We start from the raw sequence: 72,089 nt of genomic DNA on the forward strand, positions 1-72,089 counted from the left end.
TACTGTATTTGTGTATAATTATAGATATGCTTGGCTGTTACTAACATTATATACTGTATTTGTGTATAATTATAGATATGCTTGGCTGTTACTAACATTATATACTATATTTGTGTATAATTATAGATATGCTTGGCTGTTACTTAATAACATTATATACTGTATTTGTGTATAATTATAGATATGCTTGGCTGTTACTAACATTATATACTATATTTGTGTATAATTATAGATATGCTTGGCTGTTACTTAATAACATTATATACTGTATTTGTGTATAATAATTATAGATATACTTGGCTGTTATTTAGTAACATTATATACTGTATTTGTGTATAATTATAGATATGCTTGGCTGTTACTTACTAACATTATATACTGTATTTGCATATAATTATAGATATGCTTGGCAGTTGCTTAATAACATTATATACTGTATTTCTATATAATTATAGATATGCTTGGCTGTTGCTAACATTATATACTGGATTTGTGTATAATTATAGATATGCTTGGCAGTTGCTTAATAACATTATATACTGTATTTCTATATAATTATAGATATGTTTGGCTGTTACTAACATTATATACTGGATTTGTGTATAATTATAGATATGCTTGGCTGTTGCTTAATAACATTATATACTGTATTTCTATATAATTATAGATATGCTTGGCTGTTACTAACATTATATACTGGATTTGTGTATAATTATAGATATGCTTGGCTGTTATTTACTAACATTATATACTGTATTTGTATATACTAATAGATATGCTTGGCTGTTGCTTAATAATATTATATACTGTATTTGTGTGTAATTATAGATATGCTTGGCTGTTGCTTACTAACATTATATATTGTATCTAACATTATATACTATATTTGTGTATAATTATAGATATGCTTGGCTGTTGCTTAATAATGTTATATATTGTATTTGTGTATAATAATTATAGATATACTTGGCTGTTATTTACTAACATTATATACTTTATTTGTGTATAATTATAGATATACTTGGCTGTTGCTTACTAACATTATATACTGTATTTGTGTATAATTATAGATATGCTTGGCTGTTGCTTAATAATGTTATATATTGTATTTGTGTATAATAATTATAGATATACTTGGCTGTTATTTACTAACATTATATACTGTATTTGTGTATAATTATAGATATACTTGGCTGTTGCTTACTAACATTATATACTTTATTTGTGTATAATTATAGATATGCTTGGCTGTTGCTTACTAACATTATATATTGTATCTAACATTATATACTGTATTTGTGTATAATAATTATAGATATGCTTGGCTGTTGCTTAATAACATTTTATACTGTATTTGTGTATAATAATTATAGATATACTTGGCTGTTATTTACTAACATTATATACTGTATTTGTGTATAATTATAGATATGCTTGGCTGTTACTTACTAACATTATATACTGTATTTGTGTATAATAATTATAGATATGCTTGGCTGTTATTTACTAACATTATATACTTTATTTGTGTATAATTATAGATATACTTGGCTGTTGCTTACTAACATTATATACTTTATTTGTGTATAATTATAGATATACTTGGCTGTTGCTTACTAACATTATATACTGTATTTGTGTATAATTATAGATATGCTTGGCTGTTGCTTACTAACATTATATATTGTATCTAACATTATATACTGTATTTGTGTATAATTATAGATATGCTTGGCTGTTGCTTAATAATGTTATATACTGTATTTGTGTATAATTATAGATATGCTTGGCTGTTACTTACTAACATTATATACTGTATTTGTATATAATTATAGATATGCTTGGCTGTTGCTTAATAACATATACTGTATTTGTGTATAATAATTATAGATATACTTGGCTGTTATTTACTAACATTATATACTGTATTTGTGTATAATTATAGATATGCTTGGCTGTTACTAACATTATATACTGTATTTGTGTATAATTATAGATATGCTTGGCTGTTACTAACATTATATACTATATTTGTGTATAATTATAGATATGCTTGGCTGTTACTTAATAACATTATATACTGTATTTGTGTATAATTATAGATATGCTTGGCTGTTACTAACATTATATACTATATTTGTGTATAATTATAGATATGCTTGGCTGTTACTTAATAACATTATATACTGTATTTGTGTATAATAATTATAGATATACTTGGCTGTTATTTAGTAACATTATATACTGTATTTGTGTATAATTATAGATATGCTTGGCTGTTACTTACTAACATTATATACTGTATTTGCATATAATTATAGATATGCTTGGCAGTTGCTTAATAACATTATATACTGTATTTCTATATAATTATAGATATGCTTGGCTGTTGCTAACATTATATACTGGATTTGTGTATAATTATAGATATGCTTGGCAGTTGCTTAATAACATTATATACTGTATTTCTATATAATTATAGATATGTTTGGCTGTTACTAACATTATATACTGGATTTGTGTATAATTATAGATATGCTTGGCTGTTGCTTAATAACATTATATACTGTATTTCTATATAATTATAGATATGCTTGGCTGTTACTAACATTATATACTGGATTTGTGTATAATTATAGATATGCTTGGCTGTTATTTACTAACATTATATACTGTATTTGTATATACTAATAGATATGCTTGGCTTTTGCTTAATAATATTATATACTGTATTTGTGTGTAATTATAGATATGCTTGGCTGTTGCTTACTAACATTATATATTGTATCTAACATTATATACTATATTTGTGTATAATTATAGATATGCTTGGCTGTTGCTTAATAATGTTATATATTGTATTTGTGTATAATAATTATAGATATACTTGGCTGTTATTTACTAACATTATATACTTTATTTGTGTATAATTATAGATATACTTGGCTGTTGCTTACTAACATTATATACTGTATTTGTGTATAATTATAGATATGCTTGGCTGTTGCTTAATAATGTTATATATTGTATTTGTGTATAATAATTATAGATATACTTGGCTGTTATTTACTAACATTATATACTGTATTTGTGTATAATTATAGATATACTTGGCTGTTGCTTACTAACATTATATACTTTATTTGTGTATAATTATAGATATGCTTGGCTGTTGCTTACTAACATTATATATTGTATCTAACATTATATACTGTATTTGTGTATAATAATTATAGATATGCTTGGCTGTTGCTTAATAACATTTTATACTGTATTTGTGTATAATAATTATAGATATACTTGGCTGTTATTTACTAACATTATATACTGTATTTGTGTATAATTATAGATATGCTTGGCTGTTACTTACTAACATTATATACTGTATTTGTGTATAATAATTATAGATATGCTTGGCTGTTATTTACTAACATTATATACTTTATTTGTGTATAATTATAGATATACTTGGCTGTTGCTTACTAACATTATATACTTTATTTGTGTATAATTATAGATATACTTGGCTGTTGCTTACTAACATTATATACTGTATTTGTGTATAATTATAGATATGCTTGGCTGTTGCTTACTAACATTATATATTGTATCTAACATTATATACTGTATTTGTGTATAATTATAGATATGCTTGGCTGTTGCTTAATAATGTTATATACTGTATTTGTGTATAATTATAGATATGCTTGGCTGTTACTTACTAACATTATATACTGTATTTGTATATAATTATAGATATGCTTGGCTGTTGCTTAATAACATATACTGTATTTGTGTATAATAATTATAGATATACTTGGCTGTTATTTACTAACATTATATACTGTATTTGTGTATAATTATAGATATACTTGGCTGTTGCTTACTAACATTATATACTTTATTTGTGTATAATTATAGATATACTTGGCTGTTGCTTAATAACATTTTATACTGTATTTGTGTATAATAATTATAGATATACTTGGCTGTTATTTACTAACATTATATACTGTATTTTTGTATAATTATAGATATGCTTGGCTGTTACTTACTAACATTATATACTGTATTTGTATATTATTATAGATATACTTGGCTGTTGCTTACTAACATTATATACTGTATTTGTGTATAATTATAGATATGCTTGGCTGTTACTTAATAACATTATATACTGTATTTGTATATTATTATAGATATTCTTGGCTGTTCCTTACTAACATTATATACTGTATTTGTGTATTATAGATATGCTTGGCTGTTGCTCAATAACATTATATACTGTATTTGTGTATAATATTATAGATATACTTAGCTGTTTTCATCTATGAAGTTTGGATTTCATAGCTAATTCCATGAGTTACAAAAATGTTGGCAGCTGATCTATAGTTTATTTTGTGTGTGAGAATGAATTAATGGTGTCTCTTACAGGCTACCAGTTGGACCCACTTATATCTCCAGAAATGTTTATACTCAAAACAGATGTCATGAGATTCAAAGAAGTGGAAAATCATCTAAGAAAAGTCCTGGGAACATCAGTCCTTAGTCCGATTGGGGACGCTCACGGTGGATGCATCAGCCAAGCCCAGAATTTCAACACGGATCAAGGCCGTGTGTTTGTGAAGATCAACCAAGGCACACAGGTCAAACTTTTGTTATGCTGAGAGTAAATTTAATTTGTTATGTAAAGTATGTTGTATACCTCTCAACGTGACCCATTCCAGGATGGACAAAATGCTCTGTGTTGTAATATTTGTAAATCTGGTGATTACTTTCTCAAGTAAATGTTGCATTTTGTGAAAAACCACAAAAAAAGTTGCAGAAAAGAAACAAAACCCATTATAAACGCTGCGCTTATTATTAATTCTGCACCAATCCTGGTCACTGCCTTTCTATAGATGTCCCTGTGAACTCTTTAAACATGTAAACACAACAGTGTTGCAGCTGAAAAAAATGGTAACACATTTTTCAATAGCAAATATCTGTCCAACGAGATTCTTTAATCTCCTAGAGCAGGGGTTCCCAACCACGGTCCTCAAGGCACACTAATGGAGCATACACACGGTCAGATTTGTCAGATCTGTCAGATGAACGATTTTACCAAAGATTTGAACGACTGAATGATTTTTGACTGCATTAAAATGAATGGAATGTCCAAGTCTGACTGCAAACACATCAGATGTCAGATATCGTTATCTGACCATCGGGAACGGGCATCGTTCATCGTCCATCGTTCAGGCATGTCAGATATATCAGATTTTCCTTCAGATATGAACGATTTTTTAAATCGTTATCGTTCAGATCTGAAGAAAAATCTGACCGTGTGTATGCACCATATTAGTCCAGGTTTTGGGGATAGCCATACTTGAGCACAAGTGACTTAATTAGTACCTCAGTTATATTGATTTAACCATCTGTGCACAATCATGGATATCACTAAAACCAGGACTGTGCCTTGAGGACCGAGGTTGGGAATCACTGCACTAGAGCAGAGGTTCCCAAACTCAGTCCTCAAGGCACCCTATCGGTCCAGATTTTAAGAATAGCCATGCTTGGACAGAGGTGACTTAATTAGTACCTCAGTCTTTTGATTCAACCATTTGTGCTCAACCATGGCTATTTCTCACCCTAATTTTGGTTTAAGTGAAGGCCCCCATACATCTGCGACAGATTGCCGCGATGCTGCAACTCGGCATCGAAGGAGCGCAGAAATCCAAAATATTGTTTTTCACAGATATGACTATCACGATCAAAAATTTACATTTGAAGTTTCAGCGATCCTGCGACGGATCACTGGACATCTATGGTCCCCGGGCGGCATTTCCGACTGGTATATCGGCATTTCCACTTCCATTGCTACATCGCAACGATCCATCGCAGATGTATGGGGGCCTTTATGGACATAAGTGCCAGGAAGAGGTGTTGCCAGCATGGATTTCAGTTTTTGCTTTTCTTTAGACCATCTTCATTAGTTAGAGAACTCTTCAAAGAGGGAGATTTGATTACATCATTTGTCTTAATTATATTACTACTTTTGATTCCTACCTATCTATACACTCTAAATGTCGCTAAATAGCGTTACAGGTCGCACAAGATATAATTGCTTTCCAGACTTGGATTGTGGTTCCGAAGCACAAACAGATATTATTCACCCAAAAGCAGATAGTTACACTCTGTGATCTAAATACAATTAGCGCAAAATATTATACATAAACAAGGTACAGTCAATACATTATGCAGGCGCTCTGGATCCAGATTTCCGGCATCAAAGGTGAAGCCTCCGTCAACAGAAAGAATATGATGACTGATTAGCAGGTTCAGGGAGCTTGCATATAAACCCTTGCAGAGATAGACAATACAATAGAACAAGTTGGCATAATCCCATTGGTTCTTCTTCCTGGTTCTCCTGTTACGATGCAGTTCATAGGTCAGTTTGTATGATCACAGTCCAGCCTCCAACAGCTCTTTGTGTCTATTTTCCCACGAAGAAGAAGTCTAACCTGGCTGCATTACAGAGTACATTTTAATGCCTATCTCTCTATAATCCATAATTCCCAGACACATGTTGCGATTTCCTCTCTGATGGAACCGGAAATCTGCAAATACACAGTGGTTTAGAATAGCACAAAACACGGTCTGTTTATCATGTACTAAACCTGAGATCTTAAATACAGTCGCTTTATTACATACTTAATAATGAATAAACCTTGAATATTAACCTTAATACTAGGGAACCTTTTTATATAAGTGTGTAAGTGTAAGAATATTGCATAGTTTCGCTAATATGTGTGGTGCATTTATGTATTTTGTGCTTTGATATATTTGTATGTTTTATTTAATGTGTGTATGCATCTAAGTCTATGAGTGTGTGTTATACATGTAAGTCTATGTGTGTGTGTTATGCAATTCAGAATATTTATGATGGATTTAATATATATTATCCCTTCCTAACATATTTTAAAACTACAGTGCAAGGTGTTACAAGCAGCGAGGTTCACTTTCAAGCAGAGTGGATACCCCCAGCTGACTGCCGTTGCCACTTCGTCTGATAGCTAATTCAAAGGTTTTCCTCTGCCTATTTAGAATACACTTGTCAGTACTTCTTAAGCAAACCTCCGACCATTGTTCCTAACTTCTCATTCAGACAAATTCAGTTGTGCATATCAGTGTCTGGGTTATATTTCAATTGCCACAGCCACACTGGTCTGTATGCGGGGCCTCCCAATCCACATGTAAAACACTCACAGTATCCTGGTGTATATATCTTTCAAATACCTTTCCCAGACATGTATACAGAAGCTGTTTCTCATTACTAACTAGACCCTGCTTGAATATTGTGTTTGTCAGTGTGAGAGTGTTGTATATTATTCGCTATTTAGTGTTGTGCGAATGTGTGGATAAGTGCGCACGCAATGGTGCGTCATGAATTGTACCAACATAATCGGACAGCGGACGACCAAATCATCCGATAACAGTTGAATTGCGGTCGCATGCAATTATTCGACTTCGACACTACTTTTATGAATATATATTTTTTACATATTTGTGATGTGCCTATTCCATGTAGAATTATGCTGGGGATACACGGGATGATCTGTTTAGCAAACGATATTGCTGAACGATATCCCTTGAATGATATCGTTATCGTTCACATCGTAACGGTATATTGTCCCGTGTGTACGAACCTTAACTTCTGTTTTTTTTTCTCATGTCAGATAGAGCTTCTATTATTAACATAGTAGAATAGAAATATTTTTATTTTATGAGCATTATATGGGGAGTTATAAAAAAAATAAAAGAAACAAATATCCTGTTCCATAACCTTCCACAAATATTTATACAAAATGTTTTCAGCTAGTCCCCAAAAATACATGGATATTGCATATCTGCTTTATACAACATTATCCTGTTATCCAGGGTAACAATGTAGACATTTTAGTTTGAAATATTTTTCTCCTGTGGTCGCAATATGATGCTGATGCAAGTAATTGGGGATAGGGCCGTGGTCCAATTACACAATTGGTGACAGATTTAGGGGTAGATTTACTAAAGCTTCTAAAACAGACAAGTGGTGATGTTGTCCAGAGCAATCAATCAGATTCTGTCTATAATTTTCTAGGATGCAATAGAGAAATGATAGCTACAATCTGATTGGTTGCTATGGGCAACACCTCCACTTTTCATTTTTAGAAACGTTAGTAAGTCTACTCCATTTAAACTTACTAAGCGGAGGCTTCCAATAGCCGCTACTTCTCAGCTTGTTAAGCAGGCAATACAACCTGCTGTGCTTTGCTTTATATAGTATTGGCGATTTTCCCTTAAACTCTCCAAGAAGAGGCAGATTGTGCAAGCCGATGCTTAGTAAATTTACCCTTTAGGGTCATCATCATTCTGTGAATGTGACTTTGGTGGTTGAAAAATAATTTGTATTATTCATATATTGTGGGATTTTTAACAATTTAATTTTTACTTTTTTAGGGCCTGGTAAATAATTCCATTTCCGCCATGGTGGTGATCACCATTTTCCCTAACAACATCCCTGCTTGCAATGTGGAAGGCATTTTGCACACTGCATTCATATTGAGAGCCGTATTCAACTTGTCATTGGACCCTTGTAGGTGTGGTATATGTCGACAGTCATAATGTCGACATGGGCATCATGTCGACAGTGATCATGTAGACACTGGTGAAATGTCAACATGTTAGAATGTCGATTTATTGTCCTGTTTTACAAGTGGTTACTTACCTGCTCCTGACGGCCGCAGCGGCTCCCATCACGTCTTCTAGATCCTGGCGGTTGTGTGATCATCACTTCCGTGTCAGACCTCAGATGCTTCAGCGTTCTAGTGAGTACTTCTCCCCTAACACTAATCCCTACCCCAAACAGGGGCTGGCTGGCAACGTTTAGCCTGGGGGGCAAATGCATGCAGGCGGCCCTGGCAGAGGAGTAGCGTCTAGCCAGGGTGCCCGAAGAACGTGCGTGCTACGGCCCCCCCCTCCTCAAGTGTTCCAGGGAGGAGGTGGATCCATATGGGATTAATGTAAAGTAAAAATAAAGATTAGGTGCAGCCCCCTGTCGTAGTGCCCATATGCAGTGCCCCCCTGTGCCCCAGGAGAGGACCCCCTTATGCAGGCCTCCAGTAGTGCCCACAGTAGTGATCCCCCCTATGCAGTGCCCCTTATACAGTGCCCCCATTAGTGGTCCCCCCTGTGCCTCCAGTAGTAAGCCCCTTATATAGTGCCCCCAATAGTGGTACCCCCTATGCAGTGCCCCTTATATAGTGCCCCCAGTAGCAGTCCACCCCCCCATGCAGTGCCCCCAGTAGTGGTAACCCTTATGCAGTGCCCCTTAAATAGTGGCCCCAGTTGTATTCTCCCCCCTATGCAGCACCCCCAGTATTGCCCTTTATATAGATCCCCCAGCAGTGGTCCCTCAATGCAGTACCCCCAGTGGTAGTCCCCTCCCCCATATGTAGTGCCCCTAGTAGTAGTCCCCTCCACCCTATGCAGTGCCCCTAGTAGTAGTCCCCTCCCCTTGTAGTGTCCCTAGTAGTAGTCCCTCACTTGTAGGGCCCCCAGTAGTAGTAGTAGTAGTCTCCCCCTTTGTAGTGCCCCCAGTAGTGGTCTCCCTCCTTGTAGTGCCAGCCCCCCCCCCCAGTAGACACACGTAATAAAAAATAAAGAAAAACACACCTGAATCCCCGCTCCCGCCGCCGCCATCCGCTCCTCCGTCTGTCCTCCCAGGCCGCTCTGCATTATGGGAGAGATGTCATATGACGTCATGACGCCTCTTCCATTACCCACTGCGGGAGCCGGAAGATGGAGCGGCTCCTGCAGTGGGTGCAGCAGCAGCTAATGAGAGTCTGTCAGACTCTCATTGGCTGCTGATCAAAGCAAACACACAGCTGCCGGAGCCGGCGGCTGTGTGTTAGTCAGTGTAGCGCTGACCGAACTCCGTCCGCGGTGCAGCCTGTGTCACAGAGACACAGACTGCCCGCGTACAGTGGCCCGCATGGCGCTGCGGCCCGGGGGGCACATGGCACCCTGCCCCCTGGCCCAGCCCGCCACTGACCCCAAACCAAAGGCATAGCTACCATAGGTGCAGGGGGTGCGGCTGTTATGGGGCCAAAGTTGCACCCAGCACTCACCTCACTCTGCAGATGCAGTGTCCCTGCCTGCTGGGAGGGATTGTCATGTCACACCTCCTGGCATTCCCTGCGTTCAGCCATCTCCTTCTTGGAAGGAGGGAGCTGAAAGTCGGCAGGTATGACCTAACCTTCCCCCTCGCACTGCAGCCTAAACCTGACCTCTTCATAGTGCTTAACCCTATGGCCCAAAGCCTAAACTTAATTATTATGACATTGTTAAAATATCGACAGTATGAATGTTGACAGTGTAAATGTTGATCTATTGACTACATCCCAAATATATTAATCAAATCCACATCCTATATTTCATACTTGCCGACTTTTCATTTATTTACTGTTTTACACAACAAAGCATGCACAGATCATATTGATCTTTGCAGTGCTTAGAATCTGCAGCACATTGACAGCAGATTTATAGTTCTATTACACAGGTGAGTCTATATTAAAGGGGCAATCCGACAGGGTATAAGGGCCCTATTTTCTACAATCCGCTTTTAAAATACGGTCATAGTGTGATATTTCTGACGTGAAATATCACATGGATGTGCTAACAGCCACATGCAGGGACAGAGCTTGCAGTAAAGCTCCGTCCGCACACTTCTCTCTTTATCAGATAAAATACAGTGAGAACGTGTCTGCGCATGCACCGCCAACGTATACCACTACACCCTCCTCGCAGCCTCCCCACCCCTCCCCCCGCAGACAAGTGGAGTAGATGGCATACTGTAGCAACTAATCATCTTCTAGCTAACATTGCTCAAGTACAGTTTATAAATTGATAGGTAGAAGCTGATTTGTTGCTTTGGGCAACTTCTCTACTTGTCCACTTCTCCACTCAGATTTGTTACATCTCCACCATTATCTTCCCATTATCCATAGTAAAATCTGAAAAAGACAATAGGTGTATACAAGAAAAGAAACTGATAACTACAATCACAGCTGTAACTTGAATACCTTCAGTTTGCAAAATGTTTATGTATTGATTCTGTTTTCCACCATTACAGGCAAAAACCATGTTTAATGGGGAAGTGGCAAGTTTGGAAGCCATCAGGAAAACCTGTACTGTGCATGTTCCTGAACCTATTATGGTTTCCGACCTGCCAGCAGGTGGAGCTCTTCTTATCATGAAACACATTCAGATGAGACACATAAGCAAGTAAGTATAGAATAGAGAAGTGAAATAAAAACTTTGGTACTTTACTTTCTATCTGTAGTTATTTACATATCAGTTACATATCAAGATTTTGGAAACTTATTGTATGAAAGAATTACATTTGAAAACACCTATACTCTCTACCATGTAACACCCTGTGTTAAATAATTAACATTTTCCTTGCAAATACAGGACACACACAATGTATATACAGTATATCTACTGTAAAGGGTGGGTAATAAAAAACTCAGGTATGCTGAAATTAAATGTACAGTTATGGAGGGCTATTTAATGGTATTAATATAAAGGGAATGTACATGGAGCTGTTGTATCTGTGATTAGTGAAGGCAATTCTCCTATTTGGTTACTCATGACATCACACGGCCATATAGGTACTTATGGTGCCAAAGTTAGTAAGGATCTCAGAAGGTTCCAGAAATGGCATGCGGTAGGTACAGAGGGGAGGGGCTTGTGGCAGGCTGAGGGGAAGGCTATAAATAGGAGAGAGCTAGTATCAGTTGACAGACTGGAGTTCCCCGTCGTGAGCCCTCTGATCTAATGCTGCAGCACTGCGCTGAGGTAACCTAAGGAGGACGGCAGTAGCGGCTGTGAGGCTGGATTAGAGGAGCCAGTGAGGGCTAAGAAAGGCAGGAAACTCTTGGTGAGGAGGGTGCCTGCGGGGGAGTAAAGCAGCTGCGTGTGGTCCCGGCAACAGTCCGGATGGCAGTTGGGAAGTGTGGCTGTGCCTGATAAGCAGTGGAAGCCCTCAGTCGGCTGAGAGGGGCGGGCTGCTGTGACACACCCCAGAGACTGAGAGGATCAGCTGGGGAGGAGCCGGGCTTTGTAGCAGTTTCTCTGCACCAGCAGTCAGTGAGTTCCCAGCTTACAGGAGGTGGTGAGCCCTTTTTGAAGCATTATCATTCCTATTATTATTGCTGACCCCAGCACCTAGTATTCTCCTCAAACAGAGGGGCATATATTAGTCAAACCAAGTACTGTTAACATCAGCATTTAAAGAAGCCCAGTCTGCAATAATTATACTTCAGTGAGGTAGAGAAATCACTTGTATTGGAGTAACCTGAACCAGCAAACTACTATCTAAATAAATCACCCCTACTCTGGAAGTCAGTAAATGTGCATATATATTTGTGTATCAACATAGTGCACCTATTACATTTCCTCTGGGACTTAATTTGAGGGGGAACAAAGCTCATAGTCCAAAGTGATAGAAACACAGAGCAGTTGGCATACAGGAGGATTGTCTTCTTTTTAAAGTATTATTGAGGAATGCCTTATTTAAATGCGTTGGAGGTATTTTTCTACAATAGGGAAGGAAGGTCACTTTATTAACCCATTGTCCGTGACTGTCCATCACCTAATCCAAAATATTATAGCACATCAGGAACAGGAATTTTAAACCGCTAGCAAAGTCATAAACTATGGGAGTACTATCAGATTCAAAACTCTTCGACCATAGTTACCAGGAGAACCTACCGAGCCCTATAGTACAGTTTGCAGTCCAGGAGTAAATCCCAGCAAAATTGATATTGTTTTTCTAAGTGACATATGTTAGTTGGTTATTTACATACCATCGTCAGTTCACCTTCAAAATACTTTTAGTGTTGTGAACTCATTCAAATACCATCACACAGTGATATTATACGAGATACCCAAAAAAGGAAAAGGAACATATCTTCCGCTGAATGTCTTTTAATTAGAGAACAGTATCTTTGTATTATTCTACTAAACCTGATTGCAGTGAAATACCAGTGTTAAAATTGTATTCTCTATGTCGGTTTCACTATTGTATATTATTGTATGAGGTGTGTATACAGTGTTATACTTAACAGGAAAAACAAAAATATACCATCTGTGTATAGTTACTTACCTGTCTTTTCTGAACCATTGTGGTATCCGAAGCAAACCCTGGAGGGAACAAAATCGAGAAGAGTGTGAGTTACTAACATTGCTGGGGAGATATACAGACACATGTTGGTTTAATATTTAGTACACTGCATTATCATTTGGGTTTTCCCAAGTAGACCCACACACATCATAAACACTTGGGTGGAGGCACTGATCAGAATGAGAGTCATATCATTTAATATACCATCATTGTGGGGTTGGTAACCTAGTGTCCCCTTTAGAGGTTAAAGGGGGGTTACATTTGGAGGCACCTGGCTGAGACTGAGAATACACTCAGAGTCTGTTACCAGCATGTGTTAGCGGCCATTCATTACAGTGAAGTTTGTGGATCTCGACTCTGCACAGCCAATTAGACTCCCACCAATATGGGAAAGAAACAAAAGAATAAGGAAGAGGTAGGCATTAATGCCCTTGCTGTGGAAGTTAGGGGAGTTGGAACCCATACGGAGGATCCAAGGGATGAGAGGTGGATAGATTTAGAAGAAGTGGGTGTGGAAAAACTGAAGGGGAATTTAATATTAGAAGTTCAAGGAAGTAAAGATGAGACAGAGTTGGGAAATGATGTGGTAGTGATGGGAAAGAGAAAAAAAGGTCAAGGGGTAAGAAAGACATATTTAAACCTCATGAAGATGATACTGAAGGTAGTATAAGTGAAGAAGAAAATATACTAGGAGAACTAGAAGATACAACAGTTGCTGTAATAAAGAGAAAATAATTTAGTATAGACAGCAAGAAGAAAGAGGAAAAGGATAAAACCAATGGATCTAGTTCAGTTACTGAAATAGCCATCCAAGGTACTCTGGAGGAGCCGAAGAGAAAGGGGGTGCTGTATAAATGGGAAGAGAAATTTGTGGAAAGAGATGAAGCTACAAGAGAAAAGTAAAAGGTAGCAATTATGGAACAGATATATGCAGAGTACAAGGAGCACGAAGAGTTGTTGCGGAAAAGACCAAATGATGTACAGTACAGTTTAGGCATAATGGAATATATAGCAAATGTACGGTTAAAACATGTTAAATGGTTATCAAATCTTCTACGGGACAAAGTGTATATAAAGAGAGAAATTAATGGAGATGAGTTGAAAAGGAAAAATTAGGAAAAACAAAAGTTCAACACTCAAATACAGAAAAAGAACAGGGAATTGCAAGAAGCTCTTGATGCGGTAACCAGAGAACTGGAACACTTATAGCAGGATACGAAAGAAAAAAGGTTGGAGCAAGAAAAAATGTACAAAGGTCCATACGCCAGGAGGAGAGAATCTGTTTTTTGGAAACCCAAGTGAGCGAGATGTCACAACTTTTGCTAGAATCAGAAACATCAAAACAGAGAGACCAAGTTACTATTCAATGAAAGAGCATCTGACCCAACTGCAAGCCGATAACAAAACAATGGTGATGGCCACCTCTCTGAGCTTATTTTCTAAAACCCATCTACAACAAGAATATTCTGATGGAAAGGAGCCTAAACAGATAGCCTTACAGTCCGGAGCCGTTGCTAAGATCTGCCATACAAACTCAGAAGATAGGGGAACTGACATGGAGAAGAGAGAGTGCATTATTCCAAAAATAACTGGAACTGTTTTATGGTTTCATGTAAGGAAAGGCTATGGTTTCATCAAACGACATGATACCAGAGAAGATGTTTTTGTCCATTGGACTGCCATAACCAAGAATAATCCTCTGAAGCTTATGCAGAGTGTGGGAGATGGAGAAAATGTAGAGTTTGATGTTGTGAAAGGAGTGAAGGGTGAGCAAGCAGTCAATGTAACTGGGCCTAGAGGGATACCAGTTAAAGGAAGTCGATTTGCTCCAAGCCGACATGGGTGCTGCAAATGTTCTCACCAGCCAAGAAGAAAAGTAGTAGGAGGCAGTGCATATACAGAAAGAAGGAGGAAAAGAGAGCGGGAAGATGAATTAATCATTCCCCAGTGATTAGTCCTGCATGGACATCTTTGCCCTACCATCCTTGTTCCAAGTGGAGTGACAGGAAAAATGGATCGGAGTCAAGACCTAGAAAAGTATAATAGCTTATGTATAAAGGAACAAGATGGATCAGCTCAATAAGAGCAACTAAAAGAGAGGAAATGAAACGGCAAAGGAAAACTTAGTGGGTATGAAGTCTCATTAGTGTCAAAATGAAGACTAAAGATGGAAACTTTGTATCCCAAAAAAAAAGATTAACCGATATGTGGGAGATGAGAAACGATGCAAGATATGCTGACTAAGGACCCTGATACCCATCAGGGCATCTAAGTAAGTCTCTAGGAAAGACTTACCATCGACAGCACCTGCTTCATTTAGGAAGAGAGATCAGGATGTCTCCTGGGTCTCAGACTGAAGAAGAATCAAAGGGTGTATCCCAAGAGAAGTAAAAAAAGGAAACTGTCAGTGGAAGAACAACTTGGAGGGGAAGATTTGACTGAGGAATTTGGTGAAGGCTGCTACTTCTGTGAAGGTCTAGCTTTGAGTCGAGAAGAACACTCTCCAGAGTTTGAGACTGAAAAGCCCATCATTCTTTCTATAAATAAGCCTAGTGTCCCCTGTAGAGGTTAAAGGGGGATTACAATCATAACAAAATACCCAATTTGAAAACATTGTAATTAATAAGCGTTAGGACCATTAGCATAATTCTTGGGATGTTTCTAATAAAAGCTTCCTGCACAGCTGAACGGGTATCCCCAGTTGCCATGTGTGCCTTACCTAGATGGAAATAGGGGCTCCCATACATTTAGAGACAGGGAACAGTTTTGGCCATACCCTGGATGAAGATGACTTATACAGTGGTAGTACTATAGTAATATTTCAGGTCAGGAGAAGACTCTTCACTGACTAAAAACAAATCCCATCAATGGTAAAAACAACGAACATCGGAACCAAAGCATTGAGGATTCTGATGTTCCATCTTTTGATTCTCATCCCTAATACATGACTGCACCCATGGGCCGCCCATTACTGTCTACATTTGGCGTTGGTTATGAGAAACTGGAATATTCTGGAAATTATGGAAGCAGGCTTGGGGCACTATGTTGTTCCATTAAAAACAGGACAATCCCAGGCAAGGTAAAACAGAGGATGTCCTAGGAGAGATGCAGTCTATTTAAGAATAATAAAGGCTTATTGTCACACAGCGGACTGCCAGACGCTCTTACTGCACCCGGTGCTGCCAGTTTATCAGGTGGCATATGAGTAATTTTCTCTGGATTATGGATTTTCTTCTGTGGTCGGCGTGGCATGGGTGCTGCCATCTTGCTTTTGGTCATCTGACTCCTAAGGCTCCAATGGCTGACCTAATTCTTCCCAAATGATCTGTGCTACCAATCACCATCCAGAGCGCCCTATTTAAACTGCTCACTTGAATTCGCACAGTGCCAGTACAACATGTATTCTGCTAGTTCCTGGTTCCAGCGTCACTGAGTCCTGCTTCAGATTGTGCATTCCATTGTGCAGCAGGGCACCTGTGCTCATTTCCAAGCAGTGTGCTAGTTTTCTCCTGTTGTTCCGCATTCAGTTGGTGTTCGGCCTTTCTTAATTATACCAGTTTGCTTTTCTGCCTCAGCCTGCATATCTGCTGATCAGGGGCGTAATAAGAGAGGAGGGGGCCCATGTGCAGTCTCTTTCCGGGGCATCTCCTCTCTACCAGGTGCCCGGGAACACACTGAGTGCATCTGTAGACTCTGGGCACTAGTCTGTGCCAGTGCTCTAATGCGCATGTGCAGGTCGCCGGTGAAATGGTACTGTACAGCACAACATCGGATCATCTTCATGATCATCGGCTGGCTAAGTGACCCATTGGGTCATGCAAGCCCGCCGCCTCAGTTGCACAAAGGTGGCCAAGAAATCTCTGTCAGCTGACGGATATCCTGGCCTTGTCACTTTCCCCCCCACCCTCTTCACCGGAGGTGACCATCTCCATTTTGTGAAACTGAAGTCACAGCCGCCACCTCCTCGCCCCGAAATGGAAGAAAAATGTCAGTCACTGACAGTCTGCTGCCGAACTCCGTGCAACATCGCAGACCTGTACTGCTATGGAACAGATCTGGTGCATGCGCAGATTCCCGACAATCAGGAATATGTGTGATTTTTTTCTCCTGTGTCCTCTCCTGAATTAGGCCGTCTGTCTACTCTATAGGCTTCCAGCATCTACGCAGATTCCCGATGTTCGGGAATCTGCGCAGGCGCCAGACCCATTCTGCGCATGTGCAGAACGGGTCTGTGAGCCCGCACGCAAACTGTGCGAGCGGGCAGGAGATGGTCGCGATTATCGTGACCATCGGGCTTGCAAGGAGACCCTGTGGTAGGGTCTCAGGTCTCGCAAGCCCGAGTGGACTTCTTGCTCTAATATAGCAGGAAGTCCACTACTGACATCACAAGTGTTGTCAGTAGGGCCGGTCCTTTTGTTTAGCCACCCCCCCTCCCCGCCTACAAAACGGGCCGAGCTGTCGATCAACATTGACAGCCGCCCCGTTTTGTTGCGAGCCCCGGAGCGAGTGATTTCTCACTCGCTATGGGGCTTGCGCACGCACTGGCCCACCATCGACCCGCTTGCGAGCACTATGCGTTCGTGAGCGGGTCTGAATCAGGCCCTTTGTCCTGTGCCCAACAAGCACTACAAGCAATCCATAGCAGTGATATAGAACTTATAAACCAGGTTCTCCAGTGCCAATTAAGGGTAGAGGGCCCTAGTTGCTATAAGTCGGTAACAGGACTGATTTAAGGGGTTGTGCACTTTGGACAACCTATTTTTAAATAACACAAATATTGTTTTGGTGAAGTTAAAGGTCTTAAAATAAGATTTAGTATAAAGAATAATTGGTTGCTGTCTGTGTCCGATTCAGCAGTGTACGCAATAGTGATTATGCACGCAGTTGATTGGATTTTTTTTGCCATTGCGCATGCGTACAAGCCACACTGCCCGTGCGCAGCGATTGCATTGCGATTACGGACGCATAAAAGAATCCATTGCAAAGTAAGTGACAGGATGTGAGCGTTTGGGGGTGGTGATAGGGCAGTGGTCAGAGAAATGCACATGTGCATGTCCATTTGAACGTTGTTTCATGGGTGCGCATAAATTAGCCACTGTGATTGGGTACGCAGCATGAGAGCTCTCTGTGTGTGACGAGACTTGCAGTTTTTACGGCTGGATAGACCAGTGTATATGCAGCAGTGCGAGGTTGAATAGATGTGAGAAAGCAGTAGTGGGCGTCTCTATGCTGGCTGAGCTGTGGCAGGCATTAGTATATTTTCGCAGCTGCAATCACAATTGCTGTTCGTACTGAATGAGGCCCTCAGTATGTACTCTGTCAATGCTTAACACTTGGCCTGTGATTCTTAGGAAGTATACAATACTGCTGAGGGTCTGGAGAACTAGGGGGAAGTGAATACACAATTCATACAGTATTTTAACCTAAAACTGACGAGTCCTGCTGGGGAGGAGTCATCACAATATGATCACTGATCTGCCCTGCACTTTGTGTAACACCACAATCACCTGGGTCCCCCGGTATTGCATTAATCTTTGTTCTGTGGAAAGGGTGGGGGCTACAGACCTCAGCAACTGAAAGAAATCTGTCCAAAAAATAGGTCTGTACAGTATGAAAGGAATACACTAGATGTTTCCAAACGCGGTCCTCAATGCTCCACAACAGTTCAGGTTTTAGAGGTATCCTTGATTGAGCACAGATGACTTAATTAGTACCTCAGTCAATGTGATTTAACTACCTGTGCTCAACCATGGATATCTGTAAAACCTGAACTGTTGGGGAGCCTTGAGGACCGCATTTGGGAACCTCTGGAATACACTATAATTAAATTTTCTGTGTTGGGGTCCTTCTTGGTAGTGCAAGACACTGACCTTCAGATCTTACTCTCTAGGTTTGCTGGGAAACTGGGGGAGCAGTTGGCAGATTTGCATTTAGACAACTGGAAAATGAAGAGGACAATGCAGAAACACAGTGCGACCATTGGTGAGAGTCGGGACCTGGATTAGCTGGCTTGGGTGTAGTAACAAACAGTATCTACAAATTGTTATTATGAGTATAAACATATCACGTCTTAAGCCGGGTACACACTATTCGATTTTTTGATCGAACTGACAATTGGCACGATTTTACTGCCAGTTGGAGGTCTCGATATCAGCAGCACACACTAGCCTGTGGATTTTTTTTTTTACCTCATGGTTCGATAATTTGCATATTTCGCCCACAAGGATGATGAGTTAACATAAAAAAATAATAGGAAATATGGTCTGATTATCATGAATACCCGCACACTATACGATATTAGATCCTTTTGACAGATATTTTCTGGACAGTCTGACCAATTTCAGTGTTTGTGAGCAAATTGTCGATTGTCATTTGCTCCCATACATTACCAGATTTTCATTCCAACCAGCCAAATTGCACAGATGTATAACAGATAACTGTACAGTGTATGCCCAGCATAAGGTACGGATGGTTAAACAGATCATTGAATACTACCTCTGTACTTCCCCATTAAGTCAACTTGCCAGATTTGTTCCCAAACGTAGTCCTCAAGGCACCCCAACAGTTCAGGTTTTAGAGATATCCATGATTAGCACAGGTGGTTAAATCGAATTGACAGAGGTACTACTTAAGTTGCTTGTGGCCAAGCATGGATATCCTTAAAACCTGGACTGTTATGGTGCCTTGAGGACCGTGTTTGGGAACCACTGGCATAAACAGTGTAGAAGCAATGATTTTGTAGGCTGATTACAGTGCTGCCACTAGTACTTCATTAATGTATGTATAGGCTGCACTTAAATCTGTTCATGGATGACCAGAATCCAACAACAATTATGCCAAGTTTGAACTGTAGCCACATACACATTCGTGCACAGTCACTGGCCAAACCAAATTTTCAGTTTATTTGATTGATAGCAGATGTGGGTCAGAATTAGCAGCCCTCCTGAGCCCATCATCACTGCAGTTTATGGCCACTTAGGTCTAAATAAACAGATCTAATCTAGAAACAAGATTGGAGCTTGTATTGGTATCTCAAGGTGCGTATCCACTAGGCGATTTTAACAGGCGATTGCATGATAACGACGTTATCGTGCAATCGCTTGCAAATCGCGCATGTATCGGGCACATTTAGGTCGGAGACGACCAGCGATGTGCGCGCCCGCTGGTCGTTTCCGACATCTATCATTGCCTGTACATGCTGGTCAACCTGACGATCACATGTGTGTTTGGAGTTGAGTTTTTGCACAGGACTCAATTCAGGATGGGAGGGCGATTTTTATGTGGAAATATTAGATTACCTCTGCCCTAAATAACATATTGATAAAATATAATTTATAAACCAACTTAATGAATTCAAGTACTGTAATTCGGAAAATAGATATTTATAGTTGGCGATGCTCCCCAGAGTCAGGATAACAAGATATGTAGAAAAAGGAAAAAAAGAAGACTCTTTCTTGGAGGCACTCAAAAATATATATATATATAACTAAAAATAAAAATAATTAAAATTTAACTTTTATTGGTTATATTTCTAAAATGTAAGGTTAACGTACGATATATAGTATATAAAAAATGTCATATGACATGTATGTTATCTGTACCTGTTGACAGATATATGCCTAAGAGGAAACTTTTGAGAAATTTATCCTCATAAAGTAAAATATACTGAACGATGGCGAATATTGAAAGATAAAGGTCAATCTGTTCATAGAAGATATTTCAAATATACATAAATAAATGTGATCATATATATATAGATCGTTGTAGATCGAAGAGTTGCCAGAACAGTGATTGACACTTATAATGTAAATGAATACACAAATAGAGTGCCCTCCTGCACGGAGGATCCCTTATGTACCAACTTGCAATCTAATATGTACAGATAGATGTGTCAAAACCTGATACCTGTGGGATAAAGTTGATGATAAAGTAGCATGCTTAAATATTCCAAATTGTTAGTAAGTAAACACAATATAAGGATATTACAAAGATATTACAATATATCAATCCCACTTGTTAGGATAGGATGTTACGGAGGATCCCTCATGCACCAATAACAATATAATATAAACCAGTAAATGTGTCATATCCTAATACCTCTGGAAAATAGTTGATAATAAAATAGCATGCATGGATATTCCAAATAATTGGTAAATGACCACAATGTAAAGAATAGCAATATATCAATCCCACATGTCATCATAAGGTGTAACGGAAAATCCCTTATGCACCCACTTGCAATATAATATGTACAGAAAGTGTCTTATCCTGATACCTGTGGGAAAAGATTAACGCAACATGCATAGATGTTTCAAAAATTGGTGAATAATCACAATATGAGAATATCACATTATATCAATCCCACTTGTTAGGATAGGATGTTTAAGCAGCTAAAATTGTCACCTATGGAGCAAAAATTAGATTAGGTATAGCATATCAGATTGGATATCTGAGAATTCAATATGTATACCATATCGTAAGTATCACAGAATGAAGGAGAGGTGCCCAGATCCTGACTACCCCACTTCTGCTGTCACCTAGTCTTGTGTCTAACAGAGGACAAGGGATGAGAAGTGGGGTTGGCAGCTGGTGGGAAAGAAGGAAATGAGCACTTCTGCTGTCAGTGTGCGCAAACCCCGGCTATCCTGATATCTGGGACATTGCAGGACAGGCAGGGCCGGTCGGCTGATGAGAGAGTGCGAAAAAATAATGAGAATACAGCATAAAGATAGCAGTTTAATTCCACACAATGAAAAAAGTATTACATATGTCTTTTTGGCTGATATTTAAGTTAAGTAATTTCAGCAAGATAAAGTTAATGGGGATAGAGTAAATAACTATTTTAGCATACGTTGGATATAAAGGGCATGTGCTGAGTGGTATCCCAATATATAAGTACTGACTGTTCTCAGTATTATGAGGACGTCAGAGGACTAATTATTAGTACTACTTGTTGCCAATTGTCCTACTCCTTACAATGATAGAGTACTGTGATATGTAATGCCCAAGAGTCACACTTCTCTGAGAGTGACTGAATCCTGGGCGAGTATGCTATTGTCACCACATTGCTCCATATAATGCCTGTGGGTGCAGGGATTAAATTACTCTTTGCTGATGCTCAAACAGGGCAGCTTCTGATATACTGTGTCCATGTAGTCACAGCCCATAAGTAGTGACTGAGTCCGGGACAGGTGTGCTGTAATCACCGTACAGCTCCGTGTTATGTCTATAAGTGCGGGGATTCAAATACCTCGTGCTGATACACAGCGTGCAGATCAGGGCAACTTCTAATAAGATGTGTCCATGGAGGACAAGTGGTCGCGGCTGCCGTCCTGTAACCACGCGGCTGTGAGGTGCAGGGGAAATCCCAAGTGCGCGTCAGTCGGGAGGGTACCCTGCTTTCCGGATATGTGATCCTTGTGTAGAGCAGGAAGTAGCGGCTGCCGTACTGTGATCGGGAGGCGGTGAGCTCCAGGGAAATCCCTGTGTGCGTCAGTCGGGAGGGTGCCCTGCCTCCCAGATCACATGACCACCCTGCAATCTTTATGCAGTATTCTCATTATTTTTTCGCACTCTCTCATCAGCCGACCGGCCCTGCCTGTCCTGCAATGTCCCAGATATCAGGATAGCCGGGGTTTGCGCACACTGACAGCAGAAGTGCTCATTTCCTTCTTTCCCACCAGCTGCCAACCCCACTCTCTCATCCCTTGTCCTCTGTTAGACACAAGACTAGGTGACAGCAGAAGTGGGGTAGTCAGGATCTGGGCACCTCTCCTTCATTCTGTGATACTTACGATATGGTATACATATTGAATTCTCAGATATCCAATCTGATATGCTATACCTAATCTAATTTTTGCTCCATAGGTGACAATTTTAGCTGCTTAAACATCCTATCCTAACAAGTGGGATTGATATAATGTGATATTCTCATATTGTGATTATTCACCAATTTTTGAAACATCTATGCATGTTGCGTTAATCTTTTCCCACAGGTATCAGGATAAGACACTTTCTGTACATATTATATTGCAAGTAGGGGTGTGCACCAGCCACTTTTCGTGTTTTGTGTTTTGGTTTTGGATCTGGATCTTTCTTCCTGTTTTGGATCTGGATTGGTTTTGCCAAATCCACCCTTCTGTGTTTTGTGTTTTGGATCTGTATTTTTTTTAAAAAAAGCATAAAAACAGCTAAAATCACAGAATTTGTAGGTTTTTCTGCTCCTATGCTTTTATTAACCTCAATAACCTTAATTTCCACTCATTTCCAGTCTATTCTGAACACCTCACACCTCACAATAGTGTTTTTATGTCCAAAAGGTTGCACCGAGGTAGCTGGATGACTATGTTAAGCGACACGAGTGGGCGGCACAAACACGTGACCCATCTAGGCGTGATACTGCAGTGGCAGACAGGATGGCAGTTTGAAAAACTAGGCCCCAAACAGTACATAATGCAAAGAAAACAAAGAGGTGCAAGATGGAATTGTCCTTGGGCCCTCCCACCCACCCTTATGTTGTATAAACAGGACATGCACACTTTAACAAACCAAACATTTCAGCGCCAGGGTCTGCCACACGACTGTGGCTGAAATGATTGGTTCGTTTGGGCCCCCACAAAACAAGCTGGCAATTAATCTGTCCCTGCACAAACTGGCTCTACGGAGGCAAGATGTCATCCTCATCCTCCTCATCCACCGATTCCTCACCCTCTTCAGTGTGTACATCCTCATCCTCACAGAGTATTAATTCGTCCCCGCTGGAATCCACAACCACAGGTCCCTCTGTACGTTCTGGAGGCTGGTCTCCCTGGAAGAGTTGATAATTCATTTTATGAACATCATCTTCTCCACATTTTGTGGAAGCAACCTCCTACGCCTTTCGCTGACAAGGTTCCCGGCTGCACTAAACACTCTTTCGGAGTACACACTGGAGGGGGGGCAACTCAGGTAAAATAGAGCCAGTTTGTACAGGGACCTCCAAATTGCTTCTTTTTCCTGCCAGTACAGGTACGGACTGTCTGACATGCCTACTTGGATGCTGTCACCGATGTAATCCTTTAACAGACAGACGCACGCTTGTCGCTGCTGCTTTGAGGACAGTATCATATGCAGTGACAGTAGACTTGTCAGAAATTGTTGGCACGTCCTTCAGTCCGGACCAGATGTCCAAACCAGCCCTTGACTTATGACACAGGCGCACACTTGGCGCTGCTACTATGTTGATGCACGTGCGGCTACATTGCACACAAGTCACAAACACATTAAAAAAATAGTTTTTTATTTTTTGGAGCACTTTGAGGGTTACACTACCCTTTAACAGACAGACGCACGCTTGTCGCTGCTGCTTTGAGGATGCAAGTGCGGCTACAGCCCACACAATTCACAAAGACAGAAAAAAGAAGAATATTTTTATTGTTTGTGTAGCACACTATGAGGGTGTCACCACCCTTTAACAGACAGACGCACGCTTGTCGCTGCTGCTTTGAGGATGCAAGTGCGGCTACATCGCACACAAGTCACAAAGACAGAAAAAAAAAGAACAATATTTTTATTGTTTGTGTAGCACACTTTGAGGGTGTCACCACCCTTTAACAGACAGACGCACGCTTGTCGCTGCTGCTTTGAGGATGCAGGTGGAATCTAGACGGGATTTGGAACCGGGGACACACTACCTCCATCAATTTTCTAAATCCCACTGCACTAATGGCGGATACCGGACGCACGTCTAACACCAACATAGCAGTCAAGGCCTCAGTTATACGTTTTGCTTCAGGATGACTGCTGTCGTACTTCATCCTCATCGCTAGGGACTGTTGGAGGGTCAATTGTTTAGTAAAAGTAGTGATGTTCCTACTTCCTCTCTGGGATGATGAACAACTCCCAGCAGCAGCAACAGCACTAGGAGGAAGTGGTTCTTGATCTTTCCCTATTTTATTTTTATCGGAGAAAGTTTGGTCCTCCATTTATGTTATATTGATATATACGTGCGGCTAAAGCGCACACAAACACAGAAAATATTTTTTTATTTTTGCTGGAGAGTAGTGCACTTTGTGGGTTACACCACCCTTTAAGAAATGAACCAGCCGGCTCTTTACTTATGGGACACAGGCGCATGCTTGGCGCTGCTCCTTTGTTGATGCACGTGCAGCCACAGTGTACACAAGTCACAAACACAGAAAATATTTTTTTTTTGGTTTGGACTGGAGTGTACTTTGGGGGTTACAGCACCCTTTAACGGTCAAGCCAGCCGGCCCTTTACTTATGACACAGGCGCACGCTTGGCACTACTTTGTTGATGCACGTGCGGCTACTGCGCACACAATTCACAAACACAGAAAATATATATTTTTTTGGTTTGGACTGGAGTGTACTTTGGGGGTTACAGCACCCTTTAACGGTCAAGCCAGCCGGCCCTTTACTTATGACACAGGCGCACGCTTGGCACTACTTTGTTGATGCACGTGCGGCTACTGCGCACACAATTCACAAACACAGAAAATATATATTTTTTTGGTTTGGACTGGAGTGTACTTTGGGGGTTACAGCACCCTTTAACGGTCAAGCCAGCTGGCCCTTTACTTATGACACAGGCGCACGCTTGGCACTACTTTGTTGATGCACGTGCGGCTACTGCGCACACAATTCACAAACACAGAAAATATATATTTTTTTGGTTTGGACTGGAGTGTACTTTGGGGGTTACAGCACCCTTTAACGGTCAAGCCAGCCGGCCCTTTACTTATGACACAGGCGCACGCTTGGCACTACTTTGTTGATGCACGTGCGGTTACTGTGCGCACAATTCACAAACACAAAAAATTTTTTTTTTTTTGGTTTGGACTGGAGTGTACTTTGGGGGTTACAGCACCCTTTAACGGTCAAGCCAGCCGGCCCTTTACTTATGACACAGGCGCACGCTTGGCACTACTTTGTTGATGCACGTGCGGCTACTGCGCACACAATTCACAAACACAGAAAATATATATTTTTTTGGTTTGGACTGGAGTGTACTTTGGGGGTTACAGCACCCTTTAACGGTCAAGCCAGCCGGCCCTTTAGTTATGACACAGGCGCACGCTTGGCACTACTTTGTTGATGCACGTGCGGCTACTGCGCACACAATTCACAAACACAGAAAATATATATTTTTTTGGTTTGGACTGGAGTGTACTTTGGGGTTACAGCACCCTTTAACGGTCAAGCCAGCCGGCCCTTTACTTATGACACAGGCGCACGCTTGGAACTACTTTGTTGATGCACGTGCGGCTACTGCGCACACAATTCACAAACACAGAAAATAATTTTTTTTTTAGTTTGGACTGGAGTGTACTTTGGGGGTTACAGCACCCTTTAACGGTCAAGCCAGCTGGCCCTTTACTTATGACACAGGCGCACGCTTGGCACTACTTTGTTGATGCACGTGCGGCTACTGCGCACACAATTCACAAACACAGAAAATAATTTTTTTTTTGGTTTGGACTGGAGTGTACTTTGGGGGTTACAGCACCCTTTAACGGTCAAGCCAGCTGGCCCTTTACTTATGACACAGGCGCACGCTTGGCACTACTTTGTTGATGCACGTGCGGCTACTGCGCACACAATTCACAAACACAGAAAATAATTTTTTTTTTAGTTTGGACTGGAGTGTACTTTGGGGGTTACAGCACCCTTTAACGGTCAAGCCAGCTGGCCCTTTACTTATGACACAGGCGCACGCTTGGCACTACTTTGTTGATGCACGTGCGGCTACTGCGCACACAATTCACAAACACAGAAAATATATTATTTTTTTAGCACTTGGGGGGAGCACCCCTGATGGATAGAGCACCCCCTGGACAACACTACAGCACCCCTTTAGGACTGGGACACTGCACAGGACTTTGGAGTGGACACAGCCCCTATGGAAAACTGACTGCACAACACAGTCCAGCCAGCCCCTATGGACTTTGAAGTAGTGGACACAGCCCCTATTAACAACAGCAGCACAGCACAACACAGCCAGCCCCTATGGACTTTGAAGTAGTGGACAACAGCAGCACTACACTACACTACACTACACTACACAGCCCAGCCAGCCCTAACTCCCACCCTCCCTCTTCACTGTCCACAGCCGAGTGAGAAAATGGCGCCGACGCGGGTACCTTATATAGGATCCAAAACCCGCGAGACTCGGAAGGCGGGATGATGACGTTTTGCCTTGATTCAGATCCGAGTCAGGCGGGAAAAGTCGAGCCTGACTCGGATCGGACTCGGATCGGGGGGGCTCGGGGGGGTTCGGAGTTCAGAAATCCGAACCCGCTCACCCCTAATTGCAAGTGGGTGCATAAGGGATTTTCCGTTACACCTTATGATGACATGTGGGATTAATATATTGCTATTTCTTTACATTGTGGTCATTTACCAATTATTTGGAATATCCATGCATGCTATTTTATTATCAACTATTTTCCAGAGGTATTAGGATATGACACATTTACTGGTTTATATTATATTGTTATTGGTGCATGACGGATCCTCCGTAACATCCTATCCTAACAAGTGGGATTGATATATTGTAATATCTTTGTAATATCCTTATATTGTGTTTACTTACTAACAATTTGGAATATTTAAGCATGCTACTTTATCATCAACTTTATCCCACAGGTATCAGGTTTTGACACATCTATCTGTACATATTAGATTGCAAGTTGGTACATAAGGGATCCTCCGTGCAGGAGGGCACTCTATTTGTGTATTCATTTACATTATAAGTGTCAATCACTGTTCTGGCAACTCTTCGATCTACAACGATCTATATATATATGATCACATTTATTTATGTATATTTGAAATATCTTCTATGAACAGATTGACCTTTATCTTTCAATATTCGCCATCGTTCAGTATATTTTACTTTATGAGGATAAATTTCTCAAAAGTTTCCTCTTGGGCATATATCTGTCAACAGGTACAGATAACATACATGTCATATGACATTTTATATACTATATATCATACGTTAACCTTACATTTTAGAAATATAACCAATAAAAGTTAAATTTTAATTATTTTTATTTTCAGTTATATATTTTTTTTTTGGAGTGCCTCCAAGAAAGAGTCTTCTTTTTCTCCTTTTTCTACACAACCTGACGATCACGTCAGGTTCAGCATGTACGAGCATGATGGATGTCCCTACACTGAACGACTGAACGTTCAGTGTAGGAACATCACAGATGGAGAAACGATGTTTGTAATCGTGCTCTCGTTTCTCCGTTTTGTAGTGGATATGCAGCTTCAGATCGTAAAAGGCTAAGCTTTAAACGATATGTCGCCAATTCCGGCAGATTGGGCCGACATATCGTGCACATCGGTGTACATGTCCCCTCCTGCAGGAAAACAGATCTGCAGTGTGGTTCTGTCTCTTTGAGCCAGCACCTTAACCCATGGAAGAAGCATAATGTGTATTTAAAATCTATGTGATACCTGGGAGTATATTTACTATGGTTCGATTAGAGATTCATTTTTATGAATCACTGAAAGCTCCTGAGATCGAATTGAATTTGAACAGCAAAATCCCTTAGCAAATCTCAAATTTACTAAGAATGGATTTTGCTTTCCATTTCCAACTCAAATTCGATCTTGTTTCAGTTTAAGAAGGTATTTGCTGTTCAATTTTGCATGTTCATGTCCAAATCAAACTACAAATCTTACTCCAAAATTAACTTCAAAGCCCCAAATGAAATGAACTGCTTCATGCTTTAATTTTCAGCATGAGCAGTTCGTTGTGACACAGATACATGCATACATCAGTGAGATGCATGCATGTATCTTACTGTAAAAAGCTTGTAAAAAGTTAATGTTTAAAAAAAATAAAAATTACGTGGGGTCCACCCTATATACACAACAGCCCAGGACTTTTCATAGCCAGTCCTGGTTGTGTAAGTACAGGGAAAAAATTGCGTAGGATTCCCCTGTACTTAGCACAACCAGCACCAGGTTCAGATCTAGTCCTGGTTCTGGAATTACAGAGGAAAAAATGCGTAGGGTTCCCTTGTAATTCCCACAACCAGCACCATTCCATTTCTAGCTGGGGAGTAATGTTGCAGCAAGTGGAAACCCTCGGGTTCCCCAGCCCAAACATTACTCTTGACCGCTAGTCAGCCCAGGTCGAGGATCTCTGGGGAGTTGGGGACCCCCCCCAACAATGATGGTTGTTAACTCCCGAATGAAGTGCTCAGACGCGGCTCTTCCCTTTGTAGGGCCTTGTCTGACCGTTCATTGGCTGAGAGGTCAGACCCCGCCTCTTTCAGCCAATGAACCGGATCCCCCGCGGCTTCTCCTGACGGGATTTATAAACCAGGCAGATCTCGTTACAGCTGTAACGAGATCTGCCTGTGTCCAGAGCTGGCATTACTCGTGGAAGAGGTCTCATTCCTGGAGCTGCTGCTATCTGCCAGGGACTGGGTGACCGTTGAAATTTCATGCTTGCTGTTTTAAACTTTAAAAGTATGTGGATATTTACACAAGTAAGAGTGTAACTTACCTTATTACTGAGTGTGCTCTCCTGTGTCCATTTATTTCATATATATATATATATATATATATATATCATGTATTTCTACATAAACAAGTGATCCTTGCATGTTCTTCAATGTTCATCATATCAATATTTTCCAGGGAAATGTCCAGCTGACCTCCGGCCAGTGGACATGTTTGGGTTTCATACTACCACATGTTGTGGATATATCCCACAGGTAAGGTGACTTACAGTACACACCAAAAATCCATGTTTCAGTGATTTTAGCATGTCATCCAGATGGAAAAGAGGCATTATTGTAAATTCTCATTTTACTCACATTCCACCTAATTATACAAAATATCACATGCCACAACCAATGTTCGTTATTGTACAGATGTGGGATCAATGGGGGAGATATATTATAGCAGCACCTCATTACTGAGGCAAAGCAGGAAGCACGAATGATGAGATGTATTAACATCTCTTTGGCCGGAGTGGGGGAGTGATAAATTCCCCCTCCAGCGATCCCCGCTAGAGACCACAGCGCATCAGCCTAGTGCTGATGCACTGTGTCTCAGTCCTGGCCGGCTCCACTGAGCATGTGCTGGATCTCACAAGTCTCGAGAGATCCCGCGTGCAGCCCTGGAACTGACAGCTGCCGCAGCTGGGACAGCGCTGTCCCTGCTGTGGGGATAGGGCATCACCAGGCTGTAGCTGTCGATAGCGATAGCTGCAGCAGGTGGAATGGTCAGACAAACTGACTGTTCATACATAGCCCTGTCTATCAGTGCTGCTATCTTGTAGATAGCAGCGCCGATAATGATGGGCGCATAGCACACCTGTCATTTACCACCCAGCCCCCAATCATACATGGGGGAGAAGCAGTATCAGCACACATAACATGCGCTGATGCCGCTTCGACGGTTCATACATCTCCCCCAGTGTATCTTACTGGTGAGCCAATTCTTAGAAATATGAGCCAAATGATACAAATTACAATACAGCCCACTTAACCTGTATACTCCATTAAACTCCATTAAATTGCTAGCAAAGAGTGACTTTAAATCCCCCCCCAATGTTAATGTATTGATATTATAGTGCATTGTAGTATATACACATTTGGCAATTCATTACTCCTATTATTGTACATTTAACATTGAGATATGGATTGTGAGACTTATTGGGCTTCTATAAGTAAGCCAGTGTACTTTTAAAAACACATTTTATTTTAAAGTAGCTGCTCTTTTATAAATATACAATGTAAATGAATAAAAATTGTTTAGCATGTGGAATGCCAAGAGGGTAGGGGGGCTAGTACAAAGTACCTGACCTGCAAAGGAGGAACCATCACGCCAAAAGAATGGTATGGCCACAATTCCTCCAGCAGCATCTACAGAGGGCCGGGACAGAACAATGTCTTAGTGGTTATTATTACTCTTTCATACCATTAAGGTCATAAGTTAAATTCCTTATCACTCCCCTATCTGTGTGGTGTTTGTATGTTCTTCTTGTTAACATGCCTGGGTTTCTTCTAAGTGCTACAGTTACCTCCCACACTTGAAAATCATAGTGGTAGGTTAAATGGATGCTGGCAAAAAAGGCAGGAACTGAATTATTAAATATTCCCTGTAAATCGCTGTGTAATATGTGTGCGCTATAAAAATAACTATTAGTAAATAAATAATCACAATGGAGTATGGCCACAATACCATTAAAGTAGATAGTCTTGAAATTTGTCATGGCAGCTCTGATGACTGTAAATACCCTACAGAAAGGCTAAGCTAACACTGCAATAGTCGTCCAGCGTACAGTCTTGCTTACACCACAACTTTCAAATGTATTTGATAGTTAATAACCAGGGCCAAAACTTGGGAACCACCAATATCTAAAACAAATGCAGTGGCGCCATTAGGGTGTGCGGACTGTATTGGGTGTCACCCTGATTGGGGTCACACCAAAATGCCAGCTTCTCCTCAGTGACCAAGAGCCGTCCACTGCACTGTGATGTTATGGCGCGGGCGCTCTATAGGGCACACCGGTTGTCACCGACCCCAGTGAAATACCATTAAATAGATAGTCTCGAAATTTGTCACGGCGGCTCTGATGAGTGTAAATACCCTGCAGAAAGGCTAAGCTAACACTGCAATAGTCATCCAGCATACAGTCTTGCTTACACCACAACTTTCAAATGTATTTGATAGTTAGGAACCAGGGCCAAAACTTAGGAACCAGCAATATCTAAAACAAACGCAGTGGCACCATAAGGGGGTGCAGACTGTACTGGGTGTCACCCTCATTGGGGTCACACCAAAATACCAGCTTCTCAGTGACCGGGAGTCAGCCACTGCACTATGTTATGGCGCGCGGGTGCTCTATAGGGCGCACCGGTTGTCACCAACCCCAGTGACTCCACTGGACAAATGTTTTTCAGAAAAAAATCATGCTCAGATTGGGCACATTTAGTTTCCTCTCTCAGCCATTGGTTCTACTTTATTTTACTTTACAGCGAGTAAGCATCTGCACACTCTGTGATGTCATACTTACATCACCATCCTACCACCTCCTCTCCTGGATACCACCAAACAAAAGTTAATTCTCAATCACATAATAAAAAAACGAATTATGCGTTCCCACAGTTGGGTGATCAATTTGCTGGCTGGCTGGCTTGTCTGCTGATATCTGTACATGTCTCCTCCACTGTGAAACTTGTTTGGAGTGCTTTTGTGGCTTTCTCAATATCAGAAGAGGAGTGCTTCTTGAAAATAAAATTTTTATTTCCCTCAAGTATATGTGCAGAGCTGGCTCCAGGGTTCGGAGCACCCTGTGCCAGCTCTTCAAAGTGCACCCTGACATCAACTTACCAATTCTTATGATAAACTGTTGGCCGCAAATTTTCCTCCCCTCTTAACCAAGATACGTACGTGGAGATCTTAACACGTGGGGAACACACTTAATTTCATGGATAGGGCGCGTTAACGCTATTAAAATGAACATGCTTGATTTTTGTACCTCTTTCAAACACTCCCAGTCAGAGTTCCATCTTCCTAGCTACTCTCCAGCGGCTAGTCTCCAGATTTATATGGGCGGGTCGCAAGCCCATAGAAATTACCCAAAATGTGGGATATATAAAAACGTGCCTGTAAGAAAGCCAAAGGATATGGTCTTACCCCTGCATGTTTAGTAAGAATTTCAGATTATGAGAGGGCACGCTTATTGTCCCGAGAAACAAAAGATTCAACATTACCTAGGAATATCCTGGTTATATTGGTGAAGGAAATAAATTTAATCGATTTTACCTATAAATTCTTGTTCTAATAATGTGTCAGTATAAATGTTGGTTTTATGAAGCCAGTCCCTTAAATGTCTTAAAACTGCAGCATGAGTAAATGTTTCAATATTTCAGAAGGTAATGCCTCCATTACTTTTGGGTTGTTGCAATTTTCTCAAGGCAATTCGGCTGCGACCCCCTTTCCAAATAAACTTCCGAAATAAAGCATTAATCCATTGTATATCTTGTTTGGTTAAGAGCAATGAGAGAGATTGAAGTGGGTACAGTAATCGTGGTATTGCAACCATTTTTAATTAGTAAGTTAGCCCTCCCCAAAAAAGAAAGAGGTAACCGTTCCCATTCCTTAATATTATTACTCAATATTTGTATAGCTCAATTAATATTAAAACTATATAGGTTAGCATGTTTACGAGGTAAAAGTATTCCTAGGTTTCGGATATGAGATTTGGCCCATTGAAAAGAAAACCTATTTGCCCAAGAGGGACGTATTTGTCTGTCATACAATAACATTGCTGTCGATTTATCCATATTAATACTGATATAGATCCAAATAAATCAATTTTTTCAAGAATTTGGAAGAGAGAATATTCAGGGTCGTTTATATACAACAAAATATCATCAGCAAAAGCTGATATTTTAATTTCCTTGCGGCCAACCTTAATACCTTTTAAAAGTTGCCCAATTTTGAAGTGTTCTCCACAAAGGATCCGGAGCCAAATTAAATATAAGAGAAGATAACTGGTACCCCTGACGGGTCCCTCTCCCCAGAATAAAACGAGGACCAATTGTGCCATTAATTAATAGGGACATAGAAGGGTCATTATAGAAATATTTAATCATCAGACATATTCTTAACGCAGCTAACTGTGCGATTGCAACCTCGTGGAAAAAAACCAGACCCCCCCTTCCATCACTGCTCTACACAACTCCATCTGGCACACATATAAATTGGAACATATCACCAGTCAACTTCATGAAAGTTCTCACAAATTTTCTGAGATCTAGTCTGGCTTGTCTATCATGAGCCACACTCCTGACTCTGAGTGGCTTCTCGATAGATGCTCCTCCTGCCAACCTCCCCTCCCTTAATTCTCACCCTCCCAGTTTTCCCTTGCTAACATTCCCCAATTTCCCACCTCCTGTGGCCCCCCTCCCTTTTTCTTTATTGTCTCCTTTCCACACTTCTACAATGATCTGCTGATATTCTCCACCTCTGTTAGCGGAGGCACATTCGTACCATTGCTATACTCTTTATACCATCAAATTCATGCCAATATGTTTATTACTGTATTTACATTGATGTACCTCACTTTTTCTGTACTCATGAAAAACTTAAATGTTTTTCTCAAAAACAAAATATTACTAGCTACTCTCATATTTAATAAAAAAACAGATCCAGTATTAAACAAATAGCCCCAACCTGAATTACATTAAATAAATCGTAATCATTATATATTAATAGCCAATATCAGGCCCCATATTGCATAAATAGACCCTACAAACAACCACAAAACATTAAAATACCCTACACTATATTACAAAATAGCCCCACCAATGCCATCATTACATTAATAGCCCATCAATATATTAATAACCCCACTACATACCTTAATGCTTTCATGACATGACATTAATACCAAGCCCCACACAAATTACATTAATAGCTTCTGTCAGTTCCCACATGACTTTAAAAGACCCACTACATAAATGTTTATACATTCTCCAACAAATATTATATTAATACCAAATCACAACACTTGTGTAATCTGCACAGTTTGAATACTATTACACTATCTATCTAAGAACTGGCTCTTCATATGTTGAAGGATGAGAAAGGATTGCCCATCTGTACGTCATGGAAGGGAAGTAGTGGGAGGAAGGAGGTCACAAGGGGAGGGAAGAGGATAAGGGGATGGAGGAATAGGAGTAGGAAAGAAGGAATCAGGAGAGAGGAAAGTAAAAAACAGTAGTAGAAGTGAAGGATGGGGAAGAGCAAGAGGGGAGGAAAATGTCATACCGCCCAAAATCTTGGATTTATAAAAAAGGAGGACTCCTTGGGCGTGAACAAAAGAGAGGCTTGGCATTGTGTGGAAGGGGGCATGGCCTTACAACACCCCCGTTTTCATTCTCCTGGAGATATTGGGCTGACCCCAGGCTCTTTCACGCACTTTCTACATGCTGTGCTCCCCCATCCTCACCCCCACAGGACACTGCGGTCCCTGGACAGAAGGTAGGTAATTAAAGTTAGGTATGTAATGGGAAGGAAGTGGAGGAATAGAGGGAATGTTGGTGGGGGGTCAGAGAAAGCAAGTGAAATAGTAGGGGGGGAAGCAGCCAGATCTTTGGGGAAGAGGAGCAGATCAGCATGAGTGACCTGACTGTGCACCCCTAAAATAAGTAGATATTTCTGCTCATGGAACAACCCTCGTGCATGCTCAAAAGAGTGGATCGGGGGTCTAGGGAACCAATGTATCTGCATCACTGCCAACTTACCCATTATCTCCTTTGCAATGGCGATCGTATTACCTGTACCACCAATGAAAAAGTACAGTTTATCCTTTTATTACAAAATTATAAATTACAATTTGATTTAAGGTCAGAATCATCTTACCAGATGCTGTATTGGGAAAATGGAAACAGGACCTGTCAAATACGTATTTTAAAGTTAACTTAATTGCCTAACTGTAAAATTGCATACTACTTTCTAATTATATTTTTGTCCCTCATCTATTTTCAGGTTAACGAATGGCAGAAGGATTGGGGAACGTTTTTTGCATCTCAACGTCTACAACCACAAATCAGTTTAATTGAGAGGGACTATGCTGACCGGATACTTTTAGAACTCTGGTCTGAGCTTCAGGTGAGATTGTGTATATCATGAGCTACACTCAGACAATATAAGGTAGCGTTTAGCACAGATGACATACTGTATCGGTGAGATTTAGGAAAGAAGGTGAAATGTTAAAATGTTATTCAGTATGTTACCTTTCCTGTCCAGTGTTTCCCTTGTTCTCAAAATCCTCTTCTGGGTAAAAATACGGCCTTCTGAACACTATTAATATATCTGATGGTTTGGCGCCCGGCGCAGACACCCACAAATTTTAACCCCTCGGGGTTCTCTACAAATTAGCCCAACTTTGCCTTTTGCTCTCAGCTCCTAGCACAGGGCTTAATCACGGAGATTCCATGATGTTGTGGCTTAGAAGTGCAGCGCACTTAATGTCACAAGCTGAATAGAAGTTTTAGTTAGTCATTCTCCTTTGCCAGAGCTCCCAGACCCATAGATACGGATCTATACCTATGTCCATTCTCTCCTCTAAGCTGTATATGTTCAGTTTTTCAGGATACATTTTTCCAATAAGTTAAGCACCCCATGAACCACTTACTGTAGTATTCTTTTTCATTTTGTAATATATTTATATATTTTTGGAGATAGGCACCCAGAGAAATGTACACACTACTCAAGAGGTCCTGGCTCCATCACGGAGCAGTCATGATGTTGCGATGTGTTTTAATAACCTATGACATGGCAATATAACCTCCCTTTTCCTGCTAATACCTCTCACTATACAACAGTGTAGTCATAGAAACATAGAATTTGACGACAGATAAGAACCACTTGGCCCATCTAGTCTACCCCTTTTCATGTATCCTTTAGGCAACTTCAACCCTATTTACTCCTTACGTCTCTCAAGGATATTCTTATGCCTATCCCAAGCGTGTTTAAATTGTTCCACTGTTTTAGCTCCAACCACCTCTGGTGGGTGGCTATTCCACTTATCCACTACCCTTTCTGTGAAGTAATTTTTCCTCAAATTTCCTCTGAGCCTACCTCCTTCCAGTTTCAGTGCATGTCCTCGTGTTCTTGTACATGTCTTCCTTTGAAGAATGCTTCCCCCCATCTTTCTCTACTGCCTTCTTCTCTACACATCAACAGAAACTATAACTCCAAGGTATTACAATTTAAAATTGTTACATTGAATTCCAAAGTTCATTCACTTATTTTCTCTAAATCATTATGCATTTTTTTAGGTGGAAAGGCATACTGTAAATGAACAGTCCATTATGAATTAACATACAAACAATATGGTTTTGTTTTTGGCTAAAACTATGTTTTTCCTCTATATTCAGATGAAAATCAAGAATGCTTTTAAAGGCACTGTGATTGTTCCATCTTTACTGCATGGGGATCTGTGGGAAGCGAATGTTGCTGAGGATGAGCATGGACCTGTTCTCTTTGACCCAGGTTCTTTCTACGGCCATTCAGAGTATGACTTGTCCATTGGTGAAATGTTTGGGGTTCACAGCCAGGACTTTTTTACAGCCTATCACAGGAAAATTCCCAAAGAGTTTGGTTTTGAAGTTCGACGTCAGTTATACCAGCTTTACCACTGTTTAAATAACTGGAACCACTTTGGGCTACTGTTCAGAGAAGGCTCCTTAAACCTGATGAGATGCCTCCTCCAGATCTTGTAAAGCAGATCACGTATTACATAGCACATATCCACACATCATATCTACAAATATACGTTTTTGAGCTCAGTCATCTATATATTCTCAAAAACGTTACTTTTACGATATAGTAAGCCTGTCATGGTCCATCTGTGTATCCAATGTACATACTCTTTTTTTTTTTTTTTTTTTTAGGCTTGCAGGTGGAACTACATAGCATATACAAAGCATATAAGTGAAAATGTTATATTAGTCCTAAACTCAGCATAAGCTACCAAAATATTTTTACCTACCCCCTCTTTTATGTTTTGTATTTATTTTTCCTTTTCATTTACAGTTTGTGCGACCCTCATTATATATTTTAACTAATAGAGAACATTAAGGGAACAATGGAGTTGTCTTTATTACAGGTGCAAATATTTTAATATGTTTTTAAAGCAGATAACTTCATGTGCACATATTTATGCCTACATTATATATATATATATATATATATATATATATATATATATATATATATTGAGGGTGTCAAAGATTTCGATACATTTTGTACTCCATCCATATATGGCAAAATTATGTTGCAGAAATTGTGGACTTATGTGTGTATGTTGAATCGCAGGTATGATACATCCATAGTTGTGCACCAGGTGTACACAAATGAATATGAATATATATATATATATATATATATATATATACACACACAACACACACGCGTTTTAATAAGGCTGAATCTAACTACTAGCATTGGCAAAGACTGAGACCTTAACCTCTGTCTGTCCAAAGGAAATACCTTGAAACAAAGATAAAGACTGTAAAACATGTAATAAGGGATCGAGGGCCAAATTAAAAAGTGAGGGAGATAAGGGGCATCCCTGTCCTCTATACATTGGAATAGGGTCGCTCAAAAGACCATTTAGCGACAATTTTGTATGAGGTGATATTTAATTATATTAAAGGAAGAGACGAAGTCTCCAATTGTAGTACTGAGTAAAGGTGTGGCCACAAAATTGTATAAAAGGCCTTTTCGGCATATAAACTCCATAGCATATTGGAAGAATAGATTGTAGATTGTAAGCTTGCGAGCAGGGCCTTCCTACCTATATATCTGTCTGTTATTACCCATTGTTCTATTAATGTTTACAATTGTAAAGCGCAATGGAATATGCTGTGCTATATAAGAAATAAAAATAAATGAAGAATAGCCTGGAGTGGAAGATAAGTACAAAGCCGCCACAGCTAAACATACTTTTCGGACTATGTGTCTCACATGGGTGAACCCAGATTGATGCGGAGAGAGGAGAGAAGGAATAATAGATTGTAAGCGAGTGGCAAATATTTTAGACAAAATATTGTAATCCTGATTTAAAAGGGGGATGGGTCTATAGGAATTAAGGGAATCAGGATTTTTATTGGGCTTCAATAAAAGAATTGTGTAAGCATCATTCAAATTATAATATTGTGGGGGCGTGGCCTGACTGGCTTACTGGACAGCAGCACTTCTTTGGAGCTCCTGGTCCTTGTGCTCTAAAGGGCAAATAGACTCTGCCTCCTGCCTCCCTGAGCCTTCTCTCACTTCCAGCGTGTGCCAGCTCTCCCCCAGACCCGATTCCTGCACTCTGACACCATTCTGCGGGGTCTAGAGATCTGCGGCCTACTGCAGCTCCAGAAGCCGGGGGCTAAATTTTGGAGCCCACATTGGAGTACCTGGATGCTGCCTGCTGAGACTGTGCCAGCTCCTGTTAATGTACAGCTCTCATGTCTCCTCTCTACTCCTGCACCCAGGTTGGTGATTGACTGTTTATTTTTCACTTGCCTTTCTGAAAGGCTGTGATCCCTTGCCTCACCATGCTGTTCTAGTGATATTATGTTACCCTCCCCCATGAGACCTCTTCAGCTCCTGCTCTTCTGATTGAACCTCTGCTACTACTATCCTCCTAATGTGATCTACAACACTCCATACCTACTTGCCGACATATATATCCATCTCCTCCCTATATGACACCGTAATCCAGCATCTCTAAAACCAACTAACGTGCAGTCTCTATTTTTCTGACACCTGTGCCTCCAACCTCTGAAGACAGTTATGCCTGCCAAACGAGGCAAACTCTCTACCCTTGCACCCCATATTAAATTTGTTTCACAAAAAACTCCTGACGCTATATCTGCCGGGAAGATATCGGTAGCGTCCACCTCCATGGCCGCTTCCCCATCCAGCCTCATGACCACTCTGGACCCCACTACTGACGCACCGCTTACAGTCCGTATGCTCCATCAGATGCTCCAAGCGTTCCGGACAGATCTCACCTCTGACTTCCAAACCTCAGTTAAACAATTATCTGGTGAAGTAACGAATGTGGGTGACCGCACTAACCATTTAGAAATAAAGATGCAAGAACTTGTGTCCTCCAATAACAATCTTCTCTCCTCCCATAATTCTGTCCTGATGGAATTAACAGCGGTTAAGGATAAACTCGCTGACTTAGAGGACAGATCCAGGAGAAATAATATTAAGATAAGAGGGGTCCCGGAATATGTGCTTAATGATGGTCCCCCAGGCTTTGCCCTGACTCTTTTCCAGAAATTATTACCGTCTGCTGAGGTCCGCGACTTGTTAATTGACCGCATCCATCGCCTCCCTAAACCCTGCACAGCCCCTGGCAGTTCCCCTCGAGATGTTTTCGCCATTTTTTCCATATTAAGGAAGATGTCCTTAGAGCTGCACGGTTGGCAGAAGACACAGAGGTCCTTAATAATCTCCAACTCTTCCCAGATCTCTCGATCCATATCATCAACAAACGTAGATCTTTCCAACCTATCACCAAGGCTCTTCGTGATAATGATATCCAATATCGCTGGGGTTTCCCGGTGAAGCTCTTGTTATGGAAGATGGCTCCATGTTCGTCATTTCGTCATTGGAGGCCAGTGACAAGTTGTTATCAGAGTGGAAAATCCCTGTCTCTATTGCATCAGCGTCTCCTAATTTGGATGAAGATTTCCTGGAATTATACAATCTCATTTGTTATTTTATTGGTTGAATCATATGCATTTTTCTGGACTGGGTTGCTACCTGGTAGCCTATTGTAGCACCAACAATGTTTGACCCTTCCGGACGAGACATTCCTATTGTTCCTGTTTCTGTTGGTCGCTCCGCTTCGGGACACTATGCATTAGTCTTCTTAGCCGCAAGTATATATAGGTCTTAGACCTTGATTTATTGATAACTTTGGCCTATGTTATATCACAGGATTTGCAACTATGGTGCTTGTTATTTTATTACATCCTATTTGCTATAGTAACTAGGATGTCAGTTTCACGGATAGGTTTTGAGAAATGTCTTATATGTTGATATTGTACTGTTTATACTGTTTATATTTTATTTCTTGTCCTCGGCAGTACTGATAGTTCTATTTTCAATCATATATGATATATACTGCGAATATATTATATTAATGTTTTACAATGTTTGTATGTTTTTATATATGAGGTCTCTGGGTGGGTATTATAACAGTCCACCCCCCACATGTTAACCATTTTGCCCGTTTTTTTCCCCCACTGCAACTACTGTGGCCTGATATACTGGGCTGTTTGATTTGATTCTGTTTCACCCTTTTTTTTCTTTCCCTTTTCTTAAAGATGTTTTTTTCTTTTTTTCTTTTGTTTTCCATAACCTGTATATCCACGGTGCTCACACAACTGTATGACTATAAATGGTTAAGGTTTTTTCCCTAAATGTCAAGGGACTTAACTCCCCACATAAACGTCGATTAGCTCTCCACTTTTCATCAACATAGAGCAAATATTGTGGCCTTACAGGAGACGCGTTTCTCTTCTGCTACGCCCCCCATATTTCAAGACCATAGGTACCCTACCTGCTATACCGCTAATGGCCCATCCAAACGGAATGGGGTTGCTATTTTATTTCATGTAAATACCCCATTTGTACTACATAGGAAAATTAAAGTTAAAAATGGGTGTTTCCTTATCCTTACTGGCATTGTTGAGTAAGTTCCAGTTACCCTAGTCTCTATATATGCTCCCAATTCTCGCCAGGTCCCTTTCCTGAGAGAAATTTTTGAAGAAATTGCTAAGGTCCGTCAAGGCACCCTAATACTGATGGGTGACTTTAACCTAGTCCTTGACCCCAAACTGGATCGCTCTTCCTCGCAGGGACACTATTCTTCCCCCCGTGATGTGGGCCCCTCACTTGCTATTAAGAAACTGTTAGCTGAGTTTGACTTGTATGCCTGGCGCACCCTTTCCCCAGATGAGAGAGACTATACTTTCTCTTCTTCTGTCCATAATAGCTACTCCAAAATAGATCTTATTCTTCTGGATAAAAGGATCCTCCAGTCCACTAAGAAAATTTAAATTCTCCCCATCACTTGGTCCGATCATGCTCCCCTCCTATGGTCCTGGAGTACTGATAAACATTTTCCCCCTACACGAACTTGGCGTTTTCCTGACTACCATCTACATGATCCTGAGATTCTAAAGGCTCTTACGGATTCTCTTACGCTATATACTAAGACCAACTCGCCTTCGGACACTTCAGTTTTTACATATTCGTGTGCCCTGAAGGCGGTACTTCGCAGCACCTCTATCCAAAAAGGTGCTCAACTTAAAGCTCGCTCCCGTAAATCGCAAATCGATTTGGAGTCTTCTCTTCGATCCTTGGAATCTCAGAATCAGGCCCACCCTACTAGGTTGTTGCGTAAACAACTGCAAGAGGTCCGACAGCAGCTCCAGAAACTGTTTATGCCCCGCATGCACTCAGCCCTTACTCGATTACGTCACAAGTTCTATACTGCTGGGAATAAAGCTTCTCGCCTTTTAGCTCGTAAACTCCACAGTCACCAAGCCAGAAATAGGGTTAAGTGTCTTCTCTCTCCCTCCGGTTCCAAATGCCTTAATCCCCTCGACATTGCCAATCTGTTCTCAAAATACAATGCAAAATTGTATAACCTGTCTGAAGATTCATCAACCCACAACCCCTATTATTTCTTCTTTTCTAGATAGTTTGTCTCTTCCTACCTTAGATGCAGGTAGCCTGGCGTCCTTAAACGCCCTTTGGTCATTGGAGGAGATACAGTCTGTAATTAGGCAACTCCCTAAGGGTAAGGCCCCAGGCCCAGATGGCTTTCTTAACTCTTTTTACTCTGAATTCAGAGGCGTCCTTTCCCCAATCCTTTTACAGCTATATCTAGAGGCTTCTAAAACTGGCTCCTTTCCAGCCGAAATGGTGGAGGCACAAATTGTGACTATCCCGAAGCCGGGCAAGGACCCCTCTGACTGTAAAAACTACAGACCTATAGCACTTCTTAACACGGACATTAAAATCTATGCTAAATTAATAGCTAATCGTCTGAACCCACTACTTCCTCAGTTAATACACCCTGACCAGGTGGGCTTCGTTACTGGACGTCAGGCTCCTGACAATACACGTAGGGTTCTGGACCTGGTGGAATGGGCCTCACATAATAAACGACCACTTGTCTTATCACTGGATGCTGAAAAAGCCTTCGACCGACTCCATTGGGACTATATGCACCAGGTGTTATACAGGTTTGGACTCCAAGGCGATATCCTTAGTTCCATCAATGCTCTTTACACTGGCCCCTCAGCCCGGATTTTTAGCAACGGCTTCCTTTCCTCACCTTATCAGATATCTAACGGCACTAGACAGGGATGCCCTCTCTCCCCACTAATCTTTGTATTGGCTATAGAACCCCTCGCCCAAATGATTCGCTCATCCACTGATTTCCCTGGTCTCTCAGTAGGTAACATTTGTCATAAATTGTGTCTCTTTGCAGATGATGTTTTATTGTTTGTGACTGACCAGGAGACTTCGTTGATTCCCCTCCACAATATTTTAAACAACTATAGTGCTGCTTCCTATTATAAATTGAATACAACTAAAACGGAAGCTCTACCTATCAACATTCCCCCTACAATCCTTCAATCCATGAAAGGACATTTTCCTTTTTGTTGGAAGGACTCCTCCTTATTCTACCTAGGCATTTCTATCCCCTCCTCTATTAGTAATGTTCACATTGTTAATTACGCCCCTCTGCTGATACAGTTGACAACTTTAACCACTGCTTGGATGAATCATGAGGTCTCCTGGTTAGGCCGTCTAGTGGCATTCAAGATGATGTTACTGCCCAAACTGATGTACCTGTTCCATGCTATACCATACACAATACCCTGTAAAATGTTACAACAAATGCTGAAACTGATGACATCTTATGTATGGAAACACAAAGCTCCTAGAATAGCTTATAACCGTATGATACGCTCTAGACAACAAGGAGGCCTCAATCTCCCTGACTTACCTAGGTACCATGAAGCTGCCCTCCTTTCTCAGCTGTGTGATTGGTTTCTTCCCCCCACACTAAGCCCTGGGTGGACCTAGAACGTACCCTTTTTCAAGAATCCCCTTTATCGGACCTTCTATGGGTACCTAAACAACTACGCCCACAATCCCCATTACTTCCCAAGTCTGCCCTTGGTACCCGAAAGATATGGGATGTTAGGCTCCCAACTCATTTTAATTTCACTCTCCCTACTAGGACCATATCCCTCCAAGCATTAGATAATTTGTTTCCCAATCTCCACATGTTTTTCTTTCCCTGTCCTCAATTTTACAGTTTTCTGATTTATGTGCCAAATTTGAATTGGGCCCATCAGCTTGGTTTTATTATCTTCAACTTCATCATTGGATAGCTCAATTGAATACCGGCCCCTCCATGCTCCAAACACCACCAGATCAAATTCTAAATAGACTATCTAGATCCTCTTCCCGTGGGGCTATCTCCTTTTGGTACCTACTGTTGTCTCCTGCTGACCAGATGACCAAATCTTCTGTTCAGCTTTGATGGGAAGCTGATCTTCAATGTTCCTTTACCCTTAAACAATGGGAATCTATCCATTTAGCCTCTTTTTCCCTATCTAAATGCACTAATCATGCTGAAATGCATATTAAACTCCTAAACAGACTATATTTGACACCTACTAAACTACATGGGATATGGCCTACCGTTTCTAAATTTTGCTGGCGTTTATGCCACTCTGAAGGTACGATCTTTCATATTTTTTGTGACTGCCCCTCTTTACGCCCTTTTTGGAGAGAAGTATTTTCCCTTATACAGGAAGTTTTAGGTCTCACATTGCCTCTAGATCCCTCTCTAGCCCTTTTACATTGGTACCCTCTCACTATTCTCAAACCTGCTTGTTATGTTCTTGGTCATATTTTTATATCTGCTAGCCCAACATTGGAAGTCCCCTTCCCCCCCATTTGCCAAAGTTGTTACAAAAACTCAATTTAATTTCGAAATGGAGACTAGGGATGCTAGTTACTCTAAGGCTCCGTCTTCACCTATTGTAAAGTGGTACCCATGGTATATCTATGTCACTGATGGTAGAGGTGCCCCCTCTGCGAGAATTAGCCCTCTGGACCCGTCTTCCCCTTGCAAGCTAAATGAACCTCCCTCGGGAGATTCAGATGTTTAGTTTATCTATTTGCTATATTTTGTATTGTAATAATTGTTAGATATTTATGGATGTCCTGTTCATACCTTATAATTTTCATTGTTATTGTGTTTTCTTTTACCCCCTATGCCCCTTTCTCCTTTTTCTGTACCCCATAACGATACTGCCTTTGATCCTCTATACACCCCTGCCTATAAACCTCTAAGGATGACGCTATTTTGCGTACGCAGTCATACAGTAAATAAAGATTCCAGACCTAGAACCTGTGGTTCCAAAGCACAAAGTATTATTCAAGTAAAAGTACAGTCAGTTACACGCTAGTTATAAGTACAATTTAGCGCAAAGGAATTATACAGACCCAAGTACAGTTATACATACGCAGCGCTCTGGACCAGATGTAGTCATCATCAAGAAACCCCTCGTCAATCAGCATTCAGCATGAAGACTACAAACCCAGGGTCAGAGCACACATATTTATACCCCCCAGAAATAGACAACACAATAGAGAAGTTTGTTGCTAATACCATTGGTCTTAAAGGAGAGGGCATATGTTACAAGGCATCTAACAGGTTGGTTCAAATAGACACAGTCCAGCCTCTAACAACTGGTGGTCTCTGGTTTCCCGCCTCATGCAAATCCTAACAGTTGGTCATATAATGTACATTTCGTTGCTTGAAGTCTCTGCGGTCCATAAGTTGAAACTGCCTGTTGCGATCTCTACATCGATGTTACCGGAATACTGTTGAGAGAGTACGCATCAGTACAATACCAAACATGGCTTAGTTATCACATATAAAACCTTAGTTACAAAATAATCTTTATTTCATAGCAATTATAGTAAATGTGCATACTTGAATCTTATACCTTAAAGCTTATGGAACCTTGTATGTGAATATGCAATGTGTGAGTATGTGGGGTTTGATGTAAAGACGCTAGTTAAGTTGGGGCAGATGCGTGTGCATGAAGCTAATATTCGGCGTTTTCATACAGGATCTTATGCATTCACTAATATGCGATTAGTTAACAGTGCAATTGTGCATATTAATGTGTGTATGAGAAATGGTGTAAGACGCAATCGCATGATGCTAATAGTAATATCGCCACATGTACTAAAGTGTGAGTTTATCTAAACTGGCGCTTGGGCGGCCATTCGCAAAATGGCGTCTTGTGATTACATTTCCATGATGGCGTCTTGCGGCCAGTCGCAAGATGGCGTCGCTGCAATTCAATTTTAAACTGATCTTGTCTCAGCCAATAATCCAGCTTCAACAGTCCCCCCTTTGATAGCGAACAACATGCTATCACAATCTGATTTTAAAACATAATCTTTAGGCTTACATTTATATACTATTTAGTGTTATTATGGGATGGCACGAGGTGGTTCTTAATCCATCAATTATGTGTCTCTGAGTGGGGACATAAAACTACTATTATACGCACACCGCAAATCTTGGAAGATCATGTGAAAGGTGGGGATACACCAGTCTTATAAAGGCAGTCTTGAAGGGGAAATTTGAGACTTTACATTATCTGAGGTGTTTTAAAATAACATTTCAATAATACATTCTATGCATGTCTAAATATAATACATTAAATGATGGTATTTCCTAGTTCAGGGTTGTAATGCAGTTCTGTATTTACCTCAGTATTCATACTGACCACCATCATAATTTTGTTCTTTCGTTTTACTCTATTTTCACATTTTCCACACTTCAGCACAATAGGAACACACCGGACACCTATGCCAATTATTATGATGACAATCAGTATAAGGATTAAGAATTTGCCTATGCTGGCAATCACTTCCTGGACCCATTCCCCTAGACCTGAGAACCATTTCACTGGGTTCAGCCATGAAACCCATCCTTCTATCTTCTCCCCTACTTCAGCCACTGAAGCATTATGGTTCTTACGAAATTCCCATTTTAGTTGCAGAATTTCATCCATCTTCCGTTCTATCACTTCCTTAGGGTCGCTGGTATCATTGGTGAGATAGGTGCAACATTTTACTTCCAAATTGGGTGGCCAACGTTACGCAATACCCTCCAGTAACAGCAGTTAAATAATTTAACACTAGCCTGTGTTGCACCAGTTCTTTCTTGTACGCTTGCAATTCTCTCCCTGTATACCTGAATGTGTCATCGTACATCTTGGTGATATTATCTATTAATTTAGCAAGTTCCTGAATATATCTAAAATTTAATGTACCCCGAGCGATCCTGGTGGGATCCAATGCGACTAAAACTTGAAAGCCAGTTGTCTCACTAACTGAGTGGCTTTATGCACATCACCAGGTATCATATTTAATTTGCCTCTGTGTTCATATTGCGTGTGAAGATATGGTGACATTGTGTTTTTATGTATACCAAGCATTTCAACATGTGTGAGGGTCATAACTTCTGGGACTACTCTTCCCAGGTAACACAAACCTTCAGAACTCGGGGAGAGCCACTTATACGCCTTTCTTCCACATATAAAATATACATTATCAGGGAGAACATAAGGAATGGTATGCATCATTATCATTAAGCACATTTCCCTTGTGAACAATCCTATTTCTGGGTCTTCCATCTGGTTCATGCAAGTCTCTGGCTGTATTATTTTATCACAATAACCATCTGGCACCTTACCAATAATTTCTTTGGTGGAACTCAGGGCCTGATTCAGAGCCGGACGCTCTGACCAGAGCACTCGCTCTGAATCAGTGCCCTCCTACCTTAAAATGGAGCGGCCTCCTGGCCGCTCGCATAGCTGTGGGTGACCACCCACAGCATATGCGAGCGGCCAAAAAGATGGTCGCGATGGTCAAGACCATCGCGACCATCGGGCTTGCGATGAGACCCTGCGGTAGGGTCTCGTTGCCGCAAGCCCTGGAGTGATTTTGGCTCTATCAGAGCCAAAATCACTCCCACTGACATCACTAGTGATGTCACTAGTGATGTCAGTGGGGCTGGACTCAGACGGTAGGCGTTCCCATGGGAACGCCTCCGTCTGGCAACCATGCCCCCGGCACGCCCACTAAAGGGGGCGTGCTGTCCATCACCATCGACAGCACGCCCCCTTTAGTGCGAGACCCATGACGACGGCTTGGCCGTCGTTACTCGGGTCTCGCGCATGCGCACGACGGAGCTCCCTCCATCGTGCGCATGCGCATTGGGGGAACATTGACCCACTTGCGAGCGTCCTGCGCTCGCGAGCGGGTCTGAATGACCCCCTCAATGCATACCGGTACCTAAAATGTCTCCCACTAGATTTAATTGAGCGTAACAGATCATGGTTTATGGACTCATTATCAGCTCTTTGTGAGAAGGTCATCATCTGATTATTCCCTGTCACTTCCCAACTCTCGGGTTTATTGGGGTTAGTTATGTTTAAACACAAAAGTGATCTATCTACTTGGAATTGATAAAGCTTGAAATGAGGTGGTTTGGAAGAGAGGAATTTTCCATCCAATGTCTTCCCTTTCTGTAATTCTAAAATTTCCGTGATATTCAGCGGAAATGGCACCAACCCTACATTATGCTGTCCCTGTGGCACATGTGAACACACCCAGCAATCAGTTTGATTTAACACTTTGCCTACCATGCTATGATAATCCTCTAAAGTATACCCACCCCAGTAAGGGTTATATTTAGGCTGGCACCGTTGGATACAGTTCTCATCAACTAGGGACCCACAAAGCTCACAAATACAGGAATCTAGAGACGATAAACCTCCACACCATTCCCGAGTATCCAGAATAACAACTCTCTTAACAATAACAGTACTAAGATTGGTCAGACACTTCCCTGATTGGCATTGCACTCCTTCTGACTCCACTCCATCAGCACTGCCGTCAACTCCCCTCTCCACAATCTGTCCCCCTTCACAGAAACCGGACATTCCCGAACCAACCATGATGGTGAACACTCTAAAAGAGAATATGAAAATGAACACAGCAGGCCCATCCATTGCCACAACAAGACCTGCAGATTTCTTTTAGTTCAGGTATCTCACTACGACCTTTTCAATCCTCCTGGAACAAGCTCACGAGCGACAGGTCCACGCTATCAGCCTTGTCACCGACTCGTTTCTCCACCGGTTGGTTGACCTTCTTGCAGTGAGTGAAATGGAACCAGGTATCTCTCTCAGCCACCTTCAAAGATGTAGTATTTGTCAGCAGCACCTGGTACGGACCTTCCCACTGATCAGTCAAACAACCTGAACGCAAGAAATTTCTGATCATAACATATTCTCCTGGTTCAACATCATGACAATTAGTTTCAGGCATATCATTGGACAACAATTTCAGTTTCTGCTGCTGTTGTTTTAACTGCTTACTCATTGATATAAGATACTTTACAGTTACCTCGTTGTTACCCTTCAAGTCTTCCTGTGGACTTATAATCAAATGAGGTTGTCTACCGAACAGTACTCAAATGGGGACAGATTTAGAGGGGGTCTAGGAGTGGTAGGACCAAAGGTAACGCTTCTGGCCATCCTAGTCCCGTCTCTGCCATGATTTTACTCAACTTATTTTTAATAGTCCCATTCATCCTCTCTACCTTGGCACTGGCTTGCAGTCGGTAGGGGGTGTGAAGTCGACTATTAATACCCATCAGCTTACACATATTTTGAAAAACATCACCTGTGAAATGAGTACCCCTGTCACTCTCAATGATTTTAGGGATACCGTACCTGCATACAAATTCCTAAACTATTTTCTTGGCAGTAAATGCAGCAGTATTAGTGGCCGCTGGGTAGGCCTCAACCCAATTAGAAAATACATCAGGGACTTCTGGTGGGCGGAGCATCGTGTATGGCCGCTTTTTACCAGAGCTCCTCCAACTTATTTGAAATCCTGGTCCATCTGTCCTCTCACACAGCCTATGTCTGTGATACTTTCACAAGAAACTGATAAGGAAGACTAGAGGCTGCTGCTGGACTCTTTATTTTTGGAGGAGCTGCTATATTCCCTGGAACCCAGCCTTTACTTCTAAGGCGTTTATGACCGCCAGTGTTTGGCGCGAAACTATGCTGTGACTTGTTTCCCCTACTCGTCACAAGCCAAGATACCTCTTGCTCTCCCTCAATAACTGCCCGGTAGCTTTCTTCGCTGGCTGCTTCCCAGTTTGCCAGTGTGGTACCTCCTACCTCTTGGCTGAAGTCTGGCTTGCTGTGCGGTGTGGTACCGGGGGGACGCTGTCAGTGGAGGAGGCACTGTGTACTTCTTCCCCTGTGCCTGCTGCTGCAACGCTAGTGGGAAGATCTGACTGCATCTGCTGCTCTGTGCTCCCTCTGTGACTTCCTGGCTGGTTATTGTTGTGATCTTTACTGACACCGCTGGATCATACTCCGTTGATAGTGACCCTCTTATTCATTTGGCACCGTCTTGTCACCACTGCTGACTTCCTGAGAACTTATCTTCAATGCGCCTCCTAGATGGTGGATTCAACTTCTGTGTCTATCCGGCTTCTGCACTCTCAGCAGCATCTAACTCTCTAACTTTCAGGTAATTTGTGCACTGCTGCTGCCTGCTGAAACTCTATTGGATGTCCCTCTGTGAAGCTGTGACCCAGCCGTTTGTGCCTTCCTGATTCTACACCTATCTATTGGATTTATATTCTCAGGTATATCTGTGTCTATATTACTGATTTGCTTCAGACCAAGGACAGTGTCAACAACATTATAATATTGCTGGACTCACTCGGAGCTTATCAGTTTTCTAGTTTTGCTGTGATTGCATATTACAAATACGCAATCTAGTGGTGAATTATATTCAATACAACTTACTGGTTAAACTTTTATTACATTGTCATTGATATATTCAAACCTACCATCTTTTATGGTTACTGTTTATGGTTTCAGTTGACCTGGGTTATAACTGTACCTTACTGCTCATGTAATATTGCATTTGTACTGTTTTGTATTATCTGTACCTTTTTGTATGGTCTGTATCTTTATTTGGTTATGGATTCCTTGCCCAAATTTCCCATTATAAACACGCCACAACTGACAGATTTTGTATCTCAGCTCTGTAACAGGCTGGATGTTATCTGGGTTTCACATCAAGGAGTGATGTCACGATTAAGCTCTGTCGCACCACCTGTCTCCGACTTACGGCAGAAGCTAGAGGATGGTGATAGCGTGCCGCCTTTACTGACAAATATTGCTCAGTCTCATTCTCTGGTTCTTGTTTTCCCACCCACTGATCTGGTTGACCTGAGTAATTATGATGCTCGTCCTAACCTTGAAATCCCTGGTGTGCCTGGGGGAATCGGGAAATCTGAGCTGCCTGATTTGTTTAATGAATTATCTCTCCCTTACATTTCCATCTTTGGCTATACACATGTGCTTCTTGGTGACGGAGTACTCCTGGGGCTCCCCAAATTTAGGTTGGGTTTCCCAATGTTTCTGGCTACCCAGAGCTCTACTTGCCTAATTTCCTTGGATGCTCCCAGGTTGGTTTCAAGCATTCCCATTCCTTACTTAAATCGCCCCTTTTTATTCCCTAGAAACGGTATGGGTTGATGCATATATTTATTTTACTTTTGCCTAGTCCACCTCCCACTGGATGCTTTATTGTTGCCTAAGACAATTTATTCAACTTCATGCTGGCTGCATTTAAATAACGATTAATGTCTTACCCTCAAATATTTGTTTACTTGCCACTATCTGCAACTAACATTTTATTTCTCAAAATTCACCGAATGTACAAAATGTATCTAACATACTGTTAAATGTTTTAGAATTTATGGCATTTGTCATTTTGACCACATTTGTGTTATTTCTGCTTTCCTTGTTTCTCCTTGCCATGACTCCTCTTATTCGATTATTATGCTATTTAGTTTTGCATATATAGAAAATTGAAAAAGTTTCTTGTTCTGCTATTATCCTTTGTTATACAGGTTGAGTCTCCCATATACAAAATGCTTGGGACCAGGGATATTTTGGATAATGGATTATTCCGTATTTTTGAATATTTGCATATCATAATGAAATATCTTGGGAATGGGACCCCAATATACACACATAATGCATTTATGTGTTATATACACCTTATACACACAGCCTGCAGGTAATTTTGTACAATATTTGCAATAATTTTGTGGCTTAAACAAAGTTTGTGTACAGAAATGAAATTCATTTATGATTCATATACACCTTATACACACAGATTGAAGGTAATTTTATACAATATTTTAAATAATTTGTGCCTTAGACAAAGTTTGTGTACATTAAACCATCAAAAATCAAAGGTTTCATTATCTCAGTCATGCCAAAAAAAATCCGTATTTCGGAATATTCTGTATTTCGGAATATTTGGATATGGGAGACTCAACCTGTATACCGTATCTATCTGGATGTACCACTTTTTCTCCTTAATTATTTTTTGGGATAACGTGTTTTTTGTGTGTATGTTACACAACCATGATGTATGTCTCTCTCTATGTTTGTACATCTGTAGGAACTTTCTTGCAATAAAAACATTTTGGAAAAAAAAATAAAAAATACATCAGTGCACACTAATACATACTTAAGATTCCTGCAGGGTGGTAATTGGATGAAATCAGTTTGTATCACCTGGAAAGGTCCATCAGTCGGTGGAATGTGGGATGGTTCGGTAGGGATTGCTTTCCCTATGTTCTTCCTCAAGCAGGTCAGACAGGACATTGCTATCTTTTCTGCTTGTGAAGAAAAACCTGGTGCGCACCAGTATGCTCTCACCAACTTGCACATACCTTGCTTTCCCAGATGAGTCAGACCATGTGCTGCCTCAGCCAGGCTGAGGTAATATGCCTTGGGGGCTACTGGCTTACCTTGTCCATCCCTCCAGAGCCCGGAGGACTCTTGCCCACATCCCTTGGACTTCCGAATGGACTTTTCCTGAATTGAACACAAATTTTGCATCTCAATTAATTTCAGCATATCAATTGTTTGGAAAGACATAATTTTTTCAGTGGGAGAAAACATTTTTAACCCTGCTGCCCATTTTGCAGCTTGATCGGCTCTGTTGTTGCCCAGTGACACCGGATCATCCTCACATGTATGGGCTTTACACTTGATTACTGCCACCGCTTTGGGCAGTTGGATTGCTTCTAAAAGATGTTTTATGTGTCGGGAATATGCAACTAGTGTGCCTGCTGCTGTCATAAAATTTCTCAGATGCCATAGAGACCCGAAATCGTGCACCACCCTGAATGCGTACATCGAGTCAGTGTAAATGTTAGCAGATTTGCCTGCTGCCAGTTCATACGCTCTAGTTAGTGCTACTGACTCTGCCACCTGGGCTGAGTGAGGAGGACCAAGAGGTTTAGCTTCTATGATGTCTGTGTCATTTACAACAGCATAACCTGTACATAATTCACCTGTGTCTGTTTGTCTATGACAACTCCCATCCATGTAAAAAGTCACATCTATATTCTCTAAAGGTGTGTCGTGTATGTCAGGTCTAGCAGTAAAGGTCTGATTCAGATTTCCATACAATCGTGTGTATCATTATGTCTGCTGAACTCACCCCCCGCCAGCAACTCGTCTCCTTCCACCCTTTGTACATCATGTTGTACATATGGTAAATACGTTGCTGGATTCAGCGTGCTACAACGTTTAACAGTGATGTTTGCAGGTGCGATTAGAGCTAGTTCCCATTTGGTAAACCTAGCCGAAGAGACGTGTCTGGTTTGAGCAGAATTCAGCAGAGCAGATACAGCGTGGGGAGTGTATACAATCATATCATGACCCAGTACTACGTCCTCACTTTTACTCACCAATACAGTGGTAGCTGCTACACTTCTCAAACAGGTGGGGAGTGATCTCGCCACAGTGTCCAATTGGGCACTGTAGTATGCTACGGGCCTACTGGCGTCACCATGTTTTTGTGTAAGGACACCTGCAGCACAACCATCGGATTCCATACAATACAAATCAAAAGGTTTTTCATAATCAGGTATTCCCAATGCAGGTGCTTTTGTCAGACTATCCTTAAGATTAAGGAAAGCCTGCTCTGATTCCTCTGTGTGTATGACACAATCAGGCTTTGAGGAAGAGATTAAGTCTTGTAAAGGCAAGGCCAAAATAGAAAAACCTGGGATCCACATTCTACGCTATCCACACATTCCCAAGAAGGTATGAATTTGCTGTTGATTCTGCGGCAGTGTCATGTTCTGTATGGCCTGGATTCTATCATTTGTGAGATGTCTTAACCCCTGGGTTAGGCAGTGTCCCAAAAATTTTACTCTGGATTGGCACGGCTGTAGTTTGTCCTTAGCCACCTTGTGTCCTGTATGCGAGAGATGAAGCAACAAAAGTTAGTATCATTCAAACATGACATAAACGAATCAGAACACAGCAATAAATCATCCACATATTGAATTAGAACAGATCCATTGGCAGGTTGAAAAGATTGTAAACAGTCGTACAATGCCTGGGAAAAGATAATGGGGCTGTCTATGAAACCTTGGGGCAACCGTGTCCATGTATATTGCACACCTCTGAATGTAAATGCAAATAGATACTGACAGTCAGGGTGGAGAGGCACAGAGAAAAAAGCAGAACAGAGGTCAATGACAGTGAAATGGGTTGCATTTGGTGGGATCTGCATCAAGATGTCAGCTGGATTTGGCACTATGGGGAATTGGCTCTCTACGACCTTATTAACACCTCTAAGGTCATGTACCAGCCTATAACCCCTCCCACCACTCTTTTTCACCAGAAAGATGGGACTGTTGGCTACACTAGCTGTACGGACTAAAATTCCCTGTTGCAATAATCGTTCAATTATTGAAAAAAACCCTAATTCTACCTCCTGTTTTAGTGGGTACTGGGGAATTTTTGGAGCTTGCCTACCGCTTTTTAAATTTACCATTACGGGGCTTACGTTTGCCATTAATCCAGTGTCCTGTCCATCCTTAGTCCAAATGAATCTGGAATTTGGGAAATTTGATCTACCTGGGACGGATTTTCATTTAAACTGGTAGAGTGATACATTATCTTTTGGGGAGTGTCCAACATATCCCGCACCTTGTGCGCAACTCTCTCAGGGATATCTAAAAATACACCATCAGGGGTGCAATATATAACACATCCCATCTTACATAACAAGTCTCTGCCCAGCAGGTTAGTAGGAGCCGCAACAGCCAAAAGAAAAGAATGCCTGGTATGCAATGGACTAATAGTAACCTCTGTGGACTTTGTTAAAGGATAATGTTCCACTTTACCTGTTACACCCATTGTTGGTACTGTCTCGTTGGTCACCTGTAAATTAACGGGAGATTTTATCACTGACCTGGTCGCCCCTGTGTCTACAAGAAAAGGATATTCAGTACCAGCTACATCAACCATCATGACCGGTTCTTCCCTAGTACTTCCCGTTAACCTGACTATCTGTAGACTACAGGTATGACCTGTCCACTAGCGTGGGCTACCATTCTCCAATAAAGCATTAACGGCCAAAATTGGAGCTGGTGCCTGCTGGACATTTGCTGTTCTCTGTGCATATCCCTTATGGGGATATCCAGGTACTCTCTGGTTTGGGGGTCCTACCCTTTTTACTCTGCAGTTTTTAATTAAATGTCCTGGCTGGTTACAATTAAAACATATTCATGGATCGGATGAAGACACGGGTTTTTGTGAGGTTTGAGCAGGGGGAAAAGGTGGTGGATATGTGTAGGGATATGGAGGATAAGGGTATTGTGGGGGATATGAAGTTTGTGAGTAGTGTGGGACCTGTGGTTGTGTAGGGTTAGTAGAATAGATCTGTGTTTGCTGTTGTGTGGGATTAGTGAGGGCATATTACTGTTCAGGTGTAGGTGTGTGTGTAGATGCAAGTGTGTCTGTTGGCTGTGATGTTACCATCATTCCTTCCAGAGCTTGAATACTGACAGCCATTAGTTTTTCGCTCTGGGTCTCTCTCTTCTTTGAGATGTTCTTATCATGTTCTATGGCAGATTCTATGAGTGTATCTATTGTGACTCCCCTCCAGCCAGGTTGTGAGGTCTGAACCCGAGTCTTTAAGTTTTCCTTAAGACTGTCCATGAGTACCATGACTATCATTCCCCTGTGGTGAGTGCTATCTTTAATATCTTCTATCCCAGTGTACTGGGTGATAGCCTGCAGAGCCCGGCCGCAATACTCTTCTGCAGATTCACTCTCCTTTTGCTTTATGGTGAAAATTTTGTTCCAGTTAACTACTACTGGAAAATATATACCCAATTGAGTTACAATGCGGGAAATGTTACCTTGGTTTACTTGGTCTGTTAAGGGAACGTCACCATCCAATACACAATCCGTGATAAATTTTGTCACGTCGGTATTGCGTGGTAGACAGGCCCTTAACACCACCTGCCAATCTTTATTAGTTGGCTCACGAGAACTACCCAAATTCCTTAAAAATCTTTGACATTTGGCTAGTTCCTTTTTGGGTTCGGGGAAATCATTTATGATGGAATTTAGTTCTGCTCTTGTCCAAGGACAATGCATTACCACTTCCCTCGTGGGCACTACACCGTTCGCATCTGCATTTCCATTCAGAACAGTTATTGTCCGAATGGGATGCAGACCGGTAGCGCTGCTACCTTTGGCCTTGTTACCTTGCTGGGGGTTTAATCTATTGCTGCTATGTATGGTATTAACAACTTCCTCTATGGGTGCAGAGGGATGGAGATGGCGGCACCACTCATGATTGTTGTGGTGTAGCATCTATCATTTGTACAGCATGGGAAATGGCAGACATTACAATAGGCTCATCATCCACATCATGAACATTTTCTTTATAGTTGCTTAAGAGAGGGTACAAATTGCTTGTTACATTTTTATGCGTATTTTTGATAACTGTACTTGCACCTCCATCCACATAAGGTGGGGGTGGAGCGCGTGAATTGCTGGCAATACCTTCTGCAACGCTACCTTGCTGCATGTGCGCGCCATTTTGCGGCTCGCCCGCATTGCAATTCAGCGTCGCGGATGTATTCTCTGGCAATGCGCTCGCAACGCTAGTTTGAGTCGCTTGCGCATTTTTAAGCCACGCATCCCCTTCATGCTGCCACAACTTTAAACATTCATAATATTTAACCTTTTTCTCTCGGGAGCGCATCAGACTGATGTGATCCTGGACATTATCTAATACATCTTTATCAAAACTACCAATTCTGGGAAACGGTCTAACACTCTTCATCATTATTTTAAACCATACATCACAATACCTTATTGCATAAGTACCGTACTTAGTATGCATAATACGACGGGCCGATCCAAGCGGCGCTTCCATTAGCAGCACATCATTGTCTAACATCTCTATTGTTTGCGTGGCTCCCATTCTGAGACAACTCCTACGTTTTTCAATAAAGATTTAAACTGGTGAAAGACAGTCAAGATACTTTCACTTACCTGCGAACGTCTTGGAAAAAAGGCGTATTCGCAAACCTTATGGAGGACCTCTAGACGCTTCCACTCACCTACGGAAGTATAGGCCACTTCCGCTCAGCAATCCCTTTTTGACTACTTCTCAACTGCTAGGGGGCAGCAAAGTACCCTTTGTGATCCAGTTGATTTCGTCCACTCTCCCACCAGCTCACAATCACAATCTAGCCAAGATTATGTGGTTCAATTATAGTGTTCAAATAAGCCTAACAGATCACACACATTGATTACTGAACACTATAATCACGCCTGGGGCCGAACCCTAACAAAAATAACAAACCATACACCTGCTTTTTGTAAAGTAAACGGTAAGCTGCTACCGAGTCACTAGGCCAACTCCTGCGCCTAGAACTTAAGGGTTCTACGATACCCTTAACATTTAGGTCCCGTGTTACACCCTAAACAAACACTCAAAGTTACACACTTTTTTCCTGCGCAGAAAAATACACGTTAACCCAGATATTTAGCAAAAATTGATAATGTAACTCAATGGCTTTGTTTAAACATGTGGCAGCACAACTGGAAATACATATACGTTATTGTGCGACCAGTCGCATACACAATAATGCGACTACCACACAACCGTATGACAACCTTTAGCTGCGTACACAAAAGTGCGTCTTTACTGTGCGCAAAACTGCGACTCAGCCGCGTGTTCAATACTGCGGCACCCCTTTAAATGTTAGGTTCTATCAACAAAGGAAAACAAACTTTTTCCTCTCTTGTCCCTGGATTCTAGTCAGCGTCCCTGGTTCACACGAAAACGGGTAGCGATCTCTCAGCACCAAGCGGTTGCAGGTAAACCCTGCATGTGGCCACTCCACCCTTTGGTGAGATATCGATAACCGCATGTGCCGTGTGAGTGGGTAAGTGACTTCACTACGAGCCCCCAACTAACGATACTGCCTTTGAACCTATATACACCCCTGCCTATAAACCTCTAAGGATGACGCTATTTTGCGTACGCCGTTATACAGTAAATAAAGACTCCAGACATAGAACCTGTGGTTCCAAAGCACAAAGTATTATTCAAGTAAAAGTACAGTCAGTTACACGCTAGTTATAAGTACAATTTAGCGCAAAGGAATTATACAGACCGAAGTACAGTTATACATACGCAGCGCTCTGGACCAGATGTAGGCATCAGCAAGAAACCCCTCATCAATCAGCATTCAGCACGAAGACTACAAACCCAGGGTCAGAGCACACATATCTATATCCCCCAGTAATAGACAACACAATAGAGAAGTTTGTTGCTAATACCATTGGTCTTAAAGGAGAGGGCATATGTTACAAGGCATCTAACAGGTTGGTTCAAATAGACACAGTCCAGCCTCTAACAACTGGTGGTCTCTGGTTTCCCGCCTCATGCAAATCCTAACAGTTAGTCATATAATGTACATTTTGTTGCTTGAAGTCTCTGCGGTCCATAAGTTGAGACTGCCTGTTGCGATCTCTACATCGATGTTACCGGAATACTGTTGAGAGAGTACGCATCAGTACAATACCAAACATGGCTTAGTTATCACATATAAAACAGTTACAAAATAATCTTTATTTCATAGCAATTATAGTAAATGTACATACTTGAATCTTATACCTTAAAGCTTATGGAACCTTGTATGTGAATATGCAATGTGTGAGTATGTGGGGTTTGATGTAAAGACGCTAGTTAAGTTGGGGCAGATGCGTGTGCATGAAGCTAATATTCGGCGTTTTCATACAGGATCTTATGCATTCGCTAATATGCGACTAGTTAACAGCGCAATTGTGTGTATTAATGTGTGTATGAGAAATTGTGTAAGATGCAATCGCCTGATGCTAATAGTAATATCGCCACATGTACTAAAGTGTGATTTTATCGAAAATGGCGCTTGGGCGGCCATTCGCAAAATGGCGTCTTGCGATGACATTTCCATAATGGCGTCTTGCGGCCAGTCGCAAGATGGCTTCGCTGCGATTCAATTTTAAACTGATCTTGTCTCAGCCAATAATCCAGCTTCGACACCCATTTTTTCTATTTTATTCTCAATAACAATTTATTGATGGAAAAAAAATAAATTATAATATTGTAGGCCCCCTTCTTGAATTTGCTGAAAAATATTTGTGAGAAGGAATTAATTAATTTTATAATAGTTGCAATTAAATCAATCGTGGGCTGTGAGGTTCTGGTTTTGTTGTGGGCATGGGGTGGTGATAGGAGCAGACACTGAAGCAGGTTTAAATGAAAAGGTGGAACTTAATGAGTGGTTTGATAGATATGAATATGACAAAAACTAAAGTCCAGATATAGCACTACGGGCTGTGGTGAAGTAATGGGAAAAAGTCCAGTTAGTGACAGGCAATGAACAATGTACAGGAAGTGACTGGCTAATAGAGAATGTTCAGGTAATGGCAGACAATGGGAACTGTCCAGGTAGTGACTGGTTAATAGGGAAATGTCCAGATGATGACAGGCTGGAGAAATCAGGTGTAGTGGCTGAAATTAAGAATGTAGGCTGAGGAAGGATTATCCAGCAGAGTGTCAGTGGAGGCAAGGAGCAGGGTGAACAGCAGACTCAGGTGCTCAGGCAAGGGGAAGGTAATGGAGGATGCTGGGTAGTCCAGCGGGGTTGGAGCAGACAAGCAGGCAGGCAGGTAGCGTATCACAGGAAACAGGTGGTGAGCACAGGGAACTCTCTCTCAGCTATGCTGAGAAACACGTTGCACTGGCAATGAAGTGAGGCTCTGAACCTCCCTAAATACCAAGTGCTGTGCCATGATGTCAGGGTTCAGCCTAGGATTGGCCTCTCTCACCTCCTTGTCGGCTTCCCCTGACTTCCTTGTGGTCAGACGTCTGGTGCAGTGATGGATGTGGGCTGAGTATTCTGCCTTAGGTGCTTTTTGCGAGCTTCCATGGTCGGCTGTGTGTGTTGGGGATCGGAGTTCCCATCATGGATTTCTTAGTGATTCTCAGTGCATTCTCAGTAATCTCATGCAAGCCGGTGATCAGGATTTCTAATTGTGTTCCAGTGTATCTCCAGTGTTCTAGCAATAACTTAACGTAATATAGTTTCCGGTCTTCTGCCATTCCCAGGTACCTGTCCAGAGGGCCGCGACCTGGTCACTTGGTGCAGCGGAAAACCAAATCCCAATTGGAGGGGTCACTGGAGAAAACCACCAAGTGAGTTAGACTCCGCGCCTCTGGGCAGGTCTAAGCAAACCTGGGTTTGCCCGCAAATAGGAGACCTAGCCACGGTCACTCCGATAGTCATCTGAACCCCCCGGCTCACCGTCCTCCACAGAGGATCACTTTCACCGGATTGTGACAGTTTGAACAGCCTAATATGCAAGCCGCCGGGTTCCAGGTTGAAGCAGGTTTTCAGGATTTACTCTTTCGTGTGTCTGCACAGGAGACAGCTTTGCAATCCGTCAGACAGCAGCTGCAAGAACTCTCTAGTCAAATGACGGTTATTCATTCAGTTCTAGCAGCTTCGTCCCCAGACACACCACAAGTTCCGCCAGTGAATTCTCCACAGAGAAGTTTCAATTACCCCTACAGATGAAACATTTTCTGTGCAAGCTAGTGAACCTCTCAAGTTTCCTCTGGTTCCCCAATTTCCTGATATTCGTGACCCTGAACCTTTCAAGAGTTTCTACTGGCTTCTAGAACAACTACAAAATCTCCGTCCCAAAATTTTTAAAGTTATTTCCAAGCTTTCTAGTGCTACTCCTGACTTGACTAACAGCTTTTCCAAGCAAACTAAAGTAAAGCATCAAAGTTACCTGCGCCCTAAACTTACTGAGGTTGAACGTCAGCGACGCCGGGAACTGCATCTGTGTTTATATTGCGTTTATGACGATCACTTTCTTAAGGACTGTACTCTGCGCCCACTGAGAAGTGGGGACAAGTGTGTGACTCCTAATGTCTGCATTTTCAGTTCTCCCCATCATCCATAAGTGATTTCCGTTTCTTCAGTTACAGATAAGGAGGTGATGTCCACTAAGCAAAAGAAAGTTCAAGTTTTCGATTGGGGCCCTGCTACAAGATGCTTCAACCCTCGTCTAAGAAAGATTGGGAGGATATTTCAAACTTCTAAAGTCAGGGACATTACTTATTCCACTTGTACTGGTCACGGCCCGGATTCCATTTCCATCAGTCCCAGCCCGGATTCTGCCTGTTCCGGTCCCAGTCCGGATTCTGCTTTTCCCAATACGGGACTCCAGTCAGTAGCCCCAGGAGGGGTCTCAACTTCCTTACCCCAGCAGGGGGTCTCAAGTCTCGCACCCCAAGAGGGGTCTCAAGTTCCACGCCCCAGAAGGGGGCCTTCATTTCAAGTTTCATGCCCCAGGAGGGGGTTTCAAATCTCTCACCCCAGAAGGGGGTTACAAGTTTTGTACCCCAAGAGGGGGCTTTCATTTCAAGTTTCACGCCCCAGGGAGGGGTCTTCTTTCAAGTTTCATGCCCCAGGAGGGGGCCTTCATTTCGAGTTACACGCCTCAAGAGGAGGCCTTCGTTTCGAGTTTCACGCCCCAGGAGGGGGCCTTCGTTTCGAGTTATACGCCTCAAGAGGAGGCCTTCGTTTCGAGTTTCACGCCCCAGGAGAGGGCCTTCGTTTCGAGTTTCATGCCTCAAGGGGAGGCCTTTGTTTCGTGTGTTATGCCCCAGGAGCGGACCGTAATTTCAAGTGTTACTCCCCAAGAAAGGGTCTCAAGTTCCATACCTCAAGAGGGGGTTCTGAGCCACTCACCCCAGGAGGAAGTCTGTGTTCTTGCATCCCAAAAGGGGGTTTTATATTGCGTGCCCCAAAAGGAAAAGCCAAGTCAGCTTCCCCAGAAGGGGGTTTTAGGTCCCATACTCCAACAGGGAGTGTCAAGTTCTGTACTCCAGGAGGGGGCCTTGAGTCTCTCACCCCAAAAGAAGGTTTCAAATCTTGTTTCCCAGGAAGGGGCCTCAAATGCTATCCCCCAGGAGGGTGTTTCTAGTGTTGTACCCCAAGAAGGGATTTCATGTGTCACGCCCCAAGAGGAAATCCTCATTTCAAGTTCTTTACCCCAGGAGGGGGTTTCAAGCCTCTTACCCAGAGAGAGGGTTCCTAGTGTCCTTCTCCTAGAGGGGACTTCAAGTGTCTCACCCCAGGATGGGGTTCCCAGTGTAATACCCCAGGAGGGGATTTTCAGTGTTACGTTTCAAGAGAAAGTTTTTGTTTCAAGTTCTTCACCCCAGGACTAGGGTCCAAGTATCCTACCCCAGGATGGGGTTTCCAGTGTTATACCCCAGGAGGGGATTTCAAGTGTTACGTTTCAAGAGAAAGTCCTTATTTCACGTTCTTCACCCCAAGAGGGGGTTTCAGTTTCCTCACCCCAGGAGGGGATTTCAAGTGTCTCACCCCAGGATGGGGTTCCCAGTGTTGTGCCCCAAGGGGGAATTTCAAGTGTTATTCTCCAAGATGGGACCTCAAGTGTCTCACCCCAGGATGGGGTTCCAAGTGTTATACCTCAAGATGGGATTCCCAGTGTTATACCCCAGGAGGGGATTTCAAGTGTCTCATCCCAAGATGGGGTTCCCAGTGTTATACCCCAGGAGGGGAATTCAAGTGCCTCATCCCAAGATGGGGCTCCCAGTGTTATACCCCTGGGGGGGATTTCGAGTATTACATTTCCAAAGAAGAGTTCAAGTGTTACCCCAGGAGGGGGCCTCAAGTCTTGTACCCCAAGAACAAGGGTTTCCAAGTGTTACTCCCCAAGATGGGGGTTCAAGCATCATACCTCCAGAGGAGGTTTCTAGTTATGTACCCTAGCAGGGGGTATCAAGTCTCATAGTCCAGGGGAAAGTCTCAAGTTTTACATCTCAAAAAGGGATTTCAAAATCTGTATCCCAAGGAAAGATCTCCGGTTCTTTACTCAAGGAAGAATCTTCTAGTGTTGTGTCAAAGTCAAATGCTTTAGTGCCCAATCCGTTAAGAGGTTCACAAGATGATGCTACCACTACATTTAAAGATATAACTCAGGATCCATCTGATCTTTGTATGTCCATTTTTTTGATGGAGATATAACGCAGTATTATGCTTTGGTGGATCATTTCATCGCTATTATGAAATCCTCTCCATGGTCTGAAATCAAGCCTACTAATGTAGTAAAATTTATAATTTCATCTTTCCGAGGTAAAGCTTGGGACTGGGTTGAGCCTATTTATGAGTCAAAGGATCCGATGCTGTCAGATTTAGTAGCCTTTACTGCGGCAGTCATTAAAGAATTTGGTCCAACTTATCCTTACAGTTCTCTCGAGGATACTCATCTCAACAAAGTCTTCAGTTCTGGGGTACCACCCTCTGCTATTAAGCTCAGATGCATTTATTTGAGTCCTTCTCAAAAAGATCCAGTACAAAAACAACCTGTCCAGAAGGATAAGACTCAAGAAGGCATAAGGATGATGAATTATAACACAGATTCTGACTATGATCCTGAGATCGATGAAAAAACAATTTTGGTAGATCCCATGAAAGACACTTTGCAACTTAAGTCTTCTTCTTCTTCAAGTGGTTCGAAAAAGTCTCGGAAAAAGAAGAAGAATCGATGACTTCCTGGTGACCAACCTTTCTTGGACCAAGTTGACTGTTTCTTCCAATTATTAGTCTCAGAATCCATCTGGTATTGGGAACCTTGTTCTTCTAAATTTTCCAGTTCTTATTGTATCTTCAATCAAAATTTTCGAGTTTCCTGTGTTTTTCAAATATATTTTTTGTGTCTTTCTGAGGAGTTCCAGTTGAGCCTTTATGGGTGTTCGGTGCCCACCCTAAAAGGAGGGGGTACTGTCAGGGTTCAGCCTAGGATCAGCCTCTCTCACCTCCTTGCCGGCTTCCCCTGACTTCCTTGCGGTCAGACGTCTGGTGCAGTGATGGATGTGGGCTGAGTATTCTGCCTTAGGTGCTTTTTGCGAGCTTCCATGGTCGGCTGTGTGTGCTGGGGATTGGAGTTCCCATCATGGGCGCCGCCATGACAGTTCCTCTCATGTGACAGTACTCCTAACCTATGGTAGCATGATTTCAGTCAACTGATGCTTTGCTCCAGTAATCTGCTACCCCTGGGTATAAATCCGCCTCCAGAACTCCAGGAAGACGCTGTTCAACTTCGTTATTCCAAGTGCCTGTGTTACTCCAACTGTTGCTCTGTGCTAAATCCTTCAGCGCGTTGCTTCAGCCTGCTCACAGTTTCCCAGTTTCCTGTATTAGCTTCCATGCTAAACCTTACTCTGAGACTTTAGCTTTCTCACAGTATTTCAGTGTTTCATGTCCCTTCCCTGTGTGTCTTTGTATATGTGCTGCTAATTCAATTGCAGTATTTGGCCTTTGTCCAGTACCACATTTCTAGCATTCCCAATATATTCCTTGAGTCCACTCTCCTCTTGTATGTGCAATCCCCAGTATATGTTTGTGTTTTCCTGCATATTTAGCAAACTCCAGTACCTGCCTGTGTCCACATCTCCCTGAGCTGCTGAGCTAGTCAGCTCCTGGATTTCTTAGTGATTCTCAGTGCATTCTCAGTAATCTCATGCAAGCCGGTGATCAGGATTTCTAATTGTGTTCCAGTGTATCTCCAGTGTTCTAGCAATAACTTAACGTAATATAGTTTCCGGTCTTCTGCCATTCCCAGGTACCTGTCCAGAGGGCCGCGACCTGCTCACTTGGTGCAGCGGAAAACCAAATCCCAATTGGAGGGGTCACAGGAGAAAACCACCAAGTGAGTTAGACTCCGCGCCTCTGGGCAGGTCTAGCCAAACCTGGTTTTGGCCGCAAATAGGAGACCTAGCCACAGTCACGCCGATAGTCACCTGAACCCCCCGGCTCACCGTCCTCCACAGAGGATCACTTTCACCGGATTGTGACACATGACTGGCCAGAGAAAGCATGTGACAAACCAGGATTGGTCGATTAGGTCACGTGACCGGAGGCAAGATGGTGGCGCCTATGCCGGAGCGGAACAGAAGCACCACCAGGCCTCACCAGCCCAAAGTGACAACATGTCTGCACAGAACCATGCACAGCCAAAGCCCCTCACCAAACACCAGCGCCACCACCAGATGCCCCCCGCCACAGTGACCTCACTGGTGGTACCCGTCGACCACCATGCCGAGAAACTCTGGTCGTAACAGTACCCCCCCGTTATGGGAGGCCTCAGGACACTCACCAAGCTTTTCCGGATGAGCAGTATGGAATCTCCTGACCAGGGCGGGAGCATGGATATCTCGAGCATTGGTCCAACAGCGCTCTTCCGGACCGTAACCGTAACTGCAATTGTTTTCTGCGGATGCGAGAATCCAGGACCTGAGAGACCTCAAACCTGGTGGAATTTGTTCAATATTAGGGGTTTTAGGAGGGAGATATGGAATGAGTTTGTAATTTTTAGATAAGCAGGCAGCTGAAGGTGATAAGCCACAGGGTTGATTATTTCTGTGATGGAAAAGGGTCCGATGACCCGGGGAGCAAACTTCATCGAAGGTACTCTGAGACGGATGTTCCGGGTGGACAGCCAGACTTGGGACCAAATGTAATAGGGTGAGAGTTTAGAAAAGTGAGAGTTTCTGACACTTTTTAAACTTTGCCAATGTAATAGAGTTCAAAAACAAAGTAACAGAGCGAACTTGCATGTTTTTTTAGACTTAAAAAACTCTCACGATTTAAAATCTCATTCAGATGTTTTCCCATTTTGAAGATAAAACTCAACCAATGTGAGAATTTACTGCTAAACTCTCACATTTTCTAAACTCTCACCATATTACATTTGACCCATGGTCTCCAACTTGCATGCAAGGTATCTTCCTATGTCTCCTATCTGCCTGAAGTTTGTAATGGGAGGACGCCTTCTCCAAATCAGAACGTACCTGAGCCCAATTAGATGCAAATCTCTGTACAGTATCCTCCACGGCTGGCACATCAAAGGCAGGCAGGCAGGCTTCGAAACTCAGGAATATGAGGGTGAAGACTGTAGACGATTTGAAATGGGGTTTGATTTGTCGAGGAATGATACGAGGCATTATGTGCAAATTCTGCCCATGGTAGCAATTATGACCAATTGTCTTGGGATGACGTCATGAAGATCCTTAGGAAGGTCTCAAGATCTTGATTGACCCTCTCTGTGGATCCATTGATCTGAGGGTGATAGGCTGTGGAGAAGTTTAACTTTACTTGTAGAACAGAACATAAGGCTCTCCAGATCTTTGCCATAAATCGAGTGCCACGATCGGAAACTATTTCGGTAGGAAGTCCATGGAGGTGAAATATGTGCTGGACGAACAGATGAGCCAAGTCAGGAGCAGTAGGCAGTTTCTTTAGAGGTATATAATGAACAATCTTCGGAAATCGGTCTACCACAACCCAGATGGTGGTATAACCCTGAGAGCTAGGTAAATCCATTACGAAGTCCATGGAGAGATGTGTCCATGGACGTAATGGAATAGGCAGGGGTAACAATTCACCAGCTGGGGCTTGACGCAAAGACTTATGCTGAGCACATGAGGCACAAGAGGAAATAAACTCCAATACGTTAGTTTTCATGGACGGCCACCAATAACTTCTCTTTAAAAGTTCCAGAGTCTTTCGAGTACCTGAGTGACCTGCTAAAAGAGAGGAGTGAGCCCAGGTGAGGAGCTGCTTCCTTAACTCAGAGGCCACGAAAATTTTCCCAGTAGGGAGCTGTATCTGTACGGTGGCAAACACTCTTGACTCCAGGACATGGGCACTACGCAGGGCCTCCGAATTGTCATTACAGAGGAGAGATTTAGACAGAGCATCTGCTTTCTGATTAAGAGCTCCAGATCGGAAGGTCAGGGTGAACTGAAAGTGAGTAAAGAAAATTGCCCATAGGGCCAGACGAGAGCTCACACACTGGATGTTTTTGAGGAAGAGGAGGTTCCGATGGTCAGTGAAGACAGTGAAGGGAAATTTAGCCCCTTCCAGTAGGTATCTCCACTTCTTCAGCGCCAACTTCACTGCCAAGAGTTCTTGGTCACCTATAGCATAGTTCCTTTCGACAGGAGAGAACTTTTTGGAGAAAAACCCACAGGGATGAACTCGGTTGTCTTCATATTGCTGGGATAGGACCGCTCCTACTGCTTCTAATGAGGCATCAACCTCTAACAAGAAAGGTCTATTCAGGTCTGGTTGTCTTAAGACTGGAGCTGAGATAAAGGCTTGTTTCAAAAGCTGGAAGGCTGTCTCTGCCTTGGGTGACCATAGGGCAGGATTAACACCTTTATGGGTCAGAGCCGTAATGGGAGCCATCAGTGACGAAAATCCCTTGATGAAGCATCTATAATAGTTGGCGAATCCGAGTAGTCTCTGGATGGGCTTTCAAGGTTTGAGGACAGGACCAATCCAGGATTGCCTGCACTTTTTTGGGATCCATTTCTAGGCTGGAGCCAGAGATGACGTAACCAAGAAATGGCACACTAGGTACACTAAAGACACACTTTTCCAGTTTACAGTAGAGGTGATTCTTCCTCAGACGAGACAGCACTTCTTTCACATGGTGATGATGTTCCTCTAGAGAAGATGAGAAAATCAATATGTCATTAACGAAACCCTGAAAGACAACGGTGGCATTGCACAAGCCGAAAGGCATCACAAGGTATTCAAAATGTCCATCTTTAGTATTAAAAGCGGTCTTCCACTCGTCACCTGAGCAAATACGAATGAGATTGTAGGCCCCTCTCAGATCTAACTTGGAGAGTATGATGGACCTCTTGACCCTGTCAAAGAACTCCATGATTAGTGGAAGTATAGGCCTCGGTAGTCTATACAAGGTCTTAAGCCACCGTCCTTCTTGGCAACGAAAAAGAACCCAGCTCCGGCAGGAGAGGTGGAGGGGCAAATAAATCCTTTTTCCAAATTCTCCTGGATGTACTCAGACATTGCTTTGGTCTCTGGTAAGGACAGAGGATAGGTGCGACCACGAGGTGGCATCTTATCAGGCAGCAGATCAATAGGACAATCCCATTCTCTGTGAGGAGGTAAGACATTCGCTTGTTGTTCGGAGAAGACATCAGTGAACATTTGATACTCCTTAGGAATTGCTGGCGATATTAATGCAGCTGTTTTCCTTACAGGTCGTATCTTGGGAAAACAGGATTTCTGACAGTCTGTCCTAAAATAATGTCTTGGGATGCCTCAGGTATCACTAAAAACTTCAAAGACTCAGAATGGAGTGCTCCAATACGGACTAGCATAGGTAGAGTTTCCTTGGTGACAACTCCATTAGCCAGAGGCTGACCAGCTACGGCAGTCAAGGAAATCGCATGAGTGAGGGATGAACAAGAAATTTGTAGTTTGTCAACTAAGCTGGAAGTTATGAAATTTCCGGCTGCTCCAGAATCTAATAGAGCAGATACAAAGGCATGTTTAGGCTTTAGATCTATAGCTAAGGTTATTACGAAATCTTTATTATTTGAGGACGGACTCATTATTCCTAACTTGATGTCCCCAGTGTCAGTTAGGAATGAGCGTTTCCCAATTTGTGGGAACAGGAGACCACATGTCCCGAATCTCCACAGTATAGACAGAGGTTTTTTAACATCCTTCTCTGACATTCCTCTTTGGAGAGATGGGTATGGTTCACCTGCGTAGGCTCTTCATCCATAGGAGTAAGGGATGGACGGGTAGGGTCTAGCTGCCGCAAGCCCGAGTGAACTTCCTGCTCTAATAGAGCAGGAAGTCCACTGCTGACATCACTAGTGATATCAGTAACCCCTCCCAACAAACGCCAGACGTTCCTAAGGGAACGCCTGCGCTTGTCCGGCCACCACCCTACCCGCCCACAAAACGGGGCAAGCTGTCAATCAACATCAACAGCCACCCCGTCTTATAGGGAGCCCTGTAGCGACTGAACTTCAGTCGCTCAGTGGGGCTCGCGCATGCCGGACGCGGTGCATGCACAGGGCTTTAACATCAAGCAGCTTGCGAGCACACAGCGCTTGCGAGCGGCTCTGAATCGGGCCCATAGATCTTAGATCTGCATCTGCTAGAATAATCTACTGAAAGGATTGTGTCACCATATATACTCTTCCAATCTGTGGCAGACTAGCTGCCACTCATAGGCAAAAGCTTAGCTGTAGTAGGTGCAAAGAATGGGGTTGCTACGGGGCCCAGGCTGCCTCTGGGGCACAACCCTCTACCTGCACCGAGTTACACTGCCATCTCCTGAGCCACGGCTTTTCTATTCTCACCAGAGTGCTGCTACATGGCATCTGGGCCCAGAGCTGATCTAAGCTACAGCCATCTCTAGCTGCTGCCTATATGCATTGTGATGTCACAATGCAGGTCACAGCACTATATACAGGATGCCCAGTTACTGGCAGCCATTTTGTGGTTACATTTTGTCCTACATTGATACTCTGGGCACTACAGGAAGGGTTAGATTTAGGGATAGGGCGGAATACTCACTGGAAGGCTGGAGAAGCAGAGGTCATGACCGCTGGGACCCGGAAGCTGTGCTAGAGCCAGTGCAGCCGTCAGGAGCAGGTAAGTGACCGCTGGGCCAACAGGGATGATATGTCTACATTCTGTCACTATCTACATGATGAATGTCAACTTATCACACCACACCTGCTTCACCAAGTGTGCCTCAAGCTCCTATACCCTCCCCATTTACCACTGTGTAGTCTACATGATGAATGTAGACTTATCATACCACCCCCCACTTCAGCCAGTGTACCTCAAGCAACTCTACCCTCCCCATATACCACTGTGTATATGTGGTATATATATATATAGCTGATATATAAACATCAGCACAACAGCGGCACTCCGGAGACTTGCATAACAGCTTAAACAGGTGTCTTTTTATTCTACATTTCGGGGTACACCCCTTCCACAGGAACAATTCCTATTCCTGAGGAAGCGGGTGTACCCCGAAACGTAGAATAAAAAGACACCTGTTTAAGCTGTTGTGCAAGTCTCCGGAGTGCCGCTGTTGTGCTGATGTTTGCATTAAGGGAGTGATCTCCATTGCTGAGGGCACCCGGTGCAAGTTAAAGACCTCCAGGTTGGATCGCAAAGTGCCGGGTTTTCTGTTGCATTATATATATATATATATATATATATATATGTGTGTGTGTTTGTATCAGCCCCTGTACCCACCTAATTTAACACATATACAGTGTGTGTATATATATATATATATATATATATATATATATATATATATATATATAAATCTTTATATATCTATATAAATACATTTCTATCTATATCTATCTCTATATATATATTGTGATACTTGGGGTAATTAGCTTGGTAGACTAGTGTCAGTGGTGTAGTGATTAGATGCAGAATCAGACTCCACACATGGCATTCCAGTAAAACAAATGAACGTGGTGCTTTACTTCCAGCATAATCAGGAACAAACAGAAAATAATAAACACCTAGCCCTTTCTTAGGGCACTAACTCACTTCTTGAACCCTCTCTACAGAAGCAGCTACTCTGCATGATAGTCTCTCACAGTCTCTGAGATTGGTGGTCCTTCATGCCACATGCAGGACTGGACACTGGCCTCCTGGCCTGGTATAGATTCCTTAGCTTGTTGGCTGCCGCCTCTCACAGTCTGGCCTGCTTCCTTGGAGTTGGATAGCCTTCCCTGTATCTCACAGGTCTAGGCTCAGGCCTCCTGGCCCTCACTGGCTTGCTAGCATAGTGAGCTCTGTCTGACTAGCCTGCCTCAGTCCTCCCTGGACTGAGTTCACTCGGCAGCCCTTACACCTCTTCCCAGAATCCTTTTCTTCTCTGTGTAGGCGGATCTTTCCTGCCACACACAGAATTTGCTGCTCACCAGCGCCATCTCTGGTGATACTGCCACTATATATATATATATATATATATATATATATATATATATATATATATATATATATATAGCAATGGAGATCACTCCCTTAATGCAAACATCAGCACAACAGCGGCACTCCGGAGACTTGCATAACTGCTTAAACAGGTGTCTTTTTATTCTACTTTTCGGGGTACACCCCCTTCCTCAGGAATAGGAATTGTTCCTAAGGAAGGGGGTGTACCCCGAAATGTAGAATAAAAAGACACCTGTTTAAGATGTTATGCAAGTCTCCGGAGTGCCGCTGTTGTGCTGATGTTTATATATATATATATATATATATATATATATATATATATTATGGAGATGATGGTTTTAGGATAGCGCACAAATTATCACCCCAAATGTTTTCTTGCACTTAGCGTGATATAAAACTTTAATCCAAGTGTGCAAAGAGTAAAACACGTCAGTCCTTCTGGTAAAGGTGGCAGCAGTCTTTCAATATGTCCGTGTGGCAGCCAGATGAATGTGATCTCGAAAGGGGGTTGGAAAGAACATGCGCCTGCTAGTAGTAAATTCAAAAGTAATGTGCACATGCTCAAAAATGATTATGCGTACCAAATAAGTCTTTAAAGCTTATCTGAGACTGCTGTGGTAGTGGGGGTCCCCAACCTCCCGATTTGACGACCCGCGGGCCACTTCGGCCCACAGGTGGAACAGCGGGACAGTACTGTCCCGCTAAAATTGGGATGTTGGGGAGGGGTGCACCCCTAAAGCCAGCTCTGGTTATGGGCTTCAAACCAAACAGAAATAACCCAACATCAGTTGTGATATTGAAAAGGGGTTTATTGCAATATAAGAGGAGGATATGGAATACAGGGACACATAAACAGATTAAAACAAATTCAATAAAAAAGTGCTAATCTGCAAGTAGCCAGTATCCTTGGGGGAGGCT

At 42.1% G+C, this 72,089-nt stretch overlaps 1 protein-coding gene across 1 annotated transcript; it reads left to right on the forward strand.

Moving 5' to 3' along the window:
- Positions 1-4,466: 4,466 nt before the first annotated feature.
- LOC148542475 (ketosamine-3-kinase-like) lies at positions 4,467-37,749 on the forward strand. Its single transcript, XM_088468450.1, has 6 exons — positions 4,467-4,646; positions 11,156-11,307; positions 19,101-19,192; positions 29,870-29,946; positions 35,738-35,860; positions 37,132-37,749. The coding sequence occupies exons 1-6, from the start codon at positions 4,467-4,469 to the stop codon at positions 37,474-37,476; spliced, it is 969 nt and encodes a 322-aa protein (XP_088324576.1). The 3' UTR covers positions 37,477-37,749.
- Positions 37,750-72,089: the final 34,340 nt, after the last annotated feature.

Source organism: Taudactylus pleione, unplaced genomic scaffold, assembly GCF_031769625.1.
Source record: "Taudactylus pleione unplaced genomic scaffold, aTauple2 ptg000012l, whole genome shotgun sequence".
In the NCBI taxonomy this organism is placed as follows: Eukaryota; Metazoa; Chordata; class Amphibia; order Anura; family Myobatrachidae; genus Taudactylus; species Taudactylus pleione.

Excerpts from the sequence above, each read along its gene's own strand:
- LOC148542475 (XM_088468450.1), top strand. The coding sequence starts at position 4,467 with ATGTTTATACTCAAAACAGATGTCATGAGATTCAAAGAAGTGGAAAAT. Across the intron at positions 19,193-29,869 it reads GAAACACAGTGCGACCATTG|GGAAATGTCCAGCTGACCTC; the intron begins GTGAGAGTCGGG and ends AATATTTTCCAG. Across the intron at positions 35,861-37,131 it reads AACTCTGGTCTGAGCTTCAG|ATGAAAATCAAGAATGCTTT; the intron begins GTGAGATTGTGT and ends CTCTATATTCAG.